This window comes from Nycticebus coucang, chromosome 20 (assembly GCF_027406575.1).
Source record: "Nycticebus coucang isolate mNycCou1 chromosome 20, mNycCou1.pri, whole genome shotgun sequence".
In the NCBI taxonomy this organism is placed as follows: Eukaryota; Metazoa; Chordata; class Mammalia; order Primates; family Lorisidae; genus Nycticebus; species Nycticebus coucang.
The window spans coordinates 46,484,303-46,556,391 of NC_069799.1; the positions used below are offsets into that span (position 1 = coordinate 46,484,303).

The following is a 72,089-nucleotide window of genomic DNA, read 5'->3' on the forward strand; positions in this document are numbered from 1 at the left end:
TTGCCTGTGGTCCCAGCTACTTGGGAGGCTAAGGCAAGAGGATCACTTGAGCCCAAGAGTTTGAGGTTGCTGGGAGCTAGGATGCTATAGCACTCTATCTAGGGCCACAGAGTGAGACTGTCTCAAAAAATAAAAAAATCAATTATTGTTATTTTGATCTTTGTTCACTGTTTAATAATCAGATTAAGAATGTTGTCATATGTAGATTGGTCACTTTTATTAAATTTGATCATTTGACTATTTAGACTTTTGTCCATCCTTATATCTTTTTCCTTTTTCTTATTTATTTGTATGAGAGCCTTTATTACAATAATAATCTTTATTATTGTAGTTTACAAATATTTTACCCTAGACTGTCGATCATATTTTATTTATTTCACTGCATTTAAACTTAAGATTTTTAAAACACTTTATCCTCTATGGTTTCTGCACTTTGTATCTTACTTTAAAAGACTTAAGGCAGGGAAAGGTGGCTCATGCCTATAATTGTAGCATTCTGGGAGATCAAGTCAGGAGGATCATTTCAGCTCAGGAGTTCAAGACAAACCTGACCAAGAGCAAGACCCCATCTCTATTAAAAATAGAAAAATTAACCAGATGCAGTGGTACATGTCTGTAGTCCCAGCTATTCAGGAGACTGAGGCAGCAGGATGGTTTGATCCCAGGAGTTTGAGGTTGCTGTGAGCTATGACATCACAGCACTCTAGCCCAAGCAACAGAATGAGACTCTGTCTCAAAAAAAAAAGCCATTTATCATCTAAAAATTACAAAAATAGTTTCTGCTATTTTTCTAATCTTTCCAAATTTAAAAGATAAAATTTTGCCTAGATTTATCTCTTTAATCTATATGAAACATGTTTTTGTATTTATTATGAGATTAAAATTTTCTTACTGTTATAAGTCTTAACACTATTTATTGGACAAGTTGTCACTTCATGACTTGAGGTATTACCTTTATTATATACTAAATTCCTTATGTATACACTATACACTCTTCTGTTCCATTCATCTATTTCTCTATCCCTGTGTTAACAACACACAGTTTTAATTACTTCCATTTTAAAGTATGCTTTGATATAAAGTAGGATAAATCTATCATCCTTAACTCTTTTTCAATAATCATTTTGATTAATCTGTATACTTTCTATCTTACATACATGTATAGATCAGTTACTCAAGTTTCTTTCTTTTTTTTTTTTTTTGAGACAGCACCTCACTCAGACACCATGACTAGAGTGCCACAGCATTATAGTTCATAGCAACCTCAAGTCTTGGTCGCAAGTGATCCTCTTGCCTCATTTTTTCTATTTTTTAGTAGACACTTGGTTTTGCTATTGCTCAAGCTGGTCTTGAACTTCTGAGCTCAAGTGATCCACCTGCCTTGGCCTCCTAGAGTGCTAGGATTACAGGCATGAGCCACTGTGCACAGCCTTCGAGTTGCATAAAATAATTCCTGCAATGGTTTAAACTCGTCCCCAAATTTCATGTGTTAGAAACTTAATCTCCAAGGCAATAGCGTTGGAAGATGGAATCTTTAAAGAGGAGATTAGGTGATGAGGGTTCTGCCCACGTGAATATACTAATACCATTATCTCAAGAGTGGTTTAGTTATCTCAAGAAAGGGTTACTGATAAAAGAATGAGTTTGGGGCCCCTTGCCTCTCTTACTCTGCTCCTTTCTTCCCCTTCTGCCTTCTTCCAAGGCCTCACCAGATGCTGGCACCGTGCTCTTGGACTTCCCAGCCTCCAGAACCATAAACCAAACAAACTTCTGTTTATTATCAATTCCCCAACCTGTGGCATTCTGTTTTACCACATAAAATGAACTGAGACAACCCCTTTGTCAGAGTATTTAGGGAAGAAGTGGCACCTTCACAATTTTGAGTCTTACCATCCAAACACATAGTATAGTACGTATTTATTTATTCAAATTTCTTTTGTCCTCCAATAAAATAATATGGGTATCTTCATATTAAGTTTATATCTATAATTTTGTGCCCCAACAGGTTTGAAATGTATTGAATTAGCTTTGGACTCCAGAATTTCCCACCCTCACCTGGATTCTAGGGTTCTCTCCCCTCCCTCCAGTTGAGAGTATTAACCAGATAGGAGAGATGTAAGAGGGATAAAGGCCCCCTAGCACAAAGTGGGAGATCTCCCTGACAAGGGGTCCCAGCACTCAATGCCCCCTGGCCTAGCCACAATCATTTAGAGTGCTCTTCTGTTAATGGGAAATGCAGGTGTACCCCTCCCTACTCATGGTTAGGGAGCAGGTGAGTGTCCTGTCACCGTGGAGTTACTACAATGAGATGGTGAATATGCTGGGGGTGGGGGAGTGGGGGGTACTTATAGGAAGGAGTGGTCAAAAAGAGGGTAACACATCTCCATCTGCCCAGTCAGAGCCAGGCCTGGGCACTGGTACACTGCAAAGTCACCATCTTCATTATCTTCACTGAACTCCTTAAGTGGCACTTTATGCAGCTCCAGACATCTGCTGCCTCTAGTGCTGGTTGGGGTGCTCCCTGGGCAGGGAAGAGGGCCCAGTGGGGGGAGGAGGGGGGCACGGGGCTGGGCTGGGGGTAGAGGGAGTCTGGTTACTGCCTTTATTTTATAACTAAAATACTTTAATGACATCTTAAAATTGTTTGTTGATAGCACATTGGATCAGCAATTTTTCACCCATTCATTCAGAAAGTATTTCTTAAAAGCTTTTACTATGTGAGGCACTATACAATTTTTAATTGACTACTGCAGTATACAGACAAATGATTGATTTCTGCATCTTTAATGTCTATATAAGAAGCTATAGCATGAAATATCAGGGACTGAATTTTAATTTGTTTTTTTTTGTTTTTCTTTGAGGCAAGGTCTTAATCTGTCACCTAGGCTAGAGTGCAGCGGCATCATCATAGCTCACTACACCCTCAAACTTCTGGGCCCAAGAGGTCTGCCTGCTTCAGCCTACCAAGTAACTGGGAATACAGGTATGCAGCACTACACTCAGCTAATATTTTACTATTTTTTTGTAGAGACAGCATCTCACTATATTGCCCAGATGGTCTTGAACTCCTGGCCTCAGGCAATCCTTGCACCTCAACCTTCGAAAATGCTGGAATCAAAGGCATGAGCAACTGTGTCCGGCCCAGGAACAGACTTTAAAAATAGCCACAGATGAATACATAGATAGGCAAAAAAAAGTTTGAAGGAAAAGCAAAATACTTACAAACGCATCTTGAGTATATTTTCAACCAACTTTCATTACTGTTCTGTGCTAGGAAAGGCTTTTCTTCCCCTGTGGTCATGTGATTTTCCTCTCAAAGAACCCCAAATTCATAACTGTCTGTATGCTTTCTCCTCCTCATCCCCACCTCCCCTTTACTTTTAGCATTTGATCAGAGTTCAGTGTGCTTGGTTGACTGCAGCCACCTTGCAGTTTATTATCTGTACTCTTCTCTCCCCACTTAACCTGATCTGGTTCTTGCTTTTATGTTTTAAATTTGTGTTTCCTGTAAGTTGCTCATACTTCTGGGGAACAAAACAAGGAAAGAGGAAAAAATATTTCTAAGTATCTAAGATACTAGTTGGTACAAAACAGATTTGAAGGGAATGATTCCTTCAAATACCTGTGACTGCCAAGTTCAAGGTCAATCAGATGTGCCAACCTGGATTCGGCAGAGACCATGCTATTGCCTACTGACTAACTGGTCTTTCTGCTCTTGGGCTGTGCTCTCTCCCCAAGTCACCTCTGACTTCTCTGCCAGCAGCCAAGTTCTTGTCCAGCCACAAAGGGCAGACTGGCCCTGAATCCTTTCATCATGAAGACAGAAGCATTTTCTTGAGTTTCTTTTATTTATTTTTTTTCTTTTTTCCAAGTACTTATAAGGATAAAAGGGAAGGAACCGTCTTTCAAGGCCCAAAACAGTTTTAGAAATTGCGTGCTCGTGGCAAACAGCTTTTCTCATTCTGTTTATATGTTTCTGCCCCACAATTTTAAGTGACTCAGACATCAAAAATAAAAACCAACCCAGGTCTGGAGGAGGGGTACCCACAAGGGTGGTTGTTGCTCTCCAAGTTGAGAAGCATAAATGACACAAAATGCCAGAAGAAACTGGGAATCCATTCTAACCTAAACTACAGATTTGCATTTTTTCCCATTTCTTCCCTTTCCCTTTGTCACCTCCGCCCCTGCTCACCACTCACCCAATTTAGCTTTTCTATTGCAAATGACTGAGACAGGATCTGAATGAAAGCAGAAACTATTTCCTCTGCTGGGTCTGCAAGACAACTGCATCACAATTTGAGCGACTTTGCACACTTAGCACCAATTGTGAAATAAATACGCTTATCTGATTTACGTAATTTGAGTAAAAGAAAACTGCAAAATAATAGATGAAAATAAAGAGGTTTGTTGTTGTTCACTTGTGAAGGCCATCACTGGATGAATAACTGGCCTTTAGATTTTTATGTCATTAGGCTTGAGCAAGAGTTCAATAACAAAGGACTTACTAAAAAAAAAAAAAAAAAAACAGTGATCATGACAACCTTTCAGTAAATTTCTGACCCTTGAATAATTCAGAACTCAGGAACTACGAGAGTTACATTCCATCAGGGACAGAAAGAAAAATGATTCTTTCACTACAAGAATTTCTAAAAGAATCATCTGACAAATTTGCAGCCAAAAGTAGCTAAAAGGGAAGTCTCCCATCTAGTTTATTGGATGACAGTCATTGTTGCTTAAAACAGACTCCTGTGTTTGGTTTTGATTGCAGGGTAGTGTGGCTCTTTCTTCTTTTTTAAACTGATGTTATCCAACGTGGCAAGGGAGGGGAGAATTCTCCCAGCCATCTTCAGAATCATCTACATTTAAACTCTCGCCTTAATAAAGAATTCTTCTCCCCCATCTCGTTATTTTTTAACAACATTTCACCTGGCTGCAAAAGTAGCAGAGGCATGGAAGAGTAATGAAAGTTGGTTGAACGTTATAAACATCTTGGAAAATCCTGAAAAATCGCCAAGAAGAAACATTCAAATCACTTCTTTTTGAAAGCACCCGCCAGTAACTATTATTAATATTTCAGTGGTTAGTGTTCCAGTTTGTCACGAAAATGAGAGCACACCATTCCCGTTTTTTCACATGCAGAAATTGTCACCGTGGTTGCAGTCAAATCCCATCTGATGCTGCACCCTCCCCAGACTTTTTTAACCCATTCTTTCCTCCTGGGCATTTGGGTGCCTCCTGGGGGCTATTCTAAGCATGAATTTCATAGCTAAAGCGTGAAGAATGTGGACTGTAACTTAACTCACCCCAAAGTGACATTTCTACCTCTGTGACCGAGAATCCTCATACTAATCCAAAATAAAATTAAAAAAAAAATAACAAAAATATTTCACACACTTTTGGGGGGAGTTTTCTAATTTAGATTCTGTTGCAATTCTTTTGCGATTACTGAAATTTCCACAGCTGACCCTTCACTGTCCAGGTGCACGTGCAGACACCCACCAAAAAGAAAAACAGTCTCTTGAGACCTCAATTTCTGTCTTCCCTCTGAAAGTAAGGTTTTCTCTGTCTGTAAAGAGTAAGGAAAGTGTGTTTGAACTTTTGCATTCCTTTTTTATTTTTCTTAAAATGTTCCTTTTACCATAAAACTTGTACCAATTCCCCCTCCGCCATCTTCCTTAGGCCTGGCCTCCTCCAAGGCTGGATCCGGCCTTGTTCTGTTATCTTAGGGCTATTTTAAACAAACCCTTTTTATCTTTTCTTCCAGGTCCCTCCCACCCCCCAAATCAGGGTTTACATCTGATTCATCTTGGTAGCCTCACACAGTAGGCACTCAATAAATATTTGTCGAATGATTCTTTCAAGGCATCGGGGTCAGAGCTCAAAGTGCTTTTTCTGCATTTAGGCCTCTCACAGGCTGGAAGCCACAGTTTAACAAAGCCAGGGCAAGGTCAAAGGGAGCCCTAGAAAGCACTTTCAAGTTGAGTAATGAAAGGCGATGTTAATTACTGACACGGGCCATTTAGAAGGAAGAAAAATGCTATCTCTTATTAATTTTGCTGAAATGGACACACTCCTGTCAGTGGCTAATGGTTAACAAAGCCGTTCTTTACTGAAGAGAGAGCAGGAAACCCTCAGTTTAAAAGGGACCCAACCACCCCCAGAGCAGAAACTTCCTGCCCCGACATGCCTGCACCCGCAGGAGATAAGGCATCTTACCATTTTTTTCTTGTATAAAGTTAGACAGATAAACCATGCCTGAGAGGTCAAAGGGTTCATTTATACCAAAATGTTTACAACAACGGAGCTTCCTTCCAAAGAAGGATGCAGGGATCAAGTTTACATTTTAATATAGGCAGGAGGGAGGCAGAAAGAATAAAGAAATCAGCTTGTGAAGGGGGAATTCCTCATCCCGTTTTTAAGAAAGGATAGTTTAATCAAGAAGAAAGGGTTAGTGGAGTGGGCACTCTCCCTGAGACTTCAGCCTGCCGGATAATCTCGGTGGAAGTTCATAAATGTGGCTCAAATTCTCTCGCAGGCTTTCAGTCTGAACACACGGTTTGGCAGTTCCAGCAGACCTATTTAAGCTGATCAGAGGAAACAGCTGACAGTGAGCTGATTAGAAACCTCTTAAGAGACCCCTCTTTAAAGAGGGAAAGGAGTTCTTAACTTTTTTTCCATCAGGTTTAGAGAGGGCCCCAGGTGTGGGTAATAAAGAAGAAAGGTTGGAGGTGGTGGGGGCGGTCGGGGGAAGGGAAATGTCCATTTTAGAACACGAAGAAAAACAACCTCCTTGCTCTTGTCAAGTCCTGCTTGGAGCGGGTGTTTGAAGATAACAGGAAAGGAAATCATGAAATGAAATCGCAAGCAAGGGAGACTTAAAGAGATGAGCGCAAGCTGTTTCCTTGACACAGGCTCATCGCAAGCCTGCCAAAAAAATAACCATCTATCAGAGACCCAGAAGTAGGTTAAGAACGCGGGAGTAGAATGCTGCTTTTAACAGTAAAATGGTAACGTGAGTTGGTTTAGAAAACAATGGTAACTGACGTCGGAGACACAGAGGAGGCACTTTTGTCTCTAGGGATGAAGGGGAGGGTGACTTACTGTAAAAGCTGAAAGTTTATTAGGAGGGAGGAGCTCCATTTGAGAAATGTTACATTCACATTCAGAGGGAATATTTCAAAACCTCTGGGGGAAGTAGGAGTTGCTGATAATAACACACATGGAGAAAAAGATTCCACTGCAAACTCTAAGCAAATGAGCGAGTCCTTCCTGGCTGCCCACAGAGCTCCTCTTAGCGGCAACCAAAAGTTCAGGTTAAGGATTTGCTTCTTTCCAAACTGACAGCCCACAGTTGAGCTAAAATAGAGCCCGGGAGAAGCAGCCTGCAGAAACGATCGCTTTTGAAATACCCTGGGAGAAACCAGCATAAGATCAGAACAGCAGTTTGGATTCCAGACCTTCAACTGCAAATGAAGTTTACAAACTAGCTTTGAATAAATATTATCCTTTCAGCCTCCAAGTGAAGAGCGCAGCCTGGACAGAAGGCAAATTAGAAAAAGACGCGATTCAGCTTCTAAATACACAGAACCAAACCCAAACCAACCTAGCCTGGCATGTTTCTCCTGCTCTACCAAAATAGCATGGTGATGTCACGCTTTCATTTGTCCCCCCCCCCCAAAACCAGCCACGCTGCCCTCCTAAAAATAACTTGATACAGTTCTAAAGGGAAGTAAGGCAAGGGGGAGGGGGGAGGAGTCGATTTTTTTTTTTTTCACTTAAACAGTGAAGCAATAAAAGTCAATCTTTTCTTTCCTGTTTACTTCGTCTCCTAGACTCAGTGTGTGTGTGTGTGTGTGTGTCTCTCTCAAAGTTCCTCTGAACCTGGTACAAGAAGAAAAAAATCTTTTCCAAAAGAATTTATGTAGTCTTACTTCCAGGGGCTTCTCATTTTAGTCAATTTCCTATTTGTTCTTCCTCACCAGTGAATGCACTAGAATTAAGATTAACCAAATTCTTGTTCTGGAGCTCTTTGAATGATATAAGCATATTTGTGGGGAAGAGGATCACCTTAAGGAGGACGGACGGACGTGAGCAGCTAGATCAATGATTCTCAATGTAGATTAAGCCTTGGGATAGCTGTGAGACTTTCAGATCCTCAGGCTTAGGACTCCCTGGGGACCTGTGGAATCATTAAGTGGGGTCCAAGTATCTTCATTGTTCAGAGGACAACCAGGTGACCCTGAGGTCCATTCTGCATTGAGAATGGCTGATCAGACTGAGGATGAAAGCCAGCTTTCCAGAGAGTGAGCGCACATGCTCTCAGTTTTTCTGGGCATAGCAGACACCAACTACTACTCCAGAGAGATTCACGATTTTCGAACGTCCCCTTAAAGTAACTTGGCATATCTCTCTCTCACTTCTTTTGTTTCTTATAAATTGCTCCAGGTTGTCTTTGATCTCAGAGTAGAGCTCCCTATAAAAAGGAGGGAAAGTAACCAAGAGGAAGAAAAACTTTACTCAAGAAGCCAGTAAAAGGTGAGTTAAGAGGGCCCCTGCCAGAGGTCAGAGATTTAGTTCAGTAAGAGGACAATGGTTAATCACTTGTTTGGGTCAAACTTAAACCTCTAGTTAGGAGGATTGACTGTCATTTACTTGATGGTTACATTAGAGAAAACACAAGTCCCAGAAAGGTGATTTCTTTTCTTTTCTTTCTTTCTTTCTTTTTTTTTTTTTTTTGAGACAGTCTCATTTTGTAGCCCTCCATAAAGTGTTACGGTGTCACAGCTCACAGCAACTTCCAACTCTTGGGCTTAAGCGATTCTCTTGCCTCAGTTTTTATATTTTTAGTAGAGATGGGAGTCTCAATCTTGCTCAGGCTGGTCTTGAACTCCTGAACTCAAGCCATCCACCTACCTCAGCCTCCCAGAGTGTTAGGATTACAGGTACTGCAATAATTGTTTTATTTATTTTTTGAGATAAAATCTCACTCTGTTGCGCTGAGTAGTCCTATGGCATCATCATGGTTCACAGCAACCTCAAACTCTTGGGCTAAAGAGATCCTCTTGCCTTAGCCTCCTGGGTAGCTGGGACTACAGGTGCCCATCACAACACCCGGCGGGGAGTCTCATTCTTGCTCAGGGTGATCTCAGACTCATAGGCTTCAGCAATCCTCCTGCCTCTGCCTCCCAGGGTGCTAGGATTCCATGCGTGAGTCACCAAGCAGGGCTGTTTCTAGCCTCTAATTCACTCCCAGTTTCCTCAGATATTCTCCAAGTTTTAGCAGACTCATCTAGGAGCTCAATGCTCAATAAAGTGCCTAGAAGAACAAGTAGGCAAGACAGTGTCATACAGAGGACTGTGACTTGGGCAAATGAGAGAAAGGAGAGCTCCCTTCAGAACAGCCTCAGCAGAAAACCTTAATGGAGGGGAGGTCTCAATCTGGGCTTTAAGGGGAGAAAGACCACTGGTTTTGTGTCATAAACCATTCCGGGTTTGCCACACAACAGTGCTAGGACAAGAACAACCACAGGGTAGGGTGGGGACAATTAGAAGACTCTTCACTCAAAAGATAGGTCTGCAGGGGACTTCTAGAAATAAGGTTGGAAGGAGAAGAAAATAGAAAACTCAATAAAGCCTGAAAGCTAGGCTGAGGGCCTTGGAAATTATCAGAAAAGCCACTGAGAGCCGGTCCAAGTATTATCTTCCTTCCTTCCTTCCTTCCTTCCTTCCTTCCTTCCTTCCTTCCTTCCTTCCTCCCTCCCTCCCTCCCCTCCCCTCACCTCCCTTCCTCCCTCCTTCCTTCCTTCCCTTCTTTCTTTAGAGTCTCACTATGTCACTCTCGGTAGAGTGCTGTGACGTCACAGCTCACAGCAACCTCAAACTCTTAGGCTTAAGCGATTCTCTTGCCTCAGCCTCCCAAGTAGCTGGGACTACAAGCGCCCGCCACAACGCCCAGCTATTTTTTTGCTGTTGTTGTCATTGTTTAGCAGGCCCGAGCCCACCAGCCCCCATGCATGTGGCTGATGCCCTAACCACTGAGCTACAGGCACCGAGCCCCACTCCAAGTTTTTAAAGGAAATAACATTTAGGAGGCTTGAGTTAGGAGCATTTATGAAGCCAGGTGAGGAATTGTTACTCCCAGTATAATGTCTCAGAATGGGCACTCATGCCTCTGATGGGCGATCCTCCCTCTCTCCCTCCACCGCCAGCCACGCCATTGCCAATGGTCTAAAAACAAGAGCAGCACAGTACATTAGTGCTGCATGGAGCCTTAGCGCTGGGGCCAACCACGTGTCAGAAACTGGGCTGGAGGAGGGGAACTGTTACTTTCCCAAAGGAGGGGTTCATTTGCCTAGCAAGGATCAGGCCAACAGACACAGCCAAGTGGGTTGTGGTAAGGGGGCCTTGTTACTTGGCATAGTAAGGAGCACACCAGAGAGGGTTCCCAAAGCTGTATGTCCCCAGACAAGTGGGTTGGAATGATTTTATAAGCATAGGGTTATAAGGTGTGACCTGAATCCTGCCATGAAGTGACAGCAAGGCTCAATCTGATTGGATCCTGCATTCCGTATGGGGTATTGGCATCCACGTCTTAATCCAGTCTCCACTCCTCAGTCCTAGCACTAAGGTTCTGTAAGGACCGAGTTAAGTCCATTTTGTTAAAACTAACTTCATCTTGTCCCTCAGTCTTCATTTTGCAGCTGCATACCAAAGGCCTTAGGCAACCTGCTCCCTCCCTGACCCCCGTCCTTGCCCGTGATTTGCGCTCTTACACAACTGTCTGCACCAAGGATAACAGCACTCTCCAGACAGCCAAGGACAACTGCTCAGTCCCCTAGCTCCCCCCTCCCCCATCAGTTCGCAGCTCACCTCACACCCCCTCCCTTTTTTCCTTTCTGTACCCTTAAAACCTCCCTCCTTTTTGAGATCAGGGCTTCTCCCCACCAGCTCGACCTTGTAAATAAACAACGTCTTGCTTTTGCATTGGACTTGGTCTCCAGGTGATTTTACGTAGGGGATCCCACGACTCAGGCACAACAGTTCCACCCGTGGTTGCGTACTTGATTCACGTGGGCACGCTCAGGTTACTTGACCTTCAACCTGAAGGGTCCTTGGTAATTGAAAAAATGACTCAACTTTATTACGTAAAAGCTAACCCAGATTGGCTTCCTGGTGTGGTGGAATACATAGGACACGGAAACACTTGCCACCAAGCGTCTCAGCCAGTCCAATTCCTTTATTCTACAGACCAGCAAATCTGAAACAAAGAGACATTAAGTGACATGCCCCCATTCACACAGGTATTTGCAGAGCCAGGTTAACTATGCAGACTGAGAGAACCAGACCAAGGCCATCTTAAGGGTTCAGCCATTTTGGCTTCTGTCACCCATTTTGTTTAAAACTGATGAGTCACCATGAATGGCTGGTTTTCCACCTGAGTCATCGTGTCCAATCAGAAACTGCCTTCTGGAGTGGGCCATATGGCAGCCAATCCAGAAGCGATCCCTTTGTTTAACTTGTATACGCCTACTTTGCTGTGCTATACTATAAAAACACCCCTGTTACAGAACTCAGGGCTCCTGGCTTGGATCCATTGTAGTGGAGTCCTTGGGAGCCCAAGTTCAAACTTGTAATAAACAGCCCTTTTGCATCAGACTCGGCTCCCTGGTGGTCTTTGTGAGGGATTTCGGGGTCTGGGCACAACACAGATGATTAGAAAGATAGCTACAAGGACATTTTATATGTGTACAATACACACATGTATATATGAGAGAGACATACGTGATGCACACATATGTACATGTGTATTTATATACATGTATGCAAAGACTCTATGGCAATCGGCACAATCAAAAAGTTAATACGTGTACAACCTAACCTGGCAAATGTACAATGCAGTTAGCAAGGCTTCCCTTTAGCTACTTACAGGGAAAATATTAATGATCTTTATCATCAGGCTCCCTAAGGAGATGTAACCTGGGGGCAGAAAGGGGTGGACTTTTAAGTAGCACTCTCATTTATTAACACACTCTACAGCCTCCCAAGTACCAGAAACTACAAAGCATTCCACTCTCGGAATATGCTTTTCCATCCCGGGATGTTTTCACTTTAAATAGGCAAGAGTCCGTAGCCTTCTGCACCAAGGGGCGACCCTGCTGTTTTGTGGTTTGTTTCCAATGTATAGCCTGCAAAGCTCTCCATTCACGGGATTCCTGTGGATTTGGCTTTCAGGTCAAGGGACCAAGCTGGGAAACTATCTTCTCACAGAGTAAGAAGAAGATTTGAAAAGCCATTTAGTAATAACTCTATCAACCAATTTTCCTCACCAGTGGGCCTTAGCGAAATTGCTTTAATCTCTCCCCTGAGTTAGGGAGTGCGTGTGTGGCTCCAAGGGACTTCAGTGGCCTGTGTGTGGCAGGATATTCACACGAAGGGCTTGCAGTTGACAAGGTAGCACTGTGGTCCTGAAAGGCTTAGTCAAAATGGTTAGTTATGCATTAGCTACAGGCAACACCAAATCTAAGGTCAAAAGACAATCAACAAAGCCACAATGTTGAGACTCCTGAAATGGAAAACAGCTGTCCCCAGAGGAAACTTCGGCAGCCTCTTCATACCATGGTGGCCATGTGGCAGCCACCCTCCAGCCTGATTTCTCAGCAGAGGATTTCTCAGACAGAGAAGGGAACAAGATATACCCAGGGACAGACCAGGCAGAGTCTACCTGGGAGGAAGCAAAGGGAAGAAACGGAAAGAAAGAGCAATGCTAAGGGAGAAATGGGGTCAAGTTCAGGGGAACGAAACAGCCATCGCTAGTGTGCTGGGTGAAACAACAATCTGGAATTTGGAGATGGTGATCTCTTATAAGACTACGGAGGAATCAGTATAATTCCAGCCATATCCTAAAGGAATTTGGTCGATTATGAAAAAAAGAAGTCTTTTGCACAGGAAAGCCAACAGGCATATGGTTTGGATGACTTTCAGCTGAAATGAAAATTTAGGATTTCAAGGTATACTCAGGAGCTTTATTTTAACTATCCCAAAGTATAGCTTAAAAGGAGGGAGGAAAAACACACGCCATTGTACCAGAAAAAACATAGTAAGGATGGATAAAGAAAGAATCTAGGGAAGGAAGAACGTGATGCCAAACTCAAGCGAGACCAGAACGTGTTCACAAGGGGAGCCTTGGTTTTAGTATTTAATGAATGCGTCACAAATCTTTCCATATCAAAAGAGCTCTGAATACAAAAAGCTTTACAGAAATCGGGCAGCGTTCACATGTGGAAGAAAATCATCTCCCCTGTCATTTTAGTCTTAGAAAAGAACAAGCTAACACCTGGAAAGAGATGCACAGAGAATCAGAGGGCAATATAAGGCCACATGTCCACCTCCAGTTCCCGAGGCAAACGGGGAGCCCACCCTGGAGACACCTTGCAGAGCAACAACATCTTCCTGTATACCTGTGCACATACAGCCTCGATTGTTACTTGTGATGTCTCATGATGAAGAGTTACGGGATGCCTTTGTCCTTTTGTGACAGAGGGTCACAGAAACAAGGAGCCAGGGTAGAGTGGGAATGGAGGAAAATTATATGCTTGAAGGAAGAAGACGGGGAGGCAGCAAAGATGAACATTAAAGGGGGAGGGGGCAGGGAGAGAACAGAGATCTAGAATTTCTAAATTACCCTTGGCTCAAAAATCTGGTTTACCACTGCAACGGCATAATTAGAAAGTTGGCGTAAAACAGACCAAGGATCTAGTTACTAATTTCTTACTGGTAATAGCATCAAAACCTTCTCTGCGAGTAGCTGGTCTCTTGACAAAAACCGTGTGTCTCATACATGATGTAACCTGTAGGGAGAACTGGTTCTAATCAGGCCCATCTATAAAATACTATGTAGTTGTGGTTCTCACTTCTCAGATGTCAGTCCGAGCAGAGGAGAAAGTGAGGGCTGAATTGTCAAAGTAACTAAGGGGAGAAAAAACATTTTTACATAAATGCTCCTTTGTCTTGTAGATGTAGCGTATAGGTTAAGTTTGTCAGAAAATTGAGTGGTAACCCTCTGGTGGATTTGAGAAAAATGACCAGAAACATTCCTGTTGCATTCATATTTTTTGACCAGATTCTGTCTGGCCTCAAAAAGGAAATTCTGGCCTGGATACAGCCTAAGTGGGTCCTCCCATCCCCTGAACTTTTGCTGCAAAGGTAGTTTCATTCTTACCCCCCTTTTAGTTAATAAGAACACCAGGCATCAAAGACATGTAGATTTCTTTTAAAAAACAAAGACAGCTACAATATGGTAGCCATTTTTAGAATCAAGAACCTAGTTCTTTTCCCAGTATAACTACCCAGTCATTAATTCCTTGGGATTAACAATCACTCTTTTTAATTACTTTTTTCTTTTTGAGACCGAGTCTCACTCTGTCGCCCAAGGTAGCGTGTAGTGGCATCGTTGTACCTCACAGCAACCTTAGACTCCTGGGTTCAAGAGATCCTCTTACCTCAGCCTCCCCGGTAGCTGGGACCACAGGCGCCACCACAATCCCCTCCCGGACAATTTTTCTACTTTTAGTAGAGACAGGGTCTAGATCTTACTCAGGCTGGTCTTGAACTCTAGAACTCAAGGCAAGGGATTTACCCCATCGGCCTCCCAGAGTGCAGGGGCCAATCACCCCTTTTTGAATGTGAATCTTCCCTGGGAGGATCAAACCATACAGCCCACAGGGAATTGGGCTAGGAGGGGATTGGAGGGTGCAGGGAAGTGAGTGCAGAGCAAATCTGTGGATAGTCCAAGGAGAACAGTGGTTGAACTCCTGAGACTTGGGGAGTTTGGAACTGGAGGTGCTAAAAGAAAGAGAACTCCATTCTATTTTTCTAGGCCTCAGATGATGTCAGTGTCCTGCAAAAAATTGCAAATAATCTTGTCTCACTTTTGTGTTAGTGCAGATGCTCAGACCAGAAGACCATGCGGGGAAAAAAACAAACCCTCAATGAGTCCTTGCAATGTTCCTATGAAATAATACATAATTAAATATTACCCATTCCTTTTTTTTTTTTCAACAAATATGCATCTAATACCTACCAAGAACTATCTTTTTTTTTTTTTTGAGGTTTTTGGCTGGGGTTGGGTTTGAACCCGCCACCTCCGGCATATGGGGCCGGCGCCCTACTCCTTTGAGCCACAGGCACTGCCCCCAAGAACTATCTTAGATACTAATAAGAAAAAAAATGATTTTTTAACTCATCAATCATAATGTACTGGTATAAGCAAAGTACATAAAAGAAGTCATAATGGGGAGGTCAGAATTTATAATTCTAGGAGTGACAGTGCAGTGGATTGCAGCAGAGCTCTAGGTGATCATGAAAATTCACATTCCACTCTTTTTCCTAAGCACACAGCTAAGCTATATTTCCCAGACTTCCTTGCAAAGGAGCATGGTCATGTGACTGACTGCTAGCCAATGAAAAGAGAGTGGAAATCTCCCTCACATACCCCTTCGTGTTTTTTTCTTTTTTCCTTCATCAGTCAAAATGGAGATGATGCCCAAGGCCTTCCTGGGAGCCACATAGTAAACATGGTGGAGCCTCATCCAGGCTTGGTTCCTGCAACACTGCAGAAAAGAAAGCTGCTTCACCAACAAGTTCAACCACAAGCACTGCTAGGCCAGAAAAAACGAACTGCACTCCTGCCTGAACCAACACCCATTTGTGTATTTGTCACATCAGCAGTCCTACCTAGTCAATAAAGTGCTGAAGGCATAGCACATAAGGAGGCACACAGGAGCAAAGGTATCTGGAACATTCCAGGAAGTCCAGGAGAGGCTGCAAATGAGGCAGGAAAGGGATCTAAGGCCAGATCGTGAGTGACGTGAGAACTAAGTCCTGACTTTTTCTTATAGACCTGTGGTTCCCAACCTGGGGCAATTTTGGCTCCCAGGGAATATTTGTCAATGTCTGGAAACATATTTTGCTGCATAATAGGAATTATGGGTATACATTAATCTAATCAAGTTGACACAGAAAACTAGCCATCGCATCGACCTTTTTTTTTTTTTTTGAGACAAAGTCTCACTCATTCACCCTGGGTAGAGTGCTATGGTGTCGTAATTCGCAGCAACTTCAAACTCCTGGGCTCAAGCAATCCTCTTGCCTCAGCCTCCAAGTCACCAGGACTACAGGTGCCCACCACCACACCCAACTAATTTTTCTATTTTTAATAGATATGGGGTCTCACTTTTGCTCAGACTGGTCTCAAACTCCTGAGCTCAAGCTATCTACCTACTAGCCTTAGCCTCCCAGAGTGCTCAGATTACAGGTGTGAGCCACTGTACCTGGCCCCATATTGGCGTTTTAAATATATCTACGAAATAATTTACATTAAATATTAATATATATGCACCTAATATTTGTAATATTGACAACAAATGTATATTTAAATATGTATGCTCTGTAATCCAGCAATTTCACTTCTCAGAATAAATTTTTCAGACATACCGCCATTTCCCAAATTACAAACATCCAACTATGCACAACTTGCACCCACAAATGAAGGCTATTGCCATAGTCCCTCCGTTACTAACAACAATTTGAACTTACAAATGGAGATTATTACAGGTAACAGGAAAATGTAGCTGTTCCAACCTACATACAAATTCAACTTAAGAACAAACCTATCTTGTTCATAACTTGGGAACAAGGTTTGTCTGTAATCAAATGAATATTAAAAGAAGTGTGCTCTATACATTTAATGTAGAGTGTTTTTGTACATTTTATTAGAAACAAATATCCATAAATTGGGGATTGGTTAAATAAATTATAGTACTTTGTCAACTAAGGGAATACCATGCAGCTACTAAAAGTGATAACATTTTTGAATGAAAAGATATTCACAACATTAATAATATTAACAATATTAAAGTGACCAAATCCAGATTATTAAACAACTAGTATAGTAGAATCTCTTTTGTGTAAGGGAAATAAGAATAGAATCTTCTTTCCTACTAATATCTAATAAGAATAGAAAAAGTTCGTCTAGGTGCTGTGGCTCATGCCTGTAATCCTAGCACTCAGGAAGGCTGAGGCAGGTGGATTGTTTAAGCTTAAAGCTGAGTTCAAGACCAGCAAGAGTGTGACCCTGTCTCTACTAAAATAGAAAAACTAGCCAGGTGTCATGGCAGGTGCCTATAGTCCCAGTTACTTGGGAGGCTAAGGCAAGAGGATTGCCTGAGCCCAAGAGACTGAGGTTGCTGTGAGCTGATGATGCTACAGCACTCTGCCCAGGGCGACAGAGTGAGACCCTATCTCAAAAAGAAAAAAAAAAAAAAGAAAGAGTAGAAAAATCTAAATTGATTAATAACAAAAGGTAATAATGTTTGCTTCTGAGTGATGGGATTTTATGTCATTTTTACTTTTCGGTAAATCTGCATAGGATTTTTGCTTTTTAGTCATATATTTTTTGAAATTGTTTGATTATTTTGTGAGCCATTTTTTCTCTAATGCAACAGAAATAGCACAAGTCCTTAGAAATATACATTAAATTTCTCAGCCCTTTCCCCAAAAAAAACCAAAAGATAAATTCTATTTCATTCTTTTTAAACTGGATAGCTACACAGGTATCATTACCTAATCTGCATGCATATAAATCATTTTCAAATCTCACAGAAGTTCTGTGTGAGTCTCCAGAATCTCCAGGGGTCCTCAAACTACAGCCTGTGGGCCACATGAGGCGGTGTGATTGTATTTGTTCCCGTTTTGTTTTTTCACTTCAAAATAAGATATGTGCAGTGTGCATAGGAATTTGTTCATGGTTTTTTTTTTAAACTATAGTCCGGCCCTCCAATGGTCTAAGGGACCGTGAACTGGCCCCCTGTTTAAAAAGTTTGAGGACCTCTGCTCCAGACCTTTCAAGCTTCTAGTCTAATCATTTTGCATGTTATTTACAGGGAAAGAGCACCAGCTAAAACAACTTACCCCTTGATTTCCTCAGCCAGCTGCTGAAGGAATTTATCTTAACTTTTACTGAAGACTAAACCATATCATTAAGACTTTGGTCTAAGTCCTATTATTTTGACTTTTTGACTCACCTTGCACCCTTACATATAAAACAGCAACAATTTCTACAATGAACAACTGTATTTGTTCACCAAAAATTCTTCCTGTTTCTCAGCCTTTTTTTTTTTTTCCAGTTTCCTAATGTATGTTATTTGAAAATTTGAAAACTTGCCTGGCGCAGTTGGAGTTTAATGGGAGCATTGAAATATACTTTCCTTACAAAGCTTATCAGTTAGTTACTTAACCTCTATGAATAGGTTAAATATTTTCCACTCTATTTATATAAATATGATACCTGGTTTCGAGTTAAACCTAATAAAAAGGAAGTTATGCTTGACTTAAATTACTCCCGTTTCTTTTCGTTTGTTTTTATCTTCCTTTTTTAAGACCCCTTGCCTAAGAAAGAAATTCATGAGGCAAATGTGGAAATGTTGCTTTATAAATGGGAGGTTCAGCCAGTATAATGCTGTTGTCATTATCTGAAATAAAGTAAAGGTAACTTTTACTCTAGGGTGTATGCTTTGGCCGAGAAATTGAGATCTAAAATCAAGTCAAAGGGTTATGCTGAGTTGCTGTTGTTGTTGTTTTTAAATCCTAGGAATAAAATAATCTACAGAATTCAGAGCATGACGCTGAGACTTGTGTGACACAGCAGAAGTTCAGTTCTTCCTTCTTAACAAAGCATCCCTTGTTTCCAGATCTCCCTAAGGGTCCCAGCACATATATGCTACAAACTCTCTGCCAGTGGGGAAACGCTCAGCTAAGTGCTTCATTCATTCCTACCTGCTGTATTTATTCATTTGCCAACAAAACATGGCACATTCCTGGAAATCACCTGAAATCCATTAATGACGCTTTGGGGTAGTTTGTCACCTACCTCCACATCCCAGAAGCCAATCCCACAGGACCCAAGTCCCTAAAGGGTAGAAGCAGCCAAGCTCTGAAGAAGGCATTAGGCCAAGTCTCTATGATTTTTAAGAGATCAGCCAGCCCCACCCATCCCCTTTAACTCTCAGTAAGACCCAATACTCTACCTAAGCCAATACGCAAATTATTGTCCCAGCCTAGAGCCCTGTACCTCTACTTTCTTGCTTCTCTAAATTCAGGAAGGAGATTAAACCGGCATAAGGCTGACATAATGTTGTGATCTGGGGTGGCCCTTGCAATTAGGCAGATGGTTGAAAAAAAATCTTCAGGGCAAAGAAGTCACCAGTTGGCAGTCTGAATCTGAACAACGTCACGAAGCCCTTAAGACGGTATGACACTCCGAGCGTATGCGGTCAAGACCAGAACAACACAGGAGCCACCTTGCACCCAGCACATTTTATTTTTAAAAGAAAAACTTGCATAGGTCTCAATAAATGGGGAAAGAATCTCCCTGGGAAGCACATGGAAAAGTGTCCACAGCTTCGAACAAACATAGAACTAAAAACATCAACTTGTTTTTAATAATCTTCTTTCATTTTATGTTATTTATTTATTTATTTTTGAGACAGGGTGTCACTTTGTCACACTTGGTAGAGGACTGTGGCATCATAGCTCAAACTCTTGGGCTCAAGCGATCCTCCTGCCTCAGCCTCCTGAGTAGCTGGGACTACAGGGGCCTGCCACAATGCTTGGCTAGTTTTTAGAGATGGCGTCTCTTTCTTGCTCAGGCTGGTCTCACACGCCTGAGCTCAACTGATCTTCTCGCCTCAGCCTCTCAGAGTGCTAGGATTAAAGGCATGAGACACTGTACCCAGACAATAATCTTTCATTTAAAAAAGTTCTAGTTAAGGGGGCGGTGCCTGTGGCTCAAGGAGTAGGGCGCCAGCCCCATATACCAGAGGTTATGGGTTGAAACCCTGCCCTAGCCAAAAACTGCAAAAAAAAAAAAAAAGTTCTAGTTAGGGGGTGGTGCCTGTAGCTCAGTGGGTAGGGCGCCGGCCCCATATACCAACAATGGCAGGTTCAAACCCAGCCCCAGCCAAACTACAACAAAAAAATAGACGGGCCTTGTGGTGGGCACTTGTAGTCCCAGCTACTGAGGAGGCTGAGGCAAGAGAATCACCTAAGCCCAGGAGCTGGAGGTTGCTGTGAGCTGTGACGCCACAGCACTGTACCGAAGGCGATAAAGTGAGACTCTGTCTCTAAAAAAAAAAAAAAATTAAAAAAATAAAGTGCTAATTAGGAAAGTTAATAGTTCTAGTATTTCTACTTGTCCACAAAATCAGAGATGCCCATGTGAAACTTGGTTAACGGTCTGTGAAGCTAGTGAATGATGCCCCATGAATATATCAATGTACACAGCTATGATTTAATAAAAAAAAAAAAAAACAGAGATGCCCATAAACACGACTGATAAAAGATAAGTCAGCTCAAAGAGAACAGGCTGTCTGAAGTTTGGAACAGCAAGAGGCACATAGGGAATGCTTGAGAGAAAAAAGACTGGAGTCAAAAGAACTGCCCAACAAACAAAAAAGAAGAGAAGCCGATCTAGACATCATTATGTTAATGTCCTTCATTTAAGAAGCCTGAGGTAGGGAGTTAGGGGATCTGAGTTTCCCCAAGTCCTGCCCTGGGAATCATTACACATATGACTTTGAATAAGTAATTTAATTCTTCTGGGTTTCAGTTACCACATCTGTGAAATGGACACTAGATTTAATAATCTCTAAAATCAAGGATGGGCATGGTGGCTCACACCTGTAATCCCACCACTCCGGGAAGCCAAGGTAGGAGGATTGTTTGAGCTCAGGAGTTCGAGATCAGCCTGAGCAAGAGTGAGACCCGGTGCCTAAAAATAGCTGGGCGTTGTGGCGGGCACCTGTAGTCCCAGCTACTGAGGAGGTTGAGGCAAGAGGATTGCTTGAGCCCAAGAGTTTGAGGTTGCTGTGAGCTATGACACCACAGCACTCTACCCAGGGCAACTAAGTGAGACTCTGTCTCAAAAAAAAAAAAAAAAAAGAAAGAAAGAAAAAGAAATCTCTAAAATCCTTCTTCTGTTCAAGAATTATATTGTTCCATAAAACACCGGGTTTTAAATATAAACCTCAGGAAAATCCCTGTAGCATTCCAGAGATCTTGGAGCTGCAAAGATCAAGGGCACATTTTTCCTGATCTTCTGACCTGGAGCTCCCAGAGCTGTTCCTTCCACCCCCACCCTAGGGAATGGCAGCTGCCCAGTGGGCCGCAGCTGGTGGCTCCAGTGTGATTTGCAAAGGACCAGGTGGAGACAGCAGAGAATCCATGGATAAATACAGAGGGGAACAGAAAACAGCCCACTTTCTAGGTCAGTAATAGCAACAGTAATATTCATTGAATGCTCACCACATACTGGGCTCTGTTCTAGAAGGTCTAGTTGCTTTCACTCAATCTGCAAAACAACTTTGACAGGGAAGTTGCAATGAAAACCCCCACTACACAGATGAGAAAACACAGCCCAGAGAAGTTTATTCACTTCCCAAGATCCCTCAGCTGGGAAGGATTGAATCAAAGCTTATACCCAGGCAGTCAGATTCTAAATTCCGTTGACTTCATCTTAAACGTCTACCCGACAAAGCATCCAAAAGATGACAGGCAGAAAATAGATGGTCATGAGTACAATGATGTCTGAAAATAAATCCATATACTGTTCCCCAAGTGGCCCTAATATATCACATTTGCTAGTTTGTTTCTCTTCTTTTTCTTTTTTTTTAACACATGAAAAAGTGGTCACCTTTACACCTGGTGGACAGTTGGGGGAAACTGAGGCTGACACGGATGATAGTTTATTAATACCTCCTGAGCCTTTATTTTAACAATTTTTCTGACTTATGTCTTTGGATCCTCACACTGACTAGAATCCCCTCTTACTAGTGAGGAAAACAGAGGCTCAGAGGAGATAAGGGACTCGCCCAGTATAAGTACCCCCAATCCGTCTGACTCTGGAATCTTCTCTTCCCGCTCTGAGTGACAGGGACCCTGAGAGTGGATGTTACACGGAGTAGGGCTCCCACAGAAGGTCAAGGCTGGCAAGGTCTGCGACTTTCACAGGCTCCAGGTATTTCAACCTCCACGGGCCTCTTGTTTAAAAAAATATATATTTATGGGCAGTGCCTGTGGCTCAAAGGAGTAGGGCGCTGGCCCCATATACCAGAAGTGATGGGTTCAAACCCAGCCCCGGCCAAAAAATATATATATATATATTCATTTTTAATTTTTTTATTAAATCATAGCTGTGTACATTAATGCAATCGTGGGTACAATGTGCTGATTTTATATGCCATTTGAAATATTTTCATCAAACTGGTTAACATAGCCTTCACCACATTTTGTTAGTTATTGTGTTAAGACATTTATAGTCTACACTTAATAAATTTAACATGTACCCTTGTTAAAAATATATATATATTTAAAATTATAATTGTACCAGGGCAAAGATATTAGTATTATGTATGAAAATATTTTCTTTTTCATTCTAATGTTAAAAGAAATTAAAACATCATTGCATGTCCTTAAACCACACGGGAATCTTGGGCCCTATTTCTCCTCCTAACAGAGACATCAGTTCTGACTGCTGGGTGCACGAGGTTCTATGGGTGGGGGGTGGATGGTCATCCTGTCTCACACCTTAAGGGAAGCTTAATCCCAGAAACAGTGAAACTCCTCAACTGTAATGGCTAGGGAGCAGTGGAGTGAGGATGGCGTGAGATCATAAAATGACACAAATCTGAGCATGGTAACTAACACTCGCCCTCGTTGACAAATCCATTGATGATGCCCTAGTAAAATGTATCTGTATATACAAGGACCCAAACTTGTCAAACGGCCTGAACAGTACGGTCCAATCCTGGTGCTCTGCTCCAGTCCAGAAAAACACATTAAACTCTCGGAGTCTGCTTCTCATTTGTAAAATGACATGATCAAAGTCTGTAACTCAGAGGGTTTCTGTGGGGACTAAAGGAAAAATTATAATATAAGTAAAGAATTGAGCCCAATAACTGGCATAGGGTGAATACTGGAAACATAAATGTCAGCTAAAAATTGTTCTGACCATTGTGAACGCTAGTGTCCCTCCTGTTCCCCTATGACCATGATGGAATAATAAAAGGAGCCGGCACGGTGGCTCACACCTGTTATCCTAGCACTCTGAGAGGCCAAGAAGAGTGGATTGCTTGAGCTCAGGAGTTGGAGACCAGCCTGAACAAGAGCGAGACCCTGTCTCTAAAACTAGCCCGGTGGTGTGGCGAGCCTGAGGCTGAGATAAGAGGATGACTTGAGCCCAAGAGTTTGAGGTTGCTGTGACCTATGACCCCCTGGCACTCTACTGAGGATGACACAGTAAGACTCAGTCTCAAACAAAACAAAACAAAAGAACAGAAAGATCTACTTTGAAATTGACCTGGCTAAGCCTAGAGGTCTATTACCAGCCTCACCGTGTCAGGTAAGGCGCGGAAGGCTTGTGTTTGTATCTGGCTCTTACATTTGGATATATTCACAACACAATTAGCCAATGACACAAGTGACAACAAGTAAAGAAAATAAAGATGACAGAGTCACAAGCTAAAGCTGCCTTGAAAAGTGGAGAAAATAATCTCTATGGACAACATGGTTGAGTATTGTTTAAATGGAGTGAAGGGATCATGCCTCCCCAAGCAAAGTTACACGGGCGAGCACCAGACCCAATGGAAGGGGACCTTCACCCAGCCAAGCACAGCTGAAGGGAAACCACTTATTTCTCCAAACTCAGCAACAAAATTCTACCAAGTAAAATAGCAAAAGAGAGGGAAGTAGGAAACCGAGCTTGTTATCATATATTTGCAGTAATTGGACACACAGACATACTAATTAGAACAAGCACCTCACTATTAAAGAAGTAACTCAAAAAATCACCATGAAATATTTGAGAAACCAACCTATGTAAAAAGGGGCATGCATTCTACTCTGGGAACTGCAAGGAAAAGCTTGAAAGAAAGGATTCATGTCCTGGGGGGTGGGAGGGGAGATAACACTGAAGAGATGAAAGAGGCATTTACCAAGAAGCTCTCAGATAAGGGAAGGGAGAAAAAGAGGGCTGATCAGTAAACAGCATAAGAAACCAAAGTGACAGAAAACATTCAAAGGGATGTGCACACATTATCTGCTGGGAGGCAGCCCTTTTCCCACAAGAAGAGACGATGTAATCAGCGCTAAGGGTAAGAAATGACTTGCTCACTTCTCTTTTCCCTTGCTCTGTCTTAGTTGCCTGAAATAGGACACCCTTCTTGGTGGGAAACAAAAGCCATCGGGTGAAAAGTGTAACCCTTAAGAGCTGCCTGGCAGCAGTGAGACATTAGAATAAAGTTGGGGAAGCGAAGAGTCCAATGTGCTCAGTTCTAACCTGAAGGCAGTAGATGATCTAATACAAGGTGGGAGGAGGTGGAGGAGAGGAGGGAGGGGACTGAAGGGTCACAGGGCTTGGCACACCTCTTGGGGGCGGGACACAATTATAAGAGGGACTTTACCTAACAAATGCAATCAGTGTAACCTAACTCTTTGTACTCTCCAAGAATCCCAAACAATTACAAAAAAAAAATGAATAAAGTTAAAATAAATGCCCAGACCTGGAGCTGGTGGATGCAGTCAGGAGGCCTGGGGAAATGCTTATTTGAATAGAAAACCCGAGCTCATTGTCATATATTTGCAGTATTTGGACACACAGACATACTGCTCAGAACGAACAACCCACTATTAAAGAAGTAACTCAAAAACATTGCCATGAAGTATTTGAGAAGCAAACCTAAGTAAAAAGGGAATGAACTCTACTCTGAGAACTGGAAGGAAAACTTGAAAAAAAAGGAATTGATGCCTGTAGCTCAGCGGCTAGGGGGCCAGCCGCAAACACCAGAGCTGGTGGGTTCGAATCCAGCCCCAGCCTGCTAAACAACAATGGCAACTACAACAAAAAAGTAGCCAGGCGTTATGGTGGGCACCTATAGTCCCAGCTACTTGGGAGGCTGAGGCAAGAGAATCATTTAAGCCCAAAAGTTGGAGGTTGCTGTGAGCTATGATGCTACAGCACTCTACCAAGGGCAACACAGTAAGACTCTATCTCAAAAAAAAAAAAAAAACTTGAAAAGAAGGATTCATGTCCTGGGGGGGGAAGACAACCCAGGGCACTCTTTGATCTCCAAGGACAGGGCCATTGGCATATCCCATCTGGCAGACGGAGGAGGAGGAGGAGGAGGAGGGATGCTGGACCTTCCCCCAGGGCTGTCATTAGCTAGGCAGGGTGAGCGCAGAGACCGTGGGCTACTCCTCAGGGTGAAACCACCCCTGAACAGAGGGGCCTCTGCTAATGCCACCCTTCCACCAATTGTCATCCTCATCCCAAATTGGACAAAAAGAAGATCCCCCAGGGTTGGTGGAAAGGAGGAACAGAGAGAAATAACTCATTATATGTATATATAAAGATGGGCTCCGTCTTCCCTGTGGGCTGCCGTCAGCCCAGCTATCCAGAAGTTTCCTCTCTGCCACCTTCCCACCCGCCTCTCATTATCTCTCCCTGGACTACCAGGACAGCCTCCTTATGGGTCTCCTAGGTAACCCCTCACACCTGACTCTCCTGACACCCCCAGGCTGTCTGCCATACTGTTGTCACCCACCAAAATGAGCTTTCCAACACTCAAATCCATCATTGTATTTCCTGCTTACAAATCTCCAGTGACCTTTCTTCATGTTAAGAGACAGTGTCTAATTACCCCACAACTGCTGTCAGGCCAACAGTATCCCAGTTTCCGGAATATTTATATGTGAAAAACTATGCATCCTAGACTGATTAGACAGAATAATGGCAATTGAGGTGACACAACACACACATGTCCAGTGGCATCCCACCCCTATAGTGGTCAGCAAACTATAACCTATGGGCCAAATCCAACCTACAAGCTAAAAATGCTTTTTACATATTTAAAGTGTTGTAAAAAAAATGAATAATAACAATATACAGGAATATGTGACAGAGATGCACCGCTCGCTGCAAAGCCTAAAATATTTTCTATCTGGTCCTTTCTAGAAAATGGATCAGCCCCTGTGACTAGAGCAGAGAACAAGCCAATCTGAACATGATGGGATATGCAGGATCTTTCACGGTCTTGCCCTTGCATGTCAGCTTCCTGTCCCCCTTCCTCCTGCTAATTCATAAGTGACAGAACCGTACGTGGTCCCCCAAATATGCCAAGCATTCTTGTTCCTTGAGCTGTTCTCTTCCCTTATCCGGGAATGCCCAGCTTCTCACAAACGCTAACTTATCTGGCAAGCTTCAGCTCACAGACCACATGCAATGTGAGATTTGCCATTTGTTTACTTAAAAATTCAGTGGCTGGAACCAGGAGGGCGCTTTGTTCACCCCTCTCAACCGGGATTGTAAGTCTGTCTCTGAGTGTCACCCAACAGAGAGCTTCTTGGGAGTGAGCCCTGATAACTTATCATCTTTGCAGCCCAACGTAAGATCTGAAATATTGTCCATACGCAATAAAAAGATGAAATAATCATTACTAAAATATCAATAAATAAGTAACTGTTAAATAAGAATATTTATTACATTTTGTTTGTTGCCTTTGTTAGCAAAGATGAGTTAATTTAGTCTACAATCACTTTTGATTTCAGTTTCCTCATTTTTAAGAGAAATTCAAACCCAGTAACCTCTTTCAATCTCAGTTTCCTCATCTTTAGGAGAAATATAAACCTGACCACTTTCAAGCCCTGAAATTATATTATTCTAGGAGAGATAGATTTCTTTTTATGACAGAGTCTCACTTTGTCACCCTAGTAGAGTGCCGTGCTGTTATAGCTCACAGCAACCTTAGACTCCCAGGCTCAAGCTATTCTCTTGCCTCAGCCTCCCAAACAGCTGGGACTACAGGCGCCCACCACAAGGCCCGGCTATTTTTAGAGATGGGGTCTCTTTCTTTCTCAGCTGCCTTGAACTCATGAGCTCAGGCAATCCACCTTTCTCGGCCTCCCAGAGTGCGGGGATTACAGGCGTTAGCCACCATATCCAGCCTTGAGAGATAGATTTTTGAATGAAATGCTAGAAGAAAAATTCTTGCCTATGACTTCTCAATGAAAAGCAGTGCTGTCTGAGAGCTTAGGAGATAGCTGTCTTCACCTATTGCTGAGTCTTTGCCAAGAAGTTTTGTTTAACAGAACCCAAGTTAAGGAGCCAAAGGTACATATTCAGGATCTCCTTTGCAGGCCTGGCTGTGAAGGGCAGGTCCACACTCAACTGCCCTGCTGTTGTAAAAGCTGATTCAGAGATTAGCATTTGAACCTGATTTCTCTATCTTTCTTTTATGTTCTCTCTTTTTAACTTCATAGGTAAGTGTCTACCAATGGACACTCTTGTGAAGAAAGAGAATGACACCATGACTTACCCTTTCTACAGTACCTGCTTACTCTACTTTAAGAAGAAAAGGCAATAAATCATAAATTCCTTTCCCCTTCATGACCCCAGCCTGCCCCCAAACTACTGTCGTCCAGTTCCTGGGCATCTTTCCGGAGATAGTCTATGTATACGTGTCGCTACATGAGAACATGGATTGGAGATCTCTCCCTTTTTCTTTACATGAATCATAGCATTCTATTTTCACTGTGACTCACCTTGCTATATTTGCTTAAAATTATATTCTAGTGTGGTAAAATGCATAATGACCCCCCAAAGATGACCATATCCCAATTCCTAGAACCTTTAATCTTACAAGGCAAAAGGGACTTTGCAGAGGATCCTAAAAAGAGATTATTCTGGATTATCCAGGTGACCCAATGAGATTTGATGATGAAAACAGAAGCGCAGAGAGTCAAAGATTGGAAGGTTCTCTGATGCTGGCTTTGAAGATGGAAGAAGGAGCTGGAAGCAAGCAGGCACCAAAAAAATGGATTCTTCCCTACAGCTAGCCCTCAGAAGGAACCATCCCTGCCAACATCTTGACTTGAATGAATCAGTGAAACTGATTTTAGACCTCTGAACAAAATAAAATTGTTTTGTTTTGAACCACTAAATGTGTGTCATTTTTTATTGCAGCAGTAGGGAGCAAATACACCCACAGATTGTCCCCTAACAGTGCACAGAGATCTATTCTACTATCCCCATAATCTTTATTTGCATGAATGAACCACAGTTTATGAACACTGAGGTGGTTTTCTGTATTTTGTTACTACAAATAGTGCCGAAAGGGATGTCCCTGTAGGTTAGTGGTTCTCAACCTGTGGGTAGTGACCCACAGGAACTGTATTAAAGGGCTACTGAAGGTCATATATTAAAACTTAATGATAGAAATGATGTGTTATATATACACAGCTGGGCCTTGAACAGCACATGTCTGAACTTGGCAAATTCATTTATATGCAGATTTTCTCCCACCTCTGCCACCCCTGAGACAGCAGGACCAACCTCTCCTCTTCCTCCTCTTCCTCAGCCCATTAAACATGAAGTTAATGAAGACCTTAATAGTGATCCAGGCGGCGCCTGTGGCTCAGCGGGTAGGGTGCCGGTCCCATATGCCGGAGGTGGCGGGTTCAAACCCAGCCCCGCCAAATTAAAAAAATAAATAAAAAATAAAAATAGTGATCCACTTCCACTTAATGAATAGTAAATGTATTGTATTTTTCTTATGATTTTCTTAATAACATTTTATTTTCTTTAGCTTACTTTATTGTAGGAATACAGTATATAATATACATAACATACAAAATATGTGTTGATTGGCTGTTTATGTTATTGGTAAGGCTTCCAACCAACAGTAGGCTATTAGCAGTTAAGAGTCAAAACTTATGTGTGGATTTTCAACTGCAATGGGACGTTGGCACCCCAACCTCCATGTTGTTCAAAGGTCAACTGTATTTATGGACATACATTCATGTAATTCCTAACCCATGTCAGGCTCTCTTTTTTTTTTTTTGTAGAGACAGAGTCTCACTTTATGGCCCTCGGTAGAGTGCCATGGCATCACACAGCTCATGGCATCACACAGCTCACAGCAACCTCCAACTCCTGGGCTTAAGCTATTCTCTAGCCTCAGCCTCCCAAGTAGCTGGGACTACAGGCGCCCGCCACAACGCCCAGCGTTGTCAGGCTCTCTTTAAGGAGAAAGATATGAATGAGTTTTCTCTAGTTTTCTCCAGTAAACCTTTACGAGAAGCTTAATTTAAATGGTACATGGACAATTTAAATGGGATCCCAAAGTTGGTGATGATCTTTGATAAGCACATAAATATACAGACATCCCTGGAGATCCATCCATCCTATTGGCAAAGACATCAATGCACGTAATTAAGAGGAGCACAAGTTTCAAAGGACAGGCGATCGTTTTGGCTGGGCAGCAGAGAAGAAAACCCATCCCCAGATCAGGGAGGGGCTATCCAGAAGTAGCGAGAAATTGGCAGGGTTTACCAGCCATGGCTGCTCGGGAAAGTTACATACAAATAAGGAGTCAGCACTGAAGTGCTTTTGTGGTTGTTATTCTAAATCACTCCAGGCCTCCACCTACAAAAACATCTAAAATCAAAGTTAATTTATACAATATCGGGAAGACAAACGGAACCAAAACTGCGTAATGTTTTCTTTTCTATATAAAGATGGCTCCAAGAAACAAGGTCTCCAGTAAGCCTGTCTGGCTGCTAAGGCAATTAACCAGGAGTAGTGGGGTGCTTAGGAGTGGGGGCTGAGACTGGATTCTCTCCGGGGAGAACAAGAAGTTGCAGACGTTTTCCATAAATCTCCTCTTCTGACGATTAAAAACCCAGAGGGAGATAAATAAGTGACAGATCCAGCCATGCCTGTCTTCTCCATGACTAAGCCATGGCTCCTATCCCTGTCATCAGCAGGAGGCTGCCGCCTTTCTCTTTTAATGAGGTCTCAATCGTTAGTCACTTTAGTATTGTCATCTGACATCACTGTGATTCTGTTTCAGGCAGAGATTGGGTGTGGCCAGGGCTTGCTCCAACAAAAAGACAACCCCCCAATGCTTTCATGGGTGAACATGCTTGGAATCAACTTCAATTTTCAGATTCCAGGTGGGCAGGAGCCCCGCACCCCATGGGACTGAGGACAGTCTCCCTTCCCTGTGCACCCTGTCACAGAGAGGTACATGGACCCATCAGAATATTCTTTTCATTCAGTCCCCTGTTGACCTCAGAAAATGTCCTCTAACTTCAGCCTAAGAATGAATAACTGCCCTCTCCAAGATTTAGAAGCCAAAGCCAAGTTTCCGGGCACATTCTCTGGCTGCAAATATGGTCTGTCTCAGGCTTTCTGCCTTGAGAGGAGGAAAAGATGAGGGAAATTCCTGTTGTGTTCCATCCCCTCTGATGACTCCAAAGTCAGAAGGTTTTCCATCCTGCATAGAGAGTTGCAGGTTTTCATCCTGCATTGAATCCATTGACTGAGTTTTCAGAGTGAGTGTGATTTTTCTTTTTTATTTTTCTTTTTTGAGCTGGACTCCCCCTATCTGTCACAATTATTGAACTTTAAACTACTGTAGCATTTTCAGTGCCACCTGCAAAATAAAGTGTCACAGCGTACGTAAACACTGGAGTTTGCTTCTGTGAGAGCCACTTCCCTGTGTCATTTTCAGCAGTGATTTACTCCCTCAACCTCTAGCTGAATTTAAACCATCCTGTGTTAATTTCGTCTCTGTACTTTTCTAAAACATCTTTTCTACTATATGCAAGGCAGGTAAAGGAGGGACGGGGGTGGCAGGAGACTTTCCATCCACTCTTAAACCATCTAGTCCACCTGACCTTCAAGTAATTACCAACTCTCCCCAACTATTTGTGGACGGTCTGATTGTACAGACCTTATTTTGTTGTGTATAATGTGCACTTTTCACCCCCATTTCTGAGGGAAATCTAAGGGTGCACATTATACCTGGGTAGTACTTATTCCATTTTAATTCTTTTATTTATGCTTATGCTTTAAAAGTGAAACTCTAGCAAGTAATAATGATATCTTATTATGCAAAATAATACCCTGGAATATGGTCATTCGTTTTGTTGAACTCACCAAGAACCTGCGACAAAGCATTTCCACCAACAAAGAGCAACACATTTCTCTTTATACATTTTAGGAGCTAGCATCATAGCTGATTTTCTTTTTTTTTTTTTTTTTTTTTTTGTGGTTTTTGGCCGGGGCTGGGTTTGAACCCGCCACCTCCGGCATATGGGACTGGCGCCCTACTCACTGAGCCACAGGCGCCGCCCATAGCTGATTTTCTTTACAAAATTTCTTTCTAACAAAAGGAAAACAAGTCCCTAAATATAAATAAATAATTTGAATTAAAAAATTAAAGCCAAAGATTTTTTTTTCTGAAAGTTTGGGCAAAAAATACGGGTGACATCATAATGAGAGCGTAATATACATGGCAAGATACGGTGTTCCCTTTACCTCCTAGCTATGCCCTGCCTGGAATTCCATGTCACTATTGCATGAGAGTCTATCTTACCTGAAATTGGATTATAAACTCCTTGAGGACAAAAATGTACCTTTTCTCCCTCTTTCACAAATGTTTCCCTGCTCATTCATGCCTACCGCCCATGGATGACCACATACCCTGGGTGCCAAGGAAAAAGAGTATGCAAAGAAAATGGGTTGATTAGATTGATGATGGGCATAGACCTTAAAAGAGAGAAAAATCCAGATGTCATGTGTGGAAAATTACACATTCCTTTTTTTAACTTGAAATTACTCTAAACAAGAGAACAAGAAACATAACGTGCTTCTATGACCTCCCCTTTACAATCCTTTCCAATTTGCGCTTCATGCCTAGGAACGTGATTCAAAGCCATTTATTTATTTATTTCTGCTGGTCCAGTATTTAGGGAAATTTGTAGGCAAAGGGTGAGATCTAGAAGACTTAGGGAAATGATTCAAATCCTGTTTTCCTAGCAGCTGACGTTCTATCCCAGTCTGTCATTCCTTGTCAGAACTTGGCTAGGTATGGTTGTATCCTAATTATAATAAACATTTAATTGACTTATTGTGTGCTGGATACTGTGTATTATATGGCTTATCTCATCAAGTCCTCAAAATCCATCAAAAAACAAAAACAATAATAAACCTCATGTTATAAATGAACAAAAATAAATTAAATTGTTTGTCCAACTTCATACAGCCTGTAGTCGGTAAAGCCAAAATTCAAATCCCAGTTTGTCTACCCTTTGCTACTCAAAGTGTGATCTCCAGACCAGCAGCACTGGTGCAGCTGGGGATTCTTAGAAATGGAAAATCTCCAGTCCCACCCTAGACTTAGGGTCAGGCCCAGAAATCTATGGCTTAACAAGGTCTGTAGATGCTTCTGTTCCACTGCTAAAGAAGTCAGCAAACTTTTTCTTAAGAGGCCAGCAAAAGTCATTGAAAATAGATAAACAAATGGAAGTGACAGTGTTCCAATAAAACTTTATTTACAAAAGCCAGATGGCCAGCCCTCAGGCTGTAGTTTACTAACCCCCTCTAATACTTCTCTAACAGGTATTCTGAGAATGGCTACCGTACACTTGACCTTATTTTTAAAAATAGGTAATATTCTCAGCATTAAAGCTTTAACAAAGGTTGGTGTGGTTTAGGAAAAGTTTTATAAAATTTTGTCAATTTTTGGGCGGCGCCTGTGGCTCAAGGAGTAGGGCACCGGTCCCATATGCCGGAGGTGGCGGGTTCAAACCTAGCCCCGCAAAAAAAAAAAAAATTTGTCAATTTTCTTTTAAATTAACTTGCCCAGTGAAAAACTATATTTTTGACAAATCTTTCCTACAAGTGACAGATGAAAACTTTTTAAAAATCTCATAGCCTTTAAGCTGTAAGTCAACTCCAAATAATAAAGTTCTGAGGTCAAAATGAATTTTCCATAGATTACTTAATTTTTGTAAATTAAGGTAATACTTACACATGTTAAGAAATTCAAACTATAAAGAAAGAACCAAAAATTCAATTCTTCCATTTTGTTACCTCTATTTTCATTCCTCAGAGGTAATTTTTAATCTCTTTTGATGGTGGCCATTATGATTCTAAACAATACACATGTATATGAATTTCGATTCCACTGTCTTTAACAAAGAGAAATTTTTGTATATCTGTACTACTTTCCACATTCCATCCTGCTTCAACCATCCAGTTTTGTCAGTTGTATTATTTTTATATTGTCAAGTTTTATGTATTACATTGTTTAGTGATCATAACAATGTCATCAGCAGTTTGTTCACTGATTCTAAACTTTGATCTCATAATGCAGTATTTAAATTATGATTATAGAAATATTATTCCATGGCCAGCCACACTGGCTCACACCTGAAAGTTTTGGAAGGACAAGTCAGGAGGATTACTTGAGGTCAGGAGTTCAAGACAAGCCTGAGTAAGAGCGAGACCCCAACTCTACATAAAAATAGAAAAATTAGCTGGGCCTAGTGGCATGGACCTATAGCTCCAGTGACTTGGGAAGCTGAGGCAGGTGGATCGCTTGAGTGCAAGAGGTGGAGGCTTCTGCGGTGAGCTATGATGATGCCACTGTACTCCAGCCTGGGCGATAAAGCAAGACCCTGTCTCAAAAAAAAAAAGTATTAGCCCATGCAGAATTAAATAATATGATTATTATTATGTAAAGAAGGAAAGCTAATTAGTCCCATGTCATAAACCATTGTTATTATTTATTTATTCTTTTTTTTTTTTTTGGAGACAGAGTCTCACTATGTTGCCCCTGGGTAGAGTGCTGGGGCATCATAGCTCACAACAGTCTCAAACTCTTGGGCTCAAGTGATCCTCCTGCCTCAGCCTCCCCAGTAGCTGGGACTACAGGCACCTGCCACAACACCTGGCTATTTTTAGAGATGAGGTTTCACTCTTGTTCTGGCTGGTCTTGAACTCCTGAGCTCAGACAATCCACCTGCCTTGGCCTCCCAGGTACTAAGATTACAGCCATGGGCCACCATGCCTAGCCAAACCACTGCCATTTTAAGGAGAATGCTCCAGATGATGCTCAGCTGCCACTGTTTCTTCTGCCTTCTGCCATCTTCATCTATTTCTTTTTTGTTTTGCTCAGTTTCCTTCCTGGATGTTATTTTTTTCATATAGGGTGCATGATTGTTAAACTTCCTGAGTGTTTGCCCCTGAGAATGTCTTTATTCTGTCTCCTTCCTAAATGGATAGTTTGGCTGGATATAGAATGCTATTTTCAAAGTGAGAGGTTGGCAAACTATGGCCCACTGGTCAGATTTATCCCACCACCTGTTTTTGGAATTAAAGTTTTGTTGGAATGGCCATGGTCACTCGTTTATACATTGCCTATGATTTCTCTCGTGCTGCCATGGCGGGGTCCAGTAGTTGCAACAGGGACAACATGACCCACAAAATCTCAAATATTTATTATCATGCCTCCTAGAGAAAAAGTTTGCCTACCTTTGTTCAAAATCATTATCTGTCAGAATATTGGGACTCAGGTCCATAATTTTCTTGCTGATGAGAACTTGGAGAGCTCTGCTCCATTGCCCTACGCCTCTGGTGTCAATGTGATTATTAAGCATCTCTTAAGAAGCTTACTTTTTTTCTCTCTGGAAACATTTTTAATTCTTTTCTCTGTCATTGTACTACTGAAGTATTTCCAGGTTTTTGTTTGTTGAATTTACCTTTTTGGTATTTGGTGGAACTTTTCCTACTAAGGTTTACATCTTCCTTTATCTCATATGCATGTACAAGGCAATTTTCCTCCACCAATTATTTGATTTTATCCCCCTCTTTTTCTCTATTTCCTATTTATTTCCTGTTAAATGGTCTCATTTTTCATGCTTGTTAACTTTCTTCTCATTCAACGTTTTTGTCTTTTGGTCCTACACACTAGAACAGCGACCCCCAACCTTTTTGACATGGGGGACTGGTTTCATGGAAGGTGATTTTCCACGGACAGAGTGGAGGGTGAGGTGGGGGGGGGGGGTCTTACAGAAGGTGGAGCTCAGGCAGTGATGCGAGTGACAGTGGAGCTCGAGCAGTGATGTGAGTTATGGGGAGTAGCTGTAAGACAGATGAAGCTTCGCTTGCTGGCTGGATACTGCTCACCTCCTGCTGTGCAGCCCAGTTTCCTAATAGGCTGCAGACTGGTACCTGTCCAAGCCTAGGGATAGTACTGGAAGATTTCATTTACTTTTCTTCCAATGCTTTTCTCTGGTCATGTCCAGTACATTTTTCAGTACATTGGAGACCTTGTTTTAACAATCATCTTTAAATTATCAGGAGTTCTTCTTGTTCTCTGATGGCTCTTGGGTCACAGCAACTCATTTTATTTTAAGGTTCCACGTATAATATCCTGAATCGTTCTGAGAAATCTTTCAAAAAATTTTTTTAGGTCTCTCTCACCTTTCCTCCTGCACGAGAGGGACCTACTTTCAACTCTTTTTGCAAGTGCTCTAAACTTTCTCTTTATTCTTCTTAAATAAAATCTCTCTTGGTTATACTGGAAAAAAAAGTTTTTCTAAAGCTCTTTGGAGTTACCTGATTTTATTCAGAATCCAGGTGTTTATTTGTTCCTTTCCTTTCATGAAATTGGCCTCATCAAATGTCTAATGTTATATCGAGGACTAAAAGACAAAGCCCATCCACACAGGTAACGAAAGTTCCCCAAGGTCCTTTCTCAGATGAGGAAGTTCTGTGAAGACATCGGATGAGTGAGTGGAATTATCGGCAGGAGACAATCTAGTGACCCTCAAGATTGTTTAGGGCAGGAAGAACTTTGGACACAGATCACACCTGAGCAAAGCTGCCTTTCCTAGTGTTTGCTGGGCAGACTCAAGGTTATAGGCAGCATTTTCCTGTAGGCTCAGCACCTGCATCCCCTTACTCTTAAGAGACAAATTTCTTTAGATATTATTTGGTTTTATTTACTCATCACAATTTCTGCATATTTGCTTTGAAATTGTGGAGTGGTACAAAGAAGGAATAGAGGAGAAGGGGAAACTCAGTTGAGGGAAGATATCCCAAAGTCCTGAATTCAGCACTTTAAACATAAACACTCTGATGCGTGCCCCCCCGCACCCCTCCACCCCCGAGCCATCTGTGTGCTTTATGTTTCATGACTCCAAGCCGGGTCCTTCTCCAGCCCTCTCTTATCTCTGGAATCCCTTTCCCTGTTTACACTTTTGTTTGCTTTTCATATAAGTTCATCTGCTTTCTGTCTACCACCGTTTATTCCCACTCTGTGATTCTTTCTTGACGTCCAGCACTGTTGTGGTTTCATTGAATAAATTTATAGATGGAAAACAGACGAAGGGCAGGTAATAACTTCAATTTCATGTCAATGGGACCTTGAGAAAGCATAAAGGTTGACCCATAAGCTCGGCCTGCCATTTTAACAAGAAAGCACTTAGGGCGGCGCCTGTGGCTCAGTCGGTAAGGCGCCTGCCCCATATACCGAGGGTGGCGGGTTCAAACCCGGCCCTGGCCAAACTGCAACCAAAAAATAGCCGGGCGTTGTGGCAGGCGCCTGTAGTCCCAGCTACTCGGGAGGCTGAGGCAAGAGAATCGCTTAAGCCCAGGAGTTGGAGGTTGCTGTGAGCTGTGTGAGGCCACGGCACTCTACCCGAGGGCGGTACAGTGAGACTCTGTCTCTACAAAAAAAAAAAAAAAGTGAGACTCTGTCTCAAATAAAAAAAAAAAAAAAACAAGAAAGCACTTAGCAAAGTATATAGAATTTATCTTTTTGAGAGCTATCTTTACCTTTAACTTTTTCCACTCTGCCAAATTGTATGATTAACAGGTGATCTAACAAATGCTTCTTTTATTTTATTTATTTATTTATTTTCTTAAGAGACAGAGTCTCACTTTGTCGCCTTTGGTAGAGTGCTGTGGCGTCACAGATCACAGCAACCTCCAGCTCTTGGGCTTAGGTGATTCTCTGGCCTCATCCTCCCAAGTAGCGCCCGCCACAACACCTGGCTATTTTTTGTTGTTGTTGTTTGCAGTTTGGCCAGGGCCAGGTTTGAACCCTCCACCCTCGGTACATGGGGCCACCGCCCAACAAATACTTCTTTTAAATACATGTGCCTAGGGACACACATAAAGGTAATGGGAAATGTTACAAGCCAAATTTTAACAAAAACAGAAGCCCAGCTTTGTTTTCTTTGCAAGAAAACAAAATAGATTATCCTTTGAAAATTTCAGGTATCACAGAAGTATAAATATTTAGACATTTAATGGAAATTTTCCTTTTGTGGGGAATTTAATTGTCTGTAATCAGTTAAGATTTCAATCTAACCATCTCAGAACCCCAATACATCTACCAATCAGATAAACTAATGACCTTTTGGTGATATTTGTGATCAACTGAGAAAGCAATGTAGTAATTTAAGAAAGGCCCTAGACCAGACCAAACTAACCACATCAAGGGAATTCTAGACTTCTCATTTTTCAAAATGTCCAAGACTGTAGGAATCTTTGAAAGTTCATAGAAAGGAAGTATTGATGAATCTACATACATTTCAAAGAACCTTCTAAACCAAACTTTTGGCCTCATCATAAATAATACCTTACCCAGATGCAAGAAAAGCAGACCAAGAACAAACAGTTAGAATTGGCAAGGATAAAAGTAGGTAATACATGTCAACAAACAATCCTAGGATTATGATGAAGAGAAAAATCAGGTTTGGAATTTTAACTCTCCCTGTTCTTCTAAACATGAAAAAAGTTGTATCAATGAACAGTACTAGTTGAATCTCTATAATGTCACCTGCTCCTCAAAATATCCTTCCTTTTATTGTGATAGATGTATATTACAATGCAACCCTACTGTGCGTTTAGAAGTGGCAATATTATAACATTGAAGGTATAACGACCTTTTAAAAATTGATATTTGGGGCGGCGCCTGTGGCTCAGCAGGTAGGGCGCCGGTCCCATATGCCGGAGGTGGCGGGTTCAAACCCAGCCCCGGCCAAATTAAAAAAAAAAAAAAAAGTTTATATTTGGCACATTTTTCGGTCCCCTTCACTTTGCAAATAAATAGAGAGGATATAATTTCTTAGCTACCAGATGAAGCTTAGACTCTGACCCCTTTAGACTTCGAAGCTGTTTTTGTCTCTTTTTCAAGTATGCGTGTGTACCTTGTGCGCACATGCGTGTACACACAGACCTCTTTGCTTTTTATGTCAACGGGTGTATGGACAAGGCCTTTGGCCAGATTCAGCCATACTCTACAGTTATCAAGCATGACAGAGCTGGAGGAGGGACATCTGGAACGAGGTTGCCGCTTGCCTTTGTAGCACAGACTTCTCTTTGATCTCCAGCTGGAGTTCTCTATTGAGTCTAGCAGATCAATTAGTTAATAGGCCCTTCCCTCTAGTCTTCCCACCAGCTGACTACCTAGGACAGAAATAAGTTCTATTTATCAATCCTTCCCTTCCCTTTCTACTTTAGGCAGATCCTTTTCCCCCCTTGAAATAACATAATTATTAAACCACTTCAGTCACTTCTGTGGTTAATGATTCCCTCCTTCCTGCAGTTCCGCTCTCCTGCTTAAACCTCTTGGTGGCTTTTAAACACACCACTCCATGGCTACGGTTTCATTCCCTGCTACAATTAAGGTCAAGACCAGCTCGCGAGGGCCATTATTAAAACCAACCTCTTGTCCGGATTTTGCTAGTTCTCTCGGGAAACTGGAATTATCTTGGTATCTCTTTCTCCAGAAACTCAAAGAAGTAAGATACCATTGGTATTTTTCACCTGGATCTTATTCCAGACAGCTTGGTTAATTTTTCTCGTATGGTGGAAATCAGTTCCAGAATTTAAAAAATAAATGAATAAGAATTTTTTTGTTTGTTTGTTTGTTTGTATCCCATTTACAATGACATTGCTATCCATGCTATTTGGAAAAGATGAACCAAATTGAGTTCTTTGGGGACTGGTCTATAGAATTCCAATTAGTTTTAATGATTTTTAGTTTGGTCAAGGCCTTCTAACTGAACTCTATTTTTCACCTGAACACAAAACCATTATTTTGTACTATATTTTCCTTTTTAAAAAATTGCTCTAAAATAGTTCTTTTTTAAAAAAAAAAATAGGATTAGCCAACTGACTGTGCTGTTTAGGCACACCAGTTAAGCCAGTTGTGTGCAGGGAACAGTCAAGGGCAGCATCATACTCCAGCAAGCTTGTTTGATGCCTTGCTCAATGCTTTTTACAGCACGCGAGCTCACTCTGATTTACATGCTGAGCCCAAATCAAATTCTACAGAACTCACCTGGTCATGCTTGAAATACCTAGCTGGGGACCAAACCTGGGGACTATTTCCCAGGGTGCGGCAAGACCTCAGGCAGTTCCAAGCACCTCGTTGGGTGAAACTGCAAAAGGAATTTCAGGAGGCAGAATGTAGTGATCCAAGCTTTTGAGTTTGGCATGGACAGGGAGATTAAACAGTGCTGTCCTTTGTCCCCAAAATAAAACACGCTAGCAACTCAGCAGCCGACACAGCCAAGGCAGGAGGAAGGAGCCTGGAGCCTTCTTTGGGATTTGATGCCCCATTTTTCACCTCCCTACGTCACCAATTTTTATGTTCCTGGAAAACTGGAGCAGTCCTCGGGGTGACCCTTTTTATGACATGTTCTTACCCCTCTGAATGCTTTTTCAAAAAAGGCTAGATGAAGAGGCTAGATATGTTCAGTGCTTTTATCAAGAGGCCAGATATAAATAAAGTCCCTGAGAGCCACTGTCCCCATGGCCCAATAAAAAGGAAGAGCTACTTAAAATAGAAATCTCCAAACTTTGCCTCCCAGAAAGTTCTACCCCAGGATTTGATACAGAACCTTCCAAAGGCCATTTTAGATGGTAATTACCAGTATAACTGCTCTCAAAAATTGAAATAAGGCAGGTGCAGATTCCAAAGGGTGTTTTAAATCTCATTTCCATAAACTTCATAATAATTAACACTTGTAATTAGGTTGCTAGGAAATTAACTCCTGAGTGTTAAGTGTTGACAGGTTCACCACCAGGTACTTCAGAGAATTACTGGATGTCCATCAGCTGTGTGGTTTATGCCAAATATACCCAGGAAAGCAGTAAGCCTGGGACAAAGTGAAAGTTGTGTAGAGGCTTATGACCTTGCCCTTCCTTTGGTGCTAATTGGACTCTGTTCTGATTCTTTTGAGGCATCCTTGACACAACTCTCCTTCCCACTTTCTCTTTCCCATTGATCCTTCTGAGAAGATCACCATCCTAAGTGACTAATCCTAGGATCTGATAGTAGGATTACTTCTAACATCTTTTTGGTTTGTTTGTTTTTTTGTTTTGTTTGTTTGTTTTGAGACTGAGTCTTGTTCTATCACCCAGGCTAAAGAATAGTGGCATTGTCGCATCTTACTGAAACCTCAAACTCCTGGACTTAAGCCATCCTCCTGCCTCAGCCACATGAGTAGTTGGGACTACAGGTGTGCACCATCGTGCCCAGCCAATTTTTCTATTTTTAGAAAAGATGGGGTCTTGCTCTTGCTCAGGCTGGTCTCGAACTCCTGAGCTCAAGTGATCCTCCTGTCTCAGCCTCCCAGAGTGTTAGCATTACAGGCATGAGCCACTGTGCCCAGCACTAACATCTTTTGATGCCATCTAAGTAACAACCCAGTGGGAACACGCCCAAGGGCCATAGCTCTGACTCAGGGCACAATTAACTGGCTGATAAAAGCTAAGATAGAATTCTAGGCATGCTGAGTTCAACTTCAGCCAATGCCTTTGACTTTCAAACCCATCAGTTTCCAGAAGGAAAAATTTTCTAAGTTTTCCAATCACAGTTAAGTCCCGAGCCATCTAATACCGATACATTATAGTTGACTGAGTGAAACATAAGTCAAACTTAGACTCAATTTCTCTAAGGTGATAGTACTTTCCTTCGGTGTTGGCTTGATAGCAAATATCCTGTTGAGGAAAGAACTAGTGAATTCTTCTTTACCAAGAACCACACTTCATCAAGTGGCCCAGGTCAAATTTTATGATGTGCAAACTTGGTAGGAAATAAACATTACCTGGAAGTCAGCACATGTCTTACTCAGGCAATTTTGTCACCTCCAGTACAACTGTTTGGGGATTATCTTTCTATGATGGAGAGAGAAAAGGAAGGGAGGGAGGGACGGAAGCAGGGAGGAAGGAAGGAAGGGAAGGAGGGAGGGAGGGAAGGAAGGAAATGTTTGGGGTCGCTTTCCTATAAGAGCAGTAGAAATCAGTTTTTTGATGAGTAAATCAGTCCCGAGATTTTTCTTTCTGGTCTTCTTCTGATCTCTTGAATAAATGTTTTGTTGCCCCATTTTGATTCTTTTTATCTAATAAAAACCTAAAAAATTTTTTTATCTAAAACATTAAATGCTAATAACAAGCAGTAGGTAGTTTTCTCTGTGATGTTCGAGGTGTGTTTGACTCGTGCAGTAAACCTGAATGTGTCCCCCCAAAATTCATAGGTTGAAACCTACCCCTCAATGTGATGGTATTAGGAGGTGAGGTCCTTGGGAGGTGGTTAGGTCATGAGGGTAGAGCCTCCAGGATTGGGATTTGGGCCTCTATAAAAAGGACCCCAGAGAGGGCTGCCCTCTGTGGCTCAAAGGAGTAAGGGCACCGGCCCCATATGCCGGAGGTGGCGGGTTCAAACCCAGCCCCAGCCAAAAAAAAACCTGCAAAAAAAAAAAGGACCCCAGCGAGCTCTCTCACTCTTTACTCCACCATATGAAGACCCCACCAAGAAGATGACCAGGACACAGGCCCTCACCAGACACGGAATCTTCAGGCACGTTGATTTAGGATTTCAGCCTCTAGAACTGCAAAACAAACTTCTGTTCTTTACAAGCCACCCTGTCCATGGTTGGTTGTTATCACAGCCAGAATGGACTAGGACGACTCCAATACCCAAGGTCTTCCCTGCCCATCTCCTAGTCACCTGTTAGGGAAAATCCTTTTCAAAGATACTTGCCAATCCGAACCTTACTGCTTTCCATAAACGGGGAGAGGAAAGCTGAAACTAGGGTCACAAAGTGAATGTGAAACAGCTCTCCGTGTGTCCTCTTTGTTCTGTAAGGACATGATCCGATGGAGCTCTTTAGGGATGCCCACGATATCCCTGAAAGGGTGACAAGAACATCCCACTCTGGGGGAACAAAAGGAGCCCCCAGGCCCATGACCTGTTTCTATTCTTTCATTACTTTACCTGGTCAAGTCTGAGCTTCCCAATGTTTCCATTTCCTATGTCTTGAGAACATTGTGTGTTGCTTATTTCTCGCAGACTTCACAGGACACGCTCAAGAGTGTTGAGTTGCACACGTATTAGCCTGACCCATTTAGCAAAACTCCTTGGTTTGTGGGTTCCAGAAAGCCCTCTGTGAAATGAGCCTAGTGTGAATGGGAATCCTACTTTCTGCCCTGGCTAAAACCAGCTTCCCTTCTCCTTGGCAGCCATAGAAAGATGGGTGGGTTTTTGTTTTGTTTTGTTTTTTTTCCCCAGTGTTTACAATGGGGAAAGTTTTAAGTTTTTCTTTCAAACTTGCTCAAGGTACTTGTCTGACCTCGGGGTAGGGCTTGTGATTTGATGACATATAATCTAAGTAAATACATTCAACTCTAATTTATGGGTAGAGGGGACACTTAGATTTAAAACAAGACACTAAAGGCAGTGTAGAGCTTTCCCAATCTAGATCCCCGGGGTTTTGCATGGACTGCTTCTATCATCCACCAGTCTCCACTCCAGCCTCTGCTCAACCCTGGATGGACCTCCCATGAGCAGGAGCATCAGGACATTACTTTAAAACACTCCTCCCCTGGAGCCAAATGGATGGGATACTTCCAACAGCACCTTTAGAAATAGTGACTGGATGTCACCTAGCACTTCACAAGTTTCAAAGGATTAAGTATTTTTCCTTTGAGGCTTATGTTTTGATGGTCTCAGTTTCAACAGAGGTTTATAAATTAATTTTTTTCTTCTCTTTTCTTTTTTTTTTTTGAGACTGAGTCTCAGTCTGTGCCTTGGGTAGACTGCCATGGCATCCTAGCTCACAGTAATCTCAACTTCTTGGGTTCAGGCAATCCCCTTGCTTCAGCCTCCGGAGTAGCTTAGCTGGGACTACAGGTGCTGCTACTCTTTTCTATTTTTAGTAGAGACTGAAGGTCTCACTCTTCTCAGGCTGGTCTCAAACTCTTGAGCTCAAATGATCCACCTGCCTCCGCTTTCCAGAGTGCTAGGATTACAGGCATGAGCCACCACACTTGGCCCTATACATTAATTGCTGTCTAATGCTTTATTTTATACACATCAATCATGAACAACAATTTAGCCCAAGCACCTAACGTAAGGGGAAAGCAGCGAAGGACTTCTGGGAAACCCTAACTTCCAGACTCAACCATGAGGCTAACTGCGCAGGTGTCCTTGGGGAAGTGACATAACAGATCAGGACCTCAGCTTTATTATTTATTAAAGATAAATATTATCTTTATTATTATTATTATTGGAGCTCTTCAATAGCACGATGCCCCAGGTGCCTATGCCCTTAGGAAAATGAATGACTCTGTCAACAGTGACGTCTACTAACCCATGGCCAGTGCAAAGTTCTCTCTCAGGCTCCACTGGAAATTGCACAGGCCCAACATGGGCAAGAGTCGCAGCAAGTCTCCACGTGGCCACTTGTCTTCTCTCTCCCATCAGTGAGGTTGTGACCACCCCCTTGGCAGCAATGGCACTGACCCCAGAAACAGAAGGAAATCTAGAATGCAGGTCCTTAAACAAAAACATCCACATGTTAAGAGCCTGCCTCTTCGGAAAAATTAAGGTAAACATCTTTGGGATTTGTTGCTGTTGACAGCATGTTTTCAATTTGCAAGGCAAATTCATCGGAAGCCTTTCTGCCAGGGAACCGGATGGCCCAGGGAATTGGTAATTGGTAATGAGTCGTGCAGCCTTTCAGGTCTCGATTACCCCTCTGAATGGAGCCCAGCTAATGGAGAATTACCTGATATTGTTGGAAACCTTTGCAACATGAGCCAGCCCCCTGGATCGCTTCCCTGCTTTAAAACTTGAGTTAAAACAATGTCTGATGGGCGTTTGAAAGGAGCATTAGGAGAGACAGAGCCCTGGATGGGGGCAAAAGTGGACACGGAGAGACTGAGCTAAGGGTTCTGGGCTGTATATCTGACAGGGTCCCCCCCCCCCCCAGAATATTCCAAGGGAAATTTCCAAGGACTATCAGGCCTAGACAAGTGAAATTAACGTACACCTCGCATTCTTGAAGGGTCAGAAATTCCAGTCTTGGAATTTTTATTTCTTCTAATCACTCTCCCAGTCCAGAGGATCAACTACTTTTGCAGCCATGTTCAAGGTGAAATAGATTTTACTGCTTATTATTTCCTTGAGGAGCACGCGGCTGTTCTTTATAGAACAAAAGAAATTTATCATAAAGGCTTGAAAAGCGAATTGAAACAATGAATCTTCTCTTCCGAGAGTTCCCCACACGAATTTCTACGTTTTTCTACGTTACACTATGGTCTGCTGGCGTTTTATTTTCAGTCTTCCTCGGGGAACCCTCCAGCAGAAAAACAGAACTTTTACATTACTGGCATTCTCCGCCCTTTCCAATTCCATATTTATATCACCTCTTTTCCTTTACACTCTATGGTTTATAGTAGCAATAATTTTCCCTCATATATAGTTCAACGAACAACCAATTAACAAATACCCAGAGCAGTAAAATATTCCTGGCTGTCTTGCCTCGTCGGTCATTAATTTGGTAAAGGAAGGGCTAACAAACTCATAAAGGGTAACTTGAATTTCAGAAGTTAGTTCAATTTTACATTATTAAAAAGGAAAATGTAGTAAAAATAATAAGAGCTTTGCCAAAACTCTACAGCAAAGTCAATTAGTCTCACAAAGAGCCTGGGAGTCTGTGATATGGACTTGCATTTGGAATCACTTAGCCCATTAAACCAACTCCAAACATCATCTCTCGCAAATCATATTTCAGTGCTCATGGCTGGAGCTTACAGAGTAAAATTCTTTCACCCTCCTTGATAGGACACAATGGAACGTATTCCTTGTGTCTGCATATTTCAGATAGATGCATGTGACTTCATATATGCACATTTTTATAGAGAGACATACATACGGCTCACAGAAATTTCATACACTAAGTATAGTCTTATTCAGCACATAGTAAAATACGTGCAGTGTTACACATTGGCGTGCCATATACTTTAAGATGCTTTTACAAGAAAACTAAATTCAGACAAAAATCTCAACGCTGACATTACAAATCTATGGCAAAAATAAACTGTATTTTACTCAGAAGAGAAACCGTTTTCTACACTTTTCACTGCATTTCAAAGATGAGGGAGTACTGTTGCTTTATTCCAAAATGTGTCACTCCTCTGAAGACATAGCATTTGTTCATTAGCGTATCATTACAGGCAATTAATATTTTATTTTATTTTGCTCAGATGTATCAATAGGAAAACATTAAAATACCAAGTGCAGTTATTTTCATAGATAATTCTTGCAAAATAGCGTTTTTCAATCAACCTCCATAGTTGACCACCTCCCTACATTGACCACTTCCTTATGTTGACCTAATTTTCATAGACTGGACATGCACCATGTGTACATGTTAATATAGTAGGCCTAGTTCCTGTGTTGAGCACCTCCATATGTTGACCTTAGGTGGTCAACTTTTACAGAAGTTCTACTGTCTATGAATTACTGACAGATTTTTTTAAAAGAAAAAATATGGCCGGAGCCACCGTTGCCAGCGACATGTTCAAGGTCTCAAACTCCTGGCCTCAAGTGATCCACTTGACTCAGCCTCCTAAAGTGTTGGGATTACAGCGCTTCTAATATGCAAATAGCCTTCCAGTTCCAACTAATACTGGGAGAGAAGGAAGAAGTACTTCAGAGGTCCTGGGGCGGCCAGCCTGAGCCTGCTCACCTTCAAAGTCTATGAAGCACCGAAAAAGGACTCACCCCTCACAAATCCAATGAAGGGTAATGAGCTTTCACTCTACTCAGTTCCCAAGGGTCAATCCAAGTATGTGGAGGAGCCACGGACCCAACTTGAAGAAAGCATCTCACAACTGCAAAATCACTGCGAGCCATATACAAGTTGGTGTCAGGAAACATACTCCCAAACTAAGCCCAAGATGCAAAGTTTGGTTCCATTGGGGTTAGACAGCTATGAATATCTCCAACATGCCCCTCCTGGGTTTTTCCCAAGACTTGGTGTTATCGGTTTCGCTGGCCTTTTTGGACTCCTTTTGGCTAGAGGTTCAAAAGTAAAGAAGCTGGTGTATCCACCTGGTTTCATGGGATTAGCTGCCTCTATCTATTATCCACAACAAGCCATTGCATTTGTCCAGGTCGGTGGGGAGAAATTATGACTGGGGTTTGCGAGGATACATAGTCATAGAAGATTTGTGGAAGGGGAATTTTCAAAAGCCAGGAAATGTGAAGAATTCACCTGGAAATAAGTAGAAAACTTTATGCTCTGCCCATTTTAATCAAATATAGGTAAACATTGGAAATTCCATACGGTAAATCAATTATTTCTACAGACAAATGGCTGAGAAGTCAGTATTGAATGTATTAAACGGGCATTCTTCATCAGGAAAAACTATACTAGGCCTCTTTTATCTTGGGTGATATTATCCTACAAGCAAACAAGCAAACTAATCTGAAATCCTGTCACCTAGAGATAATGTATAAGGCTTAGAATTCTTCATGCTCATGTTGCTATTTGTGTACATAATTAAAATCCAAGTTTAAAAAAAAAAGAAAAGAAAAGAAAAAATGCATCTTATTTCCTTAAAATCTAACAAAAAATCCTCTAAATTTGTTAAGTGTAAAGGATGTTATACCTTTACAAATCAGTAGCTCCTAACTCTCAGCCTCTATAAAACCCCCAAGCAATTTCTATAGGTTTTCTAAGGAAGAGTCAGTGCTAATTAACTACAATTTTGTCCGTATTTTGTTTTTCTACTACGCTGAAAGAATAGCAGGGGGTTAGCCCTGCAGAAAGAAGATTATTAAAAGTTTAATAACCTGAGCCTTTGAACCTTTCCAAATTCTTTACAATTTTCTCACATTTCCAGCCCAGATGTCTGCACGTAGTTATAATACCAACATGAACTTTTTGTTTACAATTTTATTCACCTTATTTATTACCTCCTTTAAAAAAAGAAAGAGGAACAAACAAAAATTTTATAGCTCTTCCAAACAAAGGAATTTAGTTATTCTTAAAAATAAATTTGCAAGGATGATTTTTAAGTTAAATAGTTCCAACAGCATAGCTATTTCTTCCCTGCTGCTAGAGGTGAATTGTCTGGCAGCTTAGCAACAAGAGGCTGAATCACAATATTCTTTTCAGTCAAGCTACTAAGGTTCAAAAGACTGAAATGAGAGTTCACTTTGGAAACTTGAACTCTTGAGGTTGTTACAAAAGAAAGACCATCCCTTGACATAATTAATCACTTGCTGTTTTTCACCTAAGAGAGGGATATTTGCATACAACAAGAGCCAGGAGAATTGTTTTTCATAGAACTCAGTGTAGCAATGGTATTATCCCAAATCCAGGCATTTATAGTTTCCCTAAAAACCAATTATTACTTCTCTTTTAACCACAAAAAAATTCTAGTGACTCTGTCATTACCTAAAAGATTATACTTCACAGACATCTTTGCTTTATAATCAAATGCTGGTGAATGAATATGAGATGTGTTGAAAGGTACTTTTAGGGAGTCTCAAAAAAAAGGGGTCAAGACCCTTCTTCTTCCCTTCCTCTTTCTGCAAATGGAATTTTAGTGTGATGGCTGGAACTCGAGCAGCCATTTTGGACCATAAGTCTAAGGACAGAGCTCTGAGATAGGAGGGTTCCTGGTGATCATGGAGCCACCTCTCCAGCTATGGAAGACCTACCTTTAGAATTATTTTATACGAGAAAGAGAGAGAAACATTTTTATCATTTAAGCCACTGTTATTCCGGGATGTTTCTTTGCGTAATGTGGTCAAACTTAGTCCTAATTAACATATCACCTGATTTGAAGGACTCGATTTTTAGCTATTGTCTGCTACTGAGAAAGAGAAAAGCAGTCCCGACATCTAGGACCTGGCCTGATACAACCAGCTGGATGTGGTTTTGCTAAAAGTGGTTTTGATAGTCACGGTTAGGTCTTGGTGTTGTCCTACTGAACACATACAACCACACAGAACACCATCAGACAAGGCCATTTTGTGACCATGAAGAATCATGGCAAAAATAAGATTGCTCCATATTATGTTGGAACACAGACAAAACATGAATACTTTCCAAGCCACAAAATAGCAACCCTCTACCTCATCCTTGGTAATATGAGTGACTACTGATTCTTTAGCAATTAAAGTTCTCATGTGACTTCCTTCCCCCCACCTTTTAGATAAGATGCCCAATTATAGAATTAACTCCACTTCCTGACATCATCTAATTCAGACCAAAGTCCTACTTCCTTAAATCCTTTCCCAAATCACCTAACTCAGCAGCACCGAACATTTTTGGCACCAGGGACCAGTTTCATAGAAGACAATTTTTCTACAGATCGGGGTAGGAGGCAGAGATGGTTTGGGGATGATTACATCTCCAACCTCAGATCACCAGGCATTGGCTTCTCATAAGAAGTAACCTATGTTCCTCCTATGCCTAGTTTACAGGAGAGTTCATGCTCCTATGAGAATCTAATGCTGCTGCTGATCTAACAGGAGGAGACGCTCAGGCAATGGTGTCATGGGGAATGGCTATAAATGCAAATAAGCTTCACTCCCTGGCCAGCGCTCACCTCCTGCTGTGAAGCCTGGTTCCTAACAGGCCACAGACCTGTACCAGTTCAGAGCCTAAGGTGTAGGGACTGCAGACCTTACACAGTCCAAATCCTACAAGTCCTTCCTAAAACTGTCCTACAGAGACACTCCACAATTCCATGATTGCCTGTGTTGTCTTCCATTGCAGAGAGCCAATAAAACCAATCTGTTCAACTACAAGTGTGTTCCTAGAGGTCTACATAGCGTCAGTGTAGCTCTGCTTCTGTTTCTCTACAGTGGAAAATTAGAAATAAATCTACCCTGTATAGCAATCCCTAATTCAAATGAGCCTGTCTCATTTGGAATTGGAAAACACCAATTCTTCCACAGACTCCAATCACCAAGAAACCAAAACATCAATTCGTAGCAATCAGATTCATTGAAATGATCAAGGTGGCCGAGAAAAGATGCAGTCTGAGCCCTCACTGGGTAGGGATTTCATGGTAACTACAGTAAGGTTTTTTTGTTGTTGTTTGTTGTTGTTGTTGTTGTTGAGACAGAGTCGCATTTTGTCACCTGGTAGAGTGCCATGGCGTCACAGCTCATAGCAACCTCAAACTCTTGGGCTCAAGAGATTCTCTTGCCTCACCCTCCCTGGTAGCTGGGACTACAGGCACCTGCCACAACGCCTATGTTTGTTTGTCTGTTTAGCAGGCCCAGGCCAGGTTCAAACCCACCAGCCCCGGAGCATGTGGCTGGCACCCTAACCACTGAGCTACAGGCACCCAGCCTATAGTAACTTTAGTTCAGTTCTCCTTTAAATGAGGAAAGCCAGTGGCATAGACAGATAGCTGCTGTTTTCTGTCTACTTTTTCTCCCTTCTCCCTTTACTGATTTTTGGGATCTGTATTCTTCCTCTCCCTTTTTCTGTCCTCTTTCTTACTAAACTTCAAACTTTTCAGTGGTTCCTGAGCACAGTTCACTCAGGGCTGCTGTAAATGGCTCAGTCCTGACCATTGTTTGACTCATCTTCTCAAGAAAAAGTAATAATCTTTGTCAAGTGTTCTAATAGATGAAAACTTGAGGCAAGTCAATTTCTCTTCCAATTTCTACTCTTATCTTCTCACTCCCTCTCTTGATCAATAGGCTGCATTCAAGAGTAAACTTCTAGAGACAATGCTTTTGGTTTCATTGTCCAGAACAAAAGCAAAACTCACAAGATTGACAAACAGAAGGGAAATCACAAGGCAGATATTTTAGAACAAGTAATTCCTTCAGACGTTATCCTCCTCACTCCAAATAAGCATCAACGCTAAAATTATCACTTTGCTAATAAGTGATAATAAAGATTATCCCATATTTCAATAGGATTCGCTTGAAAATAAGAACCCTAATGTTCTTGGAATCTCTGACCTCAACTAAATGCCTAAAACAAAAGTGGGGGGGGGCAAATAAACATTGTTTCATTGACTTAATCATCTGTGCTATAAAACCAATGTAGCAAAAATCCACAGGATGGACAAGGAAGACAGTGACTTGAAACAAAAACGAAGGGTCCTTATGTTGTGATTTCTTAAAGCTTTGCCAGAAACCATCTTGAAACTTGAGGCATGAAGAAATAAGCAATAGATTAGGAACTGGGTCACGTGGGTTTTCAGAAGATCTAAAGCCTGTTTGTGTGTTAGTTTCTGTTTTTTTTAAATAAATTTAATATCAAAGGTTAACATATTCACAGAGAAGTGCAAAAACCCTAAGTGCATACAGCTCAATGTTGTATCACAAAGTGAACACACCTGTGTAAGCACAATCAGGTCGAGGAATAGAGCATTGCAAGTTTCAAAGTCCATATACAGATACTGAATTCACAAGCTTGCAAAGCAAGGGGGATCCACAGCTCTCTCATCTGCTCTCACCAATGAGCAGATGTCACTGGTCGTTGGCCAGTCCTGGCAGGCCCGGCCAAGCCCTGATGGACAAGTGTAAGGAAGGTTCTAGAAGGGACTGACTTGGACTTGAGCACCTCGGACCTTGTCCTTGTGCTTCTTCCCGAGCCCTTCTTTAACCCCTCTCCCCAACAGGAACTGCTACCTTAACTTCTGTCTCCAGAAATTTGTTTCATCTGTTGACTAAATTCAGAAAAAGAGACTTACATACTATACAATCCTTTTTATTACGGTGAAAGTCAAGTAGCATAAAACTAACAATTTTTCTAGTCTAAGCTGTTGTTCAAATTTCAAAATATTAATGAAGGGGTTATGAGAATTTTTATTACTTGGATATCTTATATAATGCTGAAGTCAGGACTTTTGGTGTGCCTATCACCAGAACACTGTTCGTTGTACCCAATACGTAAGTTTTTATCCCACACCCACACTCCCTGTTTCCTTGTTTAAGTTCTTTATATCGCTTTGTGCCCAGATGTGTCTATCCATTAGCTCCCACTCCTTAGTGAGAACATGTGGTGTTTGGTTGTCCATTCCTGAGATCCTTCACTTAGGATAAAGGTCTCCAGTTCCCTCCACGTAGCTGCAAACGATGTTATTCCATTCCTTTTAATTCCATGGTGAGTATGTAGATGACATTTTTCATTCTTTTTTATTCTGTGTTGTATATATACGTGTGCATATGTATTTTACATACACATTTGTATACGTGCCACAATTTCTTTATCTACTCATGAATTAAAGGGTACTTAAGTTGAGTCCTCATCTTTGCAATTGTGAATTGTGCTGCACAACCATTTCTTTTTTGAGACAGAGTCTCACCATGTCACCCTTGGTAGAGTGCTGTGGCATCACAGCTCACAGCAACCTCAAACTCTTGGGCTCAAGCGATTCTCTTGCCTCAGCCTCCCGAGTAGCTGGGACTACCGGAGCCCTCCACAACGCCCGGCTATTTTTTTCTTGTAGTTGTCCTTATTGTTCACCAGGCCCAGGCCGGGTTCAAACCCGTCAGCCCCAGTGTATGTGGCCAGCACCCTAACCACTGAGCTACAGGCACTGAGCCTGCATAACCATTTTTTTTTTTGTGCAGTTTTTGGCCAAGGCTGGGTTTGCACCCCCCAACCTCCGGCATATGGGGCCAGTGTCCTGCTCCTTTGAGCCACAGGCACCGCCCGGCATAACCATTTTTAAATAAACAATTCAGTGGCCTTAAGTCCATTCACAGTATAGGCCATCCACCACCTCTGTTTGGCTCTGCGACTTTCTCATCAGTCCAGAACTCACACCCATGAAGTAGTTACTCTCCGTTTCCTCTTTCCTCGTAATCAGGCCTCATCTGCTTTCTGTCTCTATGAGTTGGCCTATCCTAGATACTTATTATAACATAAATGGAATCATGAATGCGCAACTTTTTGTGTCCAGCTTCTTTCACGGGAGACGACACTTTGAGGCTCATCCATGTTGGAGCGTGTATCAGGACTTCACTCCTTTTCATGACTGAATTATACTTCATTATATTTATATGTCAAATTTTCTTTATGCGTCCATCTGTTGATAGACATTTGAGTTTTTCCTCTTTGGGGTACCATCAATAATATTGCTATGAACATGCCTGTAAAAATAGTTGTTTGAGTTTCTGACTTCAATTCCTTTGAGTGTATATCTTAGAGTGTAATTTCTGGGTCCTATGGCTATTCTGCACAGCTTATGGAGGAAATGCCACATTGTTTCTCCTTAGTGGATGTTAGTCATTCTCTGATTATTAATGTAAGAACACCTTTTCATAAGTACATTAACCACACCGATATTCTCTTTTATACAATGTCCATTCAAGTCTCTTACACATTTTTCTTCTACTGGATTCTTATTAATAGGAGTTCTTTATAGTTTCCAGAATTGTCTTGTCTTTCATGCCCTTTGTAGTCTATTTTGATTAACAGAGGTTTTTGATTTTCATGCTGTCTGACCTGTCAGAATTTTCCATTATAATCAGTACTTCTTTTTGTTCTTTTGTGGGTTTTTGTTTTTGTTTTGTTTTTTTGCAGTTTTGGCCAGGGCTAGGCTTGAACCCGCCGCCCCCCATATATGGGCTGGTGCCGTACTCCTTGAGCCACAGGCGCCGCCCTATAATCAGTTACTTCTTAAAGGTTAAAATATTCCAGAAATAAGATTGGCCATGAATTGATAATTACAGAAACTAAGTGATGAGTGCACATGAGCATTCATGACCTTATCAGAGACTTTGATGTACATTTGAGATTTTTTCTAACAAAACTTTTTATTCATTTGTTTTTTAAATCCAAGGGATAAGGGATAACTTAAGACAGGACCATTAGTATAAGCAGGGATAGAAGAAGAAGACAGAATAATGTAGGAGAGGATGACAAGAAAGAAAACATGTTAATTTGGAGATTTAGAAATGAAATCTAGGTCGGCGGTGCCTGTGGCTCAGTGAGTAGGGCGCTGGCCCCATATTCTGAGGAAGGGTGGCTGGTTCGAACCCGGCCCTGGCCAAATTGCAACAAAAAAATAGCCAGGTGTTGTGGCAGGCACCTATAGTCCCAGCTACTCGGGAGGCTGAGGCAAGAGAATTGCCTAAGCCCAGGAGCTGGAGGTTGCTGTGAGCTGTGTGATGCCACAGCACTCTACCAAAGGCAATAAACTGAGACTCTGTCTCTAAATAAAAAAAGAAAGAAATGAAATCTAGAGCTCGGTGCCCATAGCTCAGTGGTTATGGCGCTAGCCACATACACCAGAGCTGGTGGCTCCAATCCTGGCCTGGGCCTGCTAAACAACAATGACAACTGCAACAACAACAACAACAACAAAATAGCCAGGCATTGTAGCAGGCACCTGTAGTCCCAGCTACTTGGGAGGCTAAGGCAAGAGAATCGCTTAAACCCAAGAGTTTGAGGTTACTGTGAGCTGTGATGCCACGACACTCTACCAAGGGTAACATAGTGAGACTGTCTCAAAAAAAAAAAAAGAAAGAAAAGAAAAGAAAAAAGAAACAAAATCTAGGTCAGGCATGGTAGCTCACACTTGTAATCTCATCACCCTGGGAGGCTGACGTGGGAGGATCCTTTGAGCTCAGGAGTTCAAGACCAGCCTGAGCAAGAGTGGGATCCCATCCCTACCAAAAATAGAAAAATTAGCCAGGCATTTGTGGTGGGCACCTGCAGTCCCAATTACTCAGGAGGCTGAGGCAGGAGGATCACTTGAGCCTAGGAGTTTGAGGCTGCTGTGAGGTAGGCTGATGCCATGGCACTCTAGCCAGGAAACAGAATGAGACTCTGTCTCAAAAAAAATTAGAAATGAAATCTATGAATTGAATACATACCCTGTTTCCCCGAAAATAAGACATCCTCCAAAACTAAGACCTACTTACAGGAAAGATAAGACGTCCCTTGAAAATAAGACCTGGCGCATCTTTGGGAGCACACCTTAAAATAAGACACTGTCTTATTTTCGGGGAAACGGGGTATCAGAAAGTTTTCACCTAGACAATCTTACTATATAATGTAAAGAAACTGGAAAAGTTAAATACATAGGAAAAGTTTTAGGTGAAAACCCATAAATTTTCTTTTTTCTTTCTTTCTTTTTTTGTAGAGACAGAGTCTCACTTTATCGCCCTCAGTAGAGCGCTATGGCATCACAGCTCACAGAAACCTCCAACTCCTAGGCGTAAGCGATTCTCTTGCCTCAGCCTCCTGAGCAGCTGGGACTACAGGCGCCCGCCACAATGCTCTGCTATTTTTTTGTTGCAATTTGGCCAGGGCTGGGATCGAACCCACCACCCTCGGTAATATGGGGCCAGCGCCCCACTTACTGGGCCACAGGCACTGGCTGAAAACCCATAAATATTCAAGAGAGAGTAAGGTTAGAAGTGGTTAGTGATTTAGTCATGTGACACAAAGACTATTAAAAATGATGCATTTTGAGCGAACCTAAATTACGGCCATTTCTCTTTTATCTACAAAGTTTGGGAAAGGAAATGTCCTCAGTAAGCCAATTTCATATGCATAAATACATTTTTAAAAAATCATTCATTAAAGCAATGAACAGAATATTGGCACCTCTCCTGGACTGTCTTCTTACCAATGCAGAGCATGGGGCCTCCCTAAGTGTGTTTTTGGAAGAGAAATGTTTTGCGTCTCCACCATGCACATCATTTTATGTTACTATTCCAAATGCAGGACTTTCTTTTGCAGCCAAAATAATGATCTTCCAAAGATATGAAGCATTCTGGGTCATTCCAGGTTATCTAGCCAGGACAATAGCTGTAGAAATGAAAAACCAGGACATAGTTATCAGACTTGGGAGAAAATAATCACAATGAAAGACCATTTTGCAGCTCACAAGCCTCACTAAATGAGTGAATTTACATACATCTCACCACAAACATGGCTGATTCTGGAAGCAAGCTACAGATTCTTCTCATACAAAATTTTGCTTGACATTTAGCAAGTTTAACCCAAATAAAGACGACAGTTTAAGCTGTGGTAGCGTGATTGGATTTATCATTTTAACTTCTGGCTAAGCAGTCATCAACTGTGTATTTATTTGAATACAAACTACATGCATTTATAAGACGTCAGCCTCTTGGGGGAAGACATAGCCTAAAAATCATCACAAGAGCAGCTTAGTAACTGCTCTGTTGCAAAGTGTGAGGACAGAGTCATCTCAGGAACACAGACATTTTCGCTACAGCCTCTGGGGCACAACTTTCAAGTTGCTTGGGAGCAAGTCATTCTGTCCATTGTTTTGTTTGTTCGTTTGTTTTGAGGCAGAGTCTCAAGTTGTCACCCTGGATAGAATGCTTTTAGTAGAGACGGGGTCTAACTCTTACTCAGGCTGGTCTCAAACTCCTGAGTTCAAACAATCCACCTGCCACAGCCTCCCAGAGTGCTAGGACTACAGGTGTGAGCTACCACGCCCAGCCATTCTGCCCATTGTTTCAAGAAGGCTGAGGTGTGGTCAGAAGTGAGGAAGGTGGTAGCAGAATCAGATGGTTTCCAAATATAAACCATAAGGCCCTACTCATTTCTGCCTTTCTCTGACACCCCTCCACCCTTAAATATTTATTTTAACCTGGTTTGAACTTCATAACTTGGAAGCAGGGATGGGTGAAAGACATTGACGATGGCTTGATTATCTCTTGTTTCTCTTGGTCTCTATTTTTCTCAAGTGGTTCAGCAGAACAACTTCTTATTTAGAGCCAGGTCTCCCCATAAGAATGTAAAAGAGAGATCTAAAACCTTGCCTTATTCCCAAATTATGCCTGTTCACACTTCATCTAGTTTTCTAGTTCATTATAATTCTCTGCCAGCTTTCAAGGTGATCGAATGACCAACTGCCTTTCCTTAGCTAATGCCAAACTTCAGCCACACACTGGCCCTCATAAAAAGTCCCAAATCCTGCTGGACAAAGTTGATTTCAATGAATGGCCCATGACAGACTGTAGCTATCTGTTATGGGAATTACTTTATGTGTGGAAGACTATAGGTATTACCAATAGACTTGGAAGGAATCCACTGACTAGATTTCCACCAGAAGCATAGTAGAGTAGAACCCTCCATAGTTGACCACCTCCTTCCACTGACCACCTCCTTAAGTTGACCTAATGTTCAAAGACCAGGCATGCACCACATGTACATATCAGTACAGTAGGGCTTATTCCTTATGTTGACCACCTCCATATGTTAACCAGTTATTTACAGTCCCTTATGTGGTCAACTTAAAGAGGGTCTGCTGTATTTCCAAGACAAGAGATTTCCTTAAGTCATTAATTGTATCAAACACCTTGCCTTGGTCAACATGCCCCTTGGGCACCACTCTACACCCTCCAAGCCTCATCTGCTATTAGGATCTGACTAGCAGGAGCAACCTAACAGCACATAGATTAGGGTCCCCACTGCCAGTCGTGCTATGGTGGCTGATGTCCCCAGCTTTGTGTCCCCAGAAGTTGGCGCAATGCTAATTAATACCCTGTGGGGCAAACCGTTGACCATGGAAGACATAGAGCCAATAGATACGTGCCTCCCCCACTTTCTTTCCTGAGGTGATTACCACCGAGACACATCTCAGGCACCCCCATGAGATCAGACATAGTAGCTGTGCCCAGCTTGACATCACTCCTCTGTATCCAGCTCTCCTTCTTTCCCTACTTCATTCCATCCTTCACTCCCACTCCTTAGCCACACTCCACAGAAAGTGTATGTTCTTCAACCTTGCCTGTGCTCCCATATCTGCTTTCTGGAAGACTCAGGCTATGCCGCTAGACTATGGTGCCAATGTGATAATGAGCAAATATTGCACTGATTTCTCAACCTTTGCATATTTTAAGTAATGGGAATATAAACTTGATTAATCCTCTCTCTCTCTCTTTTTTATACAGTCTAACTCTCTTGCCCTGGGGAGAGTGCCATGGCATCATCATAGCTCACAGCAACCTCAGTCCTTTGGACTCAAGAGATCATCCTACCTCATCCTCCCAAGTAGCTGGGACTATAGCACATACCATGATGCCCAGCTACTTTTTCTATGTTTAATAGAGATGGGGTCTCGCTCTTGCTCAGGCTGGTCTCGAACTCCTGAGTTCAAGCAATCCACCTGCCTTGACCTTCCAGAGTGCTAGGATTACAGATGTGAGCCACCATGCCCAGCCTGATTAATTCTTCTCAATGGCAAATTCTATCACGTCACTTGTCAGAATGAGAGAATACAACTCCTCCTTCCATCATTTCAAACCCTCTATCTTTTCCTTTCCATTTCTACTTTCTTGAACCTTTATTTGAAAGTTCCCTGGCAGTTTCATTCAAGACTATCTGTCCATGTTCTCCCTCCTTCCCTGCCTTCTTCAAGTACGCCCCCTCCTCTGGACCCAATTCCCCTGCAGTCGTTACTCCCCATGTAATGTCCTCAGTTCACCCTCACCAGTTAAGCATCTGTGTCGCCCATGCAGGGAAGAGAAAATAATTTTCAACTCCACCCCTTCATGACTTCTTAGCTGAGCTTCCACAACAAAAAAAACAGATTAACAAGAAAAGCACAAATGGGAGTTTAATAGCTTGTATACCTCATGTCTCCATGGGAGACAACTCAGAAAAATGAGTAAGCTCTAGCGAGGTCTCAAAAGGGTGGTTTAAATTACAAAGAACAAAGGGCGTGGACAAAGGCCCAGTTACAATGGGATGGCTGGAAGAAGCTCCTTAAAACAAAGGTTTGGTCCATCCCACAGGCTGAAGTTGATGGCTTCTCCGTGGGCAAAAGTGTCCGGTGATTCAGGCATCTCTCTTCCCAGAGTTGAGGGGAGACACCCTTGCAACTGGTGATTTCCTTTGTGTAGGAGATTTACATTTCTTTTCCAGGGCTTCTCCTGGGTCTGAATTTTCTCAAAATAATCAGCTCAACATAATCCTGTATACCAAAGAGGCATATTTGGGGGTGGCATATTTTGCTCTCCTGCAGTCACCTTTTGGGGCCTGTGTTCTGAGCCCCTCACCCAGGACACTGTATACCCCTGCTGGCTGGAGTCCTTCCGCACATGCTTTGTCCACCAGTCTGCTGGAGCATCTAGAACGGTGGATGGTACACAGTAGGTGCTCAATAAATGCTCGGTGCATGCATGATGCTGTACGCCTCCAAAGCATAGGTGAGGGACTAACCGACCATAGGGTGAGAAAATACCTCCTCCAGGAGTCGCCTTTGTCTCTTTTTAACCAGATATGGTATTTTTAAAGTGCTAATCTTAAAGAACTATTGTCTTAACCAAATTTATACTGAACTTACCTCCTTTTGGAGACTGCCTCTCTCTGGAGCCTGAAAGTCTCTGGTTATTAGAGGATTTTGTTCTTTTTTCTCCTCCTTCCCTCACCTGCCGGCAATTTTCCAGGGAGTTACAAAGGACACCGGTGTTTGACAGTTGGGAGAACTGGGCTAGAGGATTTGTCAGGTCCTGACCTGCTCAAGCAGTCCAGGTTCAAGTTCATAAACCATTTCCCTGTCACTGTGCTCTCTCTTCCTTCCTTCTGAAGAAAACTAGAAATATTTTACCCCAAAATGTATTTCTTTTTTTTATATATATATATTTTTTTATTAAATCATAACTGTATACATTGATATGATCATGGGGCATCATACACTCGCTTCATAAACCATTTGACACATTTTTATCACAGTGGTTAACATAGCCTTTCCGGCGTTATCTCAGTTACTGTGCCAAAACATTTACATTCTACATTTACCAAGTTTCGCAAATACCCCTGTAATATGCACCACCCAAAATGTATTTCTTTGACAGATTTTGATATGGCTGCTGTGAGTCTCACATAATAGAAGTAACACTGCAAAGCTGTCTTTTGTGGAAGGGTGGAAGGATTTCCACCTATAGAAAATCTCCATTAATACAGCCAGACCTATCCTTACCTGCTCTCGGGAAGATTAACTGGGAGTCTGACAATTTCAAAGGTCAGAAAAGAAGTATCTACCATCTGCTTTCTCCAAAGAGGGTTGTTGCCTGTAAAGTTTCATCCCCCTCTCTCTCCCAAAACCTGTTTTTCTGCTTTCAAGCTCCCATTCTTTAAAAGTCTCTGTACCCCACCGAGGAGTCAAATCTTCATTCTGAGGGTTCTCTGGTATACATGCTAAGTAAATTCATGTCTTCTGCCTCCTGTTAATCCTTCCGCCTTACATCAGTGATTTTTTAGCAAATCTTAGGAGAGCCCAGAGCCTTTGCTCCTAAACTGCCCTGTCCCACCTGCCTTCTGGTGTATTCCTAAAGCAGTCTCAAAAGGTGGGCAGAAGGGAATGGTCTACTACCTGCTTTATCAAGTGTCAGCTTTCTCTTCTTGGACCCTGGGACTCTCTGAGGGGGAGGCACAGCTAATCAGTGCTTTGTAGAAGGCACTTTTATGGCCTCATAGGAAAAATGATGAGGTCACAGAGTCAGGCCCCCAAGTCCCCTCAATGCCCCTTGCAACTGTCCCAAATCCTCCATTGGCCAACTGCTAGACAGCAGGCCATTCAGTCGCCTTCATTCTATGACACAGCTGCCCCCACCAATGCCTCTCCCTCCCTGAAACCCTGTCCACCAGAGCAGCTGGAATCGGTCAGTGTGAGAGAAGGCTGAACTGATCAAACAAAGTCACACAAGGCCTGCGTCACAGAGTCAAGTGCCAAACCTCCCCAGAAGGCTGACTCGTTTTTTATTCCCTGTAGCCTTATTGAAGTGTAACTGACACATGAAAATTATATAGTAGAACCTCCGTAAGGTGATCATATGGAGGTGGTCGACAGAGGAACAGGGCCTACTGTACTGATATGCACATGTGGTGCATGTCCGGTCTAGGGAAATTAGGTCAACTTGAGGTGGTCAGTCTAGGAAGGTGGTCAACTAGGGAGGTTCTACTGTACCTATTTAAAGTGTTCTGATACATGTATACCTTGTGAAATGACTACCACAATGAAGCTAATGAACATATCCATAATTTCACATAGTTAACTGTGTGTGTGTGTGTGTGTATACCTGTGTTTGGTAAGAATACTTAGATCTAGGCCAGGCATAATAGCTCACGCCTGTCATCCTAGCACTCTGGGAGGCCAAGGCAAGTAGATTTCTTGAGTCAGGAGTTCGAGAGCAGCTGAGCAAGAGCCAGACCCCGCCTCTACTTAAAATGAAAAGCTTCTCAGGTAATACTGGAAAATAGTGTCCCCTGAATGGCCCTGTGTCCAGCAGGGCTATTTCAGTGAACCAAAAACCAAAGTAAAAACAACACTCCAAACTCCTAGAGACACCAAATGATTCAAAGCCTCCTGTAGCAGATAAAAGGAGCATAGTCTGTAGCTAGACAGCTATGGACCTATGAAGTGGGACTTGAAGGGATTCTCTGCAGATTGAGCCCAAAGGTCTGGCCCCTTGAGGTTCTCCTGGTCTCTGGATGAAGACCCTTGTGTTACATGAGTGCAGGGCAGGAGAGAGAAGAAAAGGCCACCCAAGGTTGGGTCGTTCTTTTCCTTTAGACCAACCAGATGTTACATAATAGATCCTGCCTTTTATATCTAAAAATAAAACCCTTGGTGGCACTCGTAGCTCAGTCAGTAGAGCACCAGCCACATACACTGAGGCTAGAGGGTTCAAACCCAGCCCAGGCCAGCTAAAATAACAATGACAACTGCAACAAAAAAATAGCTAGGCGTTGTGTTGGGCGCCTGTAGTCCCAGCTACTTGGGAGGCTGAGGCAAGAGAATCGCTTAAGCCCAAGAGTTTGAGGTTGTTGTGAGCTATGACACCATGGCACTCTACTCAGGGCAACAGCTTGAGACTCTGTCTCAAAAAAATACATATATATATGTATATATATATATATATACATATATATATATAAACTCTTAAAAGGTGATTTCTTATGTGTGTGTATGCAGGCTTTAGGCAGAAACGTCTTCAAACTTGAGTGTCCACATCTGTCATTCCTCCAGGTCTAGACTCACCCCCAATGGTCAATTTCACTGACCAGTTCTCCTTGGCCATTGTGCAGCCTTTGGCAGTAGTGATCATTCCCTTTGTGAAACTTGCTCTTCCCTTGGTCTCCCTGATGTGGCTCCTCCCTGACTCTGCTCTGAGCTCTCTAGCTGTCTCTCATTTCTCTGCCTTCCCTGTCCATTCTGCCTTTAGCCCTTGTCTAGTCCCATCTCCAGGGGATTTCACCAATACCTCTGGCTTTCCTATCACTATTCCATGACTTGGACCATGTCTCTCCTCTGTACTAGAACAATATGCCCCTCAAACTCAACGTGCCACTAACCTGAAATCATCTTCCCGTGCATGCACCTTGCCTCCTGTCCTGTGTCCCCTAGCTCAGCCAAGAGCACAAACCTGGGAATCATTGCAGCCTCCTTCATCTTCCTGATACACACTGTACAGTCAGAGGCCCTGCCTGCCTGCCTCTCTCATGTCCATTACCCCCACTACATCTCTCCTCCCAGCCCTCAATGTCTCTTTCCTGGATCATTGAAATTGGCACCCAACAGGGAGGCGCCTGTGGCTCAGTGAGCAAGGCGCCAGCCCCATATACCGAGGGTGGTGGGTTCAAACCCAGCCCCGGCCAAACTGCAACAAAAAAATAGCCGGGCATTGTGGCAGGTGCCTGTGGTCCCAGCTACTTGGGAGGCTGAGGCAGGAGAATCGCCTAAGTCCAGGAGTTGGAGGTTGCTGTGAGCTGTGTGACGCCACAGCACTCTACCGAGGGCAATAAAGTGAGACTCTGTCTCTACAAAAAAAAAAAAAAAAAAGAAATTGGCACCCAACAATGTCTCCCTTCTCTAGTTTCAGCATCTACCAACCTTCTCCACATGTTACTAAAGGAATAATTCTAAGGATCAAATGTCAACATCCTCTTTCTTTGCCTGGGATCCAACTTGGAAGCTCTTCATTGGAAAGCAATGCTTGTGTAGATATCTGCTATAACATCATAGATTTTATTGAATTTGAGTGGGAGAAGGGGAGTGACAAATACCTCTAAGTCCACTCAAGAAAATGAAAACTATTCCAGATACATCAAATGGAGGGAATTTAATATAGGGAAGTGGTCACATATGCATTGGAGGATCTGGGGACTCAGAAAACAGCAAAGCAATCCCAAGATTAGCAGGAGGAGAGAGTGCTCTGGAGGCTAGGATCTGAGGCAATCTGGTAGAAGCTAGAACCACAGCAGGGACATTTTTAGGAGGAAGAACCTAGAACAGAGACAGTCACTACCAAAGATGCCACTTTGGGCAGAAAGAGGGAACTTCTCCTTCCCCTCCATCATGTCAAGGCCTCCTGTTGGCCAATCCCAGGCAGAAGCCAGTTCAAGAATCCTGAGAAATTCAGCTTCCTGCCATATAAGGCAGAGCAAGGAAAGGTAGAGAATACATCAGATAATAGGCAAATAACTACATAGGGGTAGAGAACACAACAGTAATTAGACTATCTGACTCTACGTGGGGTCTCTGGAAACCTTTGTCATCTTTAGCACAAACTTCCTTTTCTAATAACTCTTCAAACTAGTCAACTCAAGTATTTATCCCCTAAATATGTAATGAATATTTCTTGGCTCAAATTGTTTCCTCCTGTCTGGAATAACATTCCTGGTCGCTCTACTTATTTAAATGCAACCCATCTTTGGAATCCCAGTTTAATTCCTTTCTCTTCCACTAGCATTTCCTGACAACCACTATCAGGATAAGGCTGACAAATACTATCAGTTTTGATGAAACATGGCATAGATGAAAAGTTGCAGAGTACACAGCTAAAATTCACTAAACTATGTTAGAGAGACTTCTGATGTTTTCTCCATGTAAAGGACTTACCATTAATGTCACTTCTGGCTTCTGGCCATCTCTTATGCACTCTGCCCAAGAGAAGGTAGAGAGCCTTTTCTGAGAATACACTGAGCATTCTTGGCCTAGCTATACCTTTTTCCCTCTTGGGAATGAACTTAACTTCATGCACCATTCTCTGTTCCTTCATACTGGGTCTGATGCCTACATGAATGTGGGTAAGTACATTTAATTTTGGAATTATTTTGCAGGTCTGTTTGGTTCTTACAATGAGCTGTGGCTTCTAACATAGTAATGGAGGACTATTGCTGTGCCCCCGCCTGCTAGTCTTGGTCTCTCAGTTATCACAGAACTTGAGCAGGAGAGAGGGGAGCTATTTATCAACACTCCTCCCTCCCTCCTCCACCCAATAAACTCTAACATATAACTTTCATCTCAGGCTCCTATTAGTAGATTCCTTGATATTTATTTTTTGTTCTTTATTTTACTGTTTCTTTTTTTTTTTTTTTTTAACAGAGTCTCACCCTGTTACCTGAGCTAGAGTGCCATGGCATCATAACTCACAGCAACCTCAAACTCTTGGGTTCAAGCGATCCTCTTGCCTCAGCCTCCCAAATAGCTGAGACTACAGGTGCCCACCACAATGCCCAGATAATTTTTTCTATTTTTAGTAGAGAGTTTCACTCTTGCTCAGGCTGGTCTTGAACTCCTGACCTCAATCAATCCTCCCATCTCAGCCTCCCAGAAGACCAGCTACTTTTTGTTTGTTTGTTTTTTTAATGAAGCACACCTCTGTCTCTCATCTATTTCTTCCTGGACTTCAGCTATGACCTGACATTTCTGTATTCTCAAATGTCAGCCAAGTGGACCTCATCTCCACCTCTGCTAAGCTGATGTGATGCCTTCAGATTCTCCTTCCTTGCTTTTTACCGGAACAACCAATGTATTGCTCTGGGACAAGTCAATTCCAGCCCACAGTGATCTCTGACTCTTGAGCTCTTGACGAGGCATGGTAGTGTGGTTGCTAAGATCACCAGCTCTGCAGCCAGACTGCCTGCGTTTGAATGGTTTCCTCACTTAACAGCTGTCTTGCCTTCGGCAAGATCCTTAAACTCCCTATATTACAGCATTATGTAATAATTGTTGCTCATAAACATGACCTGAATCATGAAGAAAAATTTTAAATCAGTTCAGTGTGCTCTGCTGAATAAAGTAGAAAAATATATAACACATCTTAGAAATATTTATGTCTAAAACGGTTTTCAAAATGTTGGTTGCTTAAAAAGCTAAACTTTGATTATTTCAAAACCTAATTTAGAAAGTATTGCATCACTTTCTGACATGACTGTATACTACAAGCGTGAATGTTGAAACGTCAGGGAGGCAGCTTAATAGAGTGGAAGAAGGATAGGTATGAAGGCATATCTGGGTTTGAATCTCATTTCTGACACTTACTGTGTGAATGCAGGTACAGTGTTTCACCGTCCTAAGCATCTGGGTCTATCTGTGAAAATGTGGATAAAACCTACTACCTTGCAAAAATCATCCTGACTTTGGAATGAAATAATATAGGTGCACAGGCTTTAAGGGGCAGGAAGGGAGTTCTTAACAGCCACACCCCAAAGCCACTGGCATTTGGACAAATGCTGTGAGTAGAGCTCTACTCACAGAACTCTTCTGCCTTTCTACCCATTAGCTCCAGAGATTTACATAGGAAGACCTTTGAGGGAAATAGAATCTTTCCCCTTTGCTATTCAAAATCATTAAAAATATATCTGGCGGGCTTGAAAACTCCAACCAAAGTCTGATTACATGGAGTATAGAACAATAGGGAAAACACTCTCTCGGAGGTGGGAGGACATGAAATATACAGGTAAACATATTCCTTGTTAAGGGTTGAGGAACAGTCATGAGGCTTTGCCCTGGTTCCATACTTAAATCTGTCCAGACCCAGCCACACTGGTGACAGGCTTATGCCTAGAAATGAAGACTTCGGAGAGAATCTAAAGAGCTAATGAGGCTGGGTGCGGTGACTCATGCCTGTAATCCTAGCACTCTCAAAGGCTGAGATGGGAGGATTGCTTGAACTCAGGAGTTAAAGACCAGCCTGAGCAAGAGTGAGGCACGGTCTCTACTAGAGTAGAAAAAGTAGCCAGGTGTGCTGCTGGTGTGTGCCTATAGTTCCAGCTACTCACAGGGATGAGGCAGGAGGATTGCTTGAGCCCAGAAATTCGAGGTTGCAATGAGCTGTGATGATACCACTGCACTCTAGCCTGGACAATAGAGGAAGACTTCATCTCCAAAAATAAAATAAAGAGCTAATGGAGCTGTGTGATATGCACGAAGGATACCCAAAGCAATCATCTGAGAGAAATGTATAGACTTAAATACCTACCAGAAAAGATGAAATAAATAAAGCATCCGAATCAGGAAAAAGTAGACACAAGGAATAGTAAAGACAAAAGAAGAAATAAATTGAAAGGAAAACATTCTAGAACTAATAAATATACCAAAGAATTGGTCATAAGAAAAAAAACACCCAAGTGCCCATCAATCCACGAATGGATTAATAAATTGTGGTACATGTACACCATGGAATATTATGCAGCCATAAAGAAATATGGGAACTTTACCTCTTTCATGTTCACATGGATGGAGCTGGAACATATTCTTTTGAGTAAAGTATCTCAAGAATGGAAGAAAAAGTATCCAATGTACTCAGCCCTGCTATGAAACTAATTATGGCTTTCTCATGAAAGCTATAACCCAGTTACAATCTAAGAATATGGGGGAGGGAGAGAGGGAGGGGAGGGAGCGGGGAGGATGAGTGGAGGGAGGGTGATTGGTGGGATTACACCTGCGGTGCATCTTACAAGGGTACATGTGAAACTTAGTAAATGTAGAATATAAATGTCTTAACGCAGTAACTAAGAAAATGCCAGGAAGGCTATGTTAACCAGTGTGATGAACATGTGTCAAACTGTTTATAAAACCAGTGTACGGTGCCCCATGATCGCATTAATGTACACAGCTATGATTTAATAATAATAAAAAAAAATTTTTTAAAGAAAAAAACACACTTTTTTCCTATACCTATTGGGTGTAAATGGATCATGTACTCAAAAATCATATTACATGAAAAAGAAAGAATAGAGCTGGTGCCCCACGTTGTCTTGGCCCCCTTGAAAGAAGTGAATACTTTGTAGTAAGGAAGAGGTAAGGAAAGTCTTATTCCTGGTGAGAGAAAGCAGAAATATTTTACCCCATATATGGCATTTTGGTATACTGAACTGATTGAAAAAGGCTCTAGGTCTCTCTGACCTTCCCCTGACCCCGTAATCAGCACTCCCAAAAAAGCTAAAGTTTATCAGTTAATCTTTGTTCCCCATCCTTTCATCCTCCCTAGCAATCCTGTATTATCCTGCAACAGAATTCTTCCCCCCACCCGCCCACCCCGCATGATTCACTATACATAGAAGCTTCCAAACCCCACTGGGGAGCTGAGTCTTTGTTCTGAGATTTCTCATGCATACATGTTAAATTCATTTGCCCCTTATTCCTCCTATTAATCAATCTGCCTTTGTATCAGTGATTTTTCAGCAAAACTTTATGGGAACACAGGCCTTTACTCCCTACAGATTTGTGGACTTTTGCAGGGGAAGGATGAGGGAGCCTTTGGTCCCTACACTGAATACCCTATGCCTGCCATCTGGGCTGGCCAGAAGAAACTCATTTTGTTGGGAAAATGGCTCTCTTGGGGCCCTATTTAATGAGATGGCCAGCCCAGCTTCCCTCAACTTCTTTCTTTGTGTCATACTCACATCCAATCTGTCAGTAAATCTTCTCTTCTCCATCATAGGAAGAGCTCAGAATTTAACCACTTCTCTTCACCTCTGCCCTAGTCAGGCTGGCTAGGCCTCTTCATCTCTCACCTGTGTTATTAACAGCCTCCTGGGTAATCTGCCTAACACCTCTCACAGTTTTCTTCCAACACAGCAGCTGCTAGAATGGTCTTTTTTTTTTGCTTTGCTTTGCTTTTGAGACAGAGTCTCACTCTGTCACCATGGGTAGAGTGCCAAGGTATCATCATAGCTCACAGCAACCTCAAACTTTTTTTTTTTTTTTTAACCTCAAACTTTTTAGTTCAAGACATCCTCCTGCCTCAACCTCCCGAGCAGCTGGGACTACAAGCACCTGCCACAATGCCCAACTAGTTTTTCTATTTTTTAATAGAGAGAGGGGTCTCCCACTTGCTCAGGCTGGTCTTGAACTCCTGAGCTCAAGCAATCCACCTTTCTCGGCCTCCTGGAATGCTAGGATTACAGGCGTGAGCCACCATGCCCAGCCCAGAGTGGTCTTTTTATAATGTGTCAATCACATTACTCCTCTGTTCAAAACCCTCTGTTGGCTTCCAATCTCCTTCGCAGTAAACACCCAAGTCTTTACAAGGCCTCTAGGGCCTGTAATAACTTGCCCCCAACACACACATGTGCACTCCACACCAACTGTTTCCCCTGTCCCTCTCCTCACATCTCTCAGGCTCTGAACACTGGTCCACTTCCACCTCTTCACCCAAATGACTTTGCCCTTGTGACTCCTTCTGTCTAGAATAGACAGACAGTGGACAACTCTCCCCCTCCCATCCTTCAGCTCTCAGGCAAATCTCAGCTTATCAGTGAGGCCTTTTCTAACCACCTGTTTAAAATAGCAACCTCACCTCTTGCACACGCACTCACACGTGCACACACACACACTCACTCAGCCAGTCCACACTCTTCTCTGCCTATTTTCCTCCCTGGAAGTTAGATATACCAGTTATTGCATTTAACTCATTTGTTTTTTATCTCCTTCCACTAGAATGTCATTTCCTAAGGGCAGAGACCAGTTCTGTCTTGGTCACTGGGTCCCCCTACAATGCTTTTTGAACCATTTTTGGCACATTCCAGGAGCTTAGCAAATATAAGAGAGTAAATGAACAAATGAGTGAATGAATGAATTTATCTGTGGTGCTAAGGGTACAAACATCACTTCAACAGGTGACACTGCAGCCCACCGAACCCACTCTGGGTTCTTCCTATTTGTTCCCCATTTAACTGTGGATGAGTCATGTCCTACTTACTTTGTGGGAGGAGCCCTTGAATCCAAGCATCAGGTAATATGGAACTTCCCACATGCAGGCACATAGCGCCCAAGGCAAAAGCAGCACCATGATACCACGTTGGTGGCCAGGCCAGTCTCAGGTCCTACCTCCACACCCATGGCTGTGGAGTCCACCTGCCTCAAGAGATGTAATTGAGTGTTTACTCTCCTAGGAAGCAGCAAATATGACTGGGATGGTGGGCCAGTGGGTGAATGAGCATCCCTGGGGATCCCTGGACACTTTGGGCTGGGGGTTCTGGCACATTTGACTCGAAAGTCATGCAAAAACTTTCATCAAGTGACTGTTGACAGAAACACTGAATTTCCTACCAATTTTCACAGAGTTGCATGAAGGCTGCCAATAAAAGGGAAATACTATTTTCATTCTAATCTGTGAATATTCCTTATAAATCTTGTTAGCATCCAGCAGGCATAATTCACTCAGTAAATATTTATGCCTTTCTTTTTTAGCTTCATAATGTCTAGCCCCACCCTGGAGCCACCCTTGGGTATGCATTTCTGCAATATACACATATACCTGTTAAAAGAAATACTTTAGACAAATTAAATTGAACAGAGTTTAATTGCGCAAAGAACCATGTGAGAATCAGGCAAACCCCCTCCCACCTCAGAACAGGTTCAAAGACACTCCAGCACTGCCACCTGGCTTGAGAGGGTACAGGTATATGTGCAGAAAAAGAAAAGTGACTTGCAGAAAACAGAAGGGAGGTGCAGAACAGCTGCATTGGTTACAGCTCAGTGTCCGCCTTACGTGAACACTGAACAGTTGGCCACCTATGATTGGCTGAAATTCAGTGATTGGTTCAAGAGTAGGCTTTAGTCTGTTTACACATCCAGTTAGGTCACAGACCACTGTGTGCAGAGATACCTCTATGCAGAACTTAAAATATGCAAAGAGGCAGCTTTAGGTTAAACTTAAATTAACACACCTCTTGTTGACTAAATGAGTAATAGTTACCATACATTTTTCCCATGGTAGATTCAGTGGAAAATCTCTCTCAATTACTTATCCAATGTAATAGGACAATATGACAAAAGCACAAATGTTCTTGGGCATAGTATGTTCCGTTATTAACTTTGAACTATCTTTATAATCTCTTATTAACTATGCCTTTTTTTTTTTTTTTGAGACTGGGTTTTACTTTGTTGCCCTGGGTAGAGTGCTAGGATGTCATAGCTCACAGCAACCTCAAACTCTTGGGCTCAAGAGATCCCTATGCCTCAGCCTCCCGAGTAGCTGGGACTACAGGTGCCTGCCACAACACCCAGATATTTTTAGAGATGGAGTCTCGCTCTTATTCAGACTTGTCTTGAACTCCTGAGCTCAAGGGATCCACCTGCCTTGGCCTCCCAGAGTGCTATTAACTATGGCTTTTATGGCCAGCAAATGAGAGGTCATTTATGTCTTGCTGCCCAAACGGGGCTCTGAACAGCACTGGACTGAATACTTGGTGCAACATTGTGCAATAATTTGAGTGCTGACATTGGACTCAGTCGATGATAGGAGATTCAACCACTGGTCTCCAGTATTTCCTTGGATTCTCAAGTTAGGTTGGTTTCTCTCTGAAATCTGTCCTCTTGCTGTGGAAGGCCCTCCCAAGAAGATGAGGGTTCTAGCCACATAATGATAATTTCTCTCTAAATAGCTGGGGTTTTCTACTGTTGAAAGTTGCTCAAGTGAACATGTGTTCCTCTGACCCCTTCTTGCCAATCCTTTACCTGCTCCCCACTCCCACCTGACCCTGACCTCCCCCTTTCCACTAAGGGACATTTGAAAAATTTTAATACAACAACAGAAAGGACAAAATAAAATCGATTGTAAGCAAAGTCTTTACCCTTTAAGGCAAGTCTTGTAACAATAGGAACAAGAAGAGGAGGAGGTAAGTTGTAATCAGGTTTTAAGTCTACAAAGTCAAAATTGGTTTAACCCTTTAGTTTCATTTCCCATCTTGTTCCCCAGTATAATTGAATTCTGACAAAAGGGATGGCAGCCAGAGCTCCTCACTTCAGGACGCTTTCATTTCTTCCCTGTCCATCCATGTTCCAATGAGCTGGAACAACCGCTCCGGGAAACCCTATGCCAAGAGTACAGCTCACACCCTCAAAATAAAATCCATTGTTCTCTTTAGAAGAGAAAGTTGGGTAAACTGGAAGAAAATGTAGCATTCAAGAGGCCTCAGGCAAGCAGCTCTTCAGAAACAATTATCTCTTACAAACTGTGGATGCGCCATTTTTTTTCCCCTTTTATACATTTGGCACAAGAGCCTTTAAGAAAAGTGACTTACTATTGCCTAACAGGATTAAATTCTTAGCGAAAGCATTTTTGTCTAATCCATCCACTACCTTCTAATCCCCTGTGAGTCAGAATGTAAGGAAAAGTTTCTATTTTGACTCGAAAACCACATTCTTAGAAGTCCCCACACCCTTGCAGGCCTCAGACCCTCCTTGGTGAATACTGCAACCCCACATTGAATCTCCACCGGGGCCTCTGGGAGAATATTCTTGAAAGCACCTTCTCTCTCAGTCCTGCTCAGTCCCTCTCAAGTTCTTATTTGCTCTCTGACCTTGCCCCTTCCTTAGGCTTTTTCTTTTTTCTCTCCTCTTCCTCCTTCTTTTACTTCTTCTTCTTTTTAGTGTACAAACAATAAAGAGGCTCCTTCTTGGGGACAAGATAATATTCCAGAGACGTTTAAAGAAAAAAGTCCCTGGGAGTAGTGTCCCTGTGGACAAACTCAATGTTTCCTTCTCTGACACAAATTTTATTTGGAAAGTCTTAACTAGAGACTCAAAGAAACACCAACCCATTCTAGATGTTTCTTATTACTGAAAATATAGAAAAAATACTATTGAAGTACAAAACAAAACACCAAGATTTCCGGAGGGGGGGGTGCCACTATTTTATTTTTTATTGTTTGGGATTCATTGAGGGTACAAAGAATTAGGTTACGCTGATTGCATTTGTTAGGTAAAGTCCCTCTTACAATTGTGTCCCACCCCCAAGAGGTGTGTTATACACCATGACCTCCCATCCCTCTTCCTCCTCCCTTCCCCCTGCTCTCTCATTCCCCTACCCCCCACCTTGTATTAGCTCATCTATTGCTTTCATATTAGAATTGAGTACATTGGATTCTCGCTTCTCCATTCTTGTGATGCTTTACTAAGAAGAATGAATTCCAACTCAATCCAGTTTAATACAAAAGACGTAAAGTCTTCATCTTTTTTAATGGTTGAATAGTATTCCATGGTATACATATACCACAGCTTGTTAATCCATTCCTGGGTTGGTGGGCATTTAGGTTGTTTCCACATTTTAGCAATTGTAAATTGAGCTGCGATGAACATCCTAGTGCAAATGTCCTTAATGATAAAATGATTTATTTTCTTCTGCCTAATAATAGGATTGCAGGATCAAATGAGAGGTCTAATTTGAGTTCTTTGAGAATTCTCCATACTTCCTTCCAAAAAGGTTGTGTTAATTTGCAGTCCCACCAGCAGTGTAGAAGTGTTCCCTTCTCTCCACAACCACACCAGCATCGGCAGCTTTGAGACTTTGTGATGTGGGCTATTCTCACTAGGTTTAGGTGGTATCTCAGGGTGGTTTTGATTTGCATTTCTCTGAAGATCAGGGACAAGGAGCATTTTTTCACGTTTATTAGCCATTCATATGCCTTCCTCAGAGAAGGTTCTGTTCATGTCTCTTGCCCAGTGATAAATAGGATTGTTTACCAAAACACCAAGATTTTAAACCCAGTTCTCTAAACCTCCTAGCTGAGTCACTTCACCTTTCTGAGCTTCAGTTTCCTCCTCCATGAGAAGGGGTTAATACCACCCACCCAGGAAACTTGTCCCAGGCAGACAAGTTCTTATGTATAAAGGTAACTCA

At 42.2% G+C, this 72,089-nt stretch overlaps 1 protein-coding gene across 1 annotated transcript; it reads left to right on the forward strand.

The window, feature by feature from the left end:
* Positions 1 to 45,929: 45,929 nt before the first annotated feature.
* On the forward strand, positions 45,930 to 46,396 carry LOC128572968 (MICOS complex subunit MIC26-like). The gene has a single exon (XM_053573139.1). It carries the CDS (start codon positions 45,998 to 46,000, stop codon positions 46,394 to 46,396), a length of 399 nt encoding a protein of 132 aa, XP_053429114.1. The 5' UTR covers positions 45,930 to 45,997.
* Positions 46,397 to 72,089: the final 25,693 nt, after the last annotated feature.

Coding starts and splice junctions, on each gene's coding strand:
- LOC128572968 (XM_053573139.1), top strand. CDS start 45,998: ATGAAGGGTAATGAGCTTTCACTCTACTCAGTTCCCAAGGGTCAATCC.